At 36.9% G+C, this 72,089-nt stretch overlaps 1 protein-coding gene across 1 annotated transcript; it reads right to left on the reverse strand.

Moving 5' to 3' along the window:
- Positions 1-30,157: 30,157 nt before the first annotated feature.
- LOC149227320 (putative ALA-interacting subunit 4) lies at positions 30,158-55,496 on the reverse strand. The gene is made up of 11 exons (XM_089380461.1): positions 55,407-55,496; positions 55,187-55,262; positions 54,998-55,121; positions 54,710-54,768; positions 50,746-50,804; positions 43,570-43,644; positions 43,288-43,399; positions 43,009-43,093; positions 41,586-41,886; positions 30,426-30,715; positions 30,158-30,203 (listed from the first exon to the last, which is right to left on the reverse strand). Exons 1-11 carry the CDS (start codon positions 55,494-55,496, stop codon positions 30,158-30,160), a joined length of 1,317 nt encoding a protein of 438 aa, XP_089236587.1.
- Between the last annotated feature and the right edge of the window lie 16,593 nt (positions 55,497-72,089).

Consider the following 72,089-nt stretch of genomic DNA (forward strand, 5'->3'; position numbering starts at 1 on the left):
CTGGGCGAATGTGGTGGCTAGTGGGCATGGATAAAACATGTCAAGTATTTATCCATGCTAAGGTAATGAAATTATTACCATGTCATAAAATGTTAAGACACGGGGATGAGAACTTTCCTGTCTCCTCAGAGTCTGTCTCTCAAAAGGTATAACGGTGGGTAGCGAGGGAGACATTAGGGTGACTTAGCCCTAGGGTAGTATGGCATGAGGGCCCAATTGAGTAGGATAATGTGAGAGAACGAATTCCAAGGGAAATGGGCCCCCATCGCTGCTAACATCATCCTAAAAGTAGATCCTCGAAAGGGAATTTGAGTATGTTTCGAGGAGTAGGCTAGGGTGATGAGGCTTTAGGCTCATGTGGAAGGTAAAGTAAAAATTCCCAATAGAAGCCAAAGAGAGTGATTCATGCGATTATCGAGTTTTTTGAGGTGCTTAAAGGAGTAGTGAGGATGGGGTGGCATGTCTTAGAAGACTATAAGCATGAGCCTTGGTCACATGTGAGTGGAGTTAAGGAATTACACTGCATAGTAAGTTGAATTAATGCTGGAATTTGAATTCCAAGGTTATAGGTTATATACCATAATTGCCAAGTTCCACGAAAGGAAACTTAGTTAAGGGAAGGGGTGAATACAAATCTCTTAGGCCTATGCATGGTTTAAAAATAATGGAGAGATTCTTTCCCTGTGCTCTTATATACGCACCTTCCCTGCTTCACAACCATGATTGATGCAGGTATGAAGGGAATTAAATACCACATTTCGGTGAAGGAATCACATGTGTATATATACATACATACATACATACATACATACACATGGGGGAGGGAAAATGAATTTAAAATGGTTAAATACCTTTATTTAGAAATAATTAACAAATAAAATCATTTATTAATTATTTCACGAGAAACAAGAAAGGTGTGAAATCAAAATAATTGTTGAATTTAAGCTTCTGTGATCCATATCAAGTTATTTGAGAAGATTTTTCAGCGGAAATCACATTATAATACTTTTGTCGACATGTTTCAAACCAACGAGTGTGGTTCATCATTAGGACAAGTTGAATAATCAGATTATGACTGCATGTTAAATAGGGAGAACAGATCTTCCAATGGATATATTTGACTAGGAAATGACTATATTGAACTGGGCAATTTGACTGAGAAACGACTAAATTTGACTGGCCTACCTGATTGGACCGAGGGAAAGGAAAATTTATTTTTGTTGTAATTATTACCAAAATTATCGTTACATTTATTACCAACATTTGAATAAAGGTAAAGTTTGTATTTAAAAATTAAGAGAATGAATAAATTAGTTATTACTAGGCCTTTTCTCCAATTATAATCACATAAATAAATGTTTAGTTAATTATTATGAAAGTTAGTTTTTGTTATATTTATAACCAAAAATTGTAATCACTAAATCAAACATTAATCATTAATAACCTTAAAATTACTAATATGGAATACTAATTAATATATATGTATATTATGAATTAGCTATATATCAAAAACCTTAAATATGGAATAATATGTAAATATATATTATCCGAATTAAATATAAATATATAAATAAATAGTTAATTAGTCATCATGCAAGTTAGTTTCTTGTAATATTATTATCATAAACATTAATCGTAAGAAATAACTCACAAGACCCTAACCTATTAATAGACCTATCTAAAATAAAAAAACATAAATCAATGATATATATATATATCCTAGAGGTTTATTAAACCTAATAAGTTAAGTAAAGGACTAATGATTAAGATTAAGGAATCTAAAAGAATTGAGAAGAGGCAAAATCCTAAAAAATACTTAACAAAGAATATGGTTGGTTAATTCATAATTAAAAAGGAGGGGGGGGGGGGGGGGGGGGTGGGGGAGGGAGGGAATTTAGTAGTTAAAATCAATGTTTAGGAACAAAAGGAATATTCATAATTCATCTGTTCATACAATAAGGTTAATGAAAAGGATTATTCATCTGGAGGGAGTGAAAGAAACTAAAAATAGAGAGACGAGAAGGGAAAAAAGGAAAACGATCGATCAAGGTGAGGAGGGGGAAAACAAGGAAGACCCGTGCTGGGGATGGTGTCGGGGGAGGGGGAGGGTGTGGGAAGGGTAGGGAAGCGACTAGGAGGAGAGGGCAAGGATCCAACAACTACTAATTTTCTAGCCGTCATCTCTATTGAGGTTGCTCGACCTTCTTTTGATTTCTATGGCTTCCCTAAATTTTCGGTGATGAAAATGCGCCACCTTGGCAATAACATGGGACTCCTCAATGCATACATGGTGATTATCAAAATAATTATTAAATAGTGATTTAATAATTATTGTAATAACAAAAATAAGGAAACTCAAATAAATAATGATTTATTTAAATATTCCTAAGGGATTTAGTTAAATGTGACAAGAAATATTATAAAATAATGATTTAATAATAACTCCTAGAGAAAATGAAATAAATAATGATTTATCTAATTATTCTCATGGGGTTTTTTGATTTAAATCAAAAAATAATTTAATAAAAGTGGTTTATTAAATTATTTTCCACAATGAAAGTGATTTTACTATGGTAAAATTAAATTTACATAGTGTATTTTGATCCACCTATTTAGAAATGGCTAGGTGATCATTTGTTAGTGATAACATTATTATTAATGATGTGATAAAAAATACAATATAATACTCACAAGCACAAACATAAGATTATACTTATCCTATAAAGTTCTGGAAACAAAGAGTGGGACTCTAACTCTCCACCCAACCATAGATAAGCTGCAACCAAGTCTTTCTTACAACTGTCACCCCCAAGACACATTCTAGTGATTGAGGTGGAGTGTTTTTTAGGATTTTAGCCAATAGCATAGTTGAAACAAGATGCCGCAAGGCCACATTGCCTTCATCCACTAGTTACCCACGTGATCATTCAAATATTTTAGGCATAATCACATTTGTGCTAGAACATCGTAGCACAAATAAACTTATCTCAGTTGCCAAGATAAGAGAGCCCACAATAAGGAAGGTTCATTAGTGGTTACGTTTCTTATGGGTAAATAAATCACTCTCTAAGTGGTTCATTAGTGAGTCAAGCACCAGAGCTTTAACCCCAAGGAAACTCTTGGTGGTTCTTCAACCCTCACAAGCACCAAAGTGTATCTTCCTAGTCTAGCAGGTTCATCAGGCCACAAGCTTCCAGTGGTTTCTTCAGCCTTATAGGCAAGCCACTTCTCTCTCTTTGTGATATTTGTTACCTAGCAAACCTCATGTTAAAAGCTTTCTTGTAATGGTGCTCTGATGTGGAGTTCAAACTTAGAAATCATGTAATGCCTCGTAGTAATAATAATAAAATAATATTTGTATATAAGTAAATAATAATAAATAATAAAGAAAAGATAATAATAGTAAATAAATAATAAATAATAAAGAAAAGATTATAATAGTAAATAAATAATAAATAATGAAGAAAACATAATAATAATAAATAAATAAATTAGTAAAAATAAAATGGAGTTTTAAATAAATATATATAAAAATAAACTATAAAAATGGTAAGAATAAGTAAAATTAACAAAAAGTGAAAATGAATAAAATAATAAAGAGTTAAATTAAGAGAAATATTGAATTAAGTATAACTTAAAACAAAGAAATAAAAGTTGACTTGTTAACACATGGATTGTGTGCATGCGGATCCCTTTCCAATCTCTTCCACTTTTGGAACAATTTGTTCTATTTAATGGATGAAGAGAGGGATGATATTATTCATTTTTGTGAACGGAGATTGTGGTAAGACAAATGATTCCCTGTAAGTAGTAGTTGATTGAAGGCTCAAGGTGGCCAAATCTAAAAACATTATGTGTAGCTGAGCCTATGGGGGGTTGGAGAGTCTTCCTCAAAACTTTGTTGTGGTTATTGAGATTCAAATATCGTTCAACTTTGAAATCACAAGTAAGGAATATCACCAATATAGTAAGTTGTCTCTGCTCGTGTTCCGAAAATTCTATGCTAATTAATTGAATGGTTTGTGTGTTGATTCTAAATTATATAATTGATATAATTAGTTGTATATTTTAATTGTGGGTTGTTACATATGGTACTGGAGCATGGTTTTAACCCTTAGACCTATAAGCCCTAACATGCATGTCTAATTTTGATATAACTTATTATACAAATTAAATTATTGGCTTTGTCAAAAATATATATTAACTTAAGTTTAATTTTATTTTATTTTTATTTTTATTTTTATTTTTAAACTTATCATTCTCCACCAACTAAGATATTAGGGAGCTTGAAACCTTTGGAATTGATAGAAATCTCTAGGGTTTACAAATTTGGTGATTTTTTGGAAACAAACTCAAAGATTAAGGAGTTTGAAACCCTTAGAATTGAAAGAAAATGCTATAACGATTTTTTTGAAACAATTTATAGGCAAAGGTCAAAACTAAATTGTGTCGTTTCTATATTATAAACATCAATCACACAACTGATGTGTCCATCCAACTTAAAAAGAAAATAAAATAAAATAAAATAAACTTCTATCTAATTCTTATCTAGCTAGAGATAGTTACCAGAAAAGATATCCATATTTTTCCGAACCATTCATACTTTTAGTGAAAATAGTTTGCATCAGCTTACACAACATTCTGTTCAAGTTTCTCTTGACAATGTAATAATTATTTAAATTTTTTTGTTAGTTGAAAAGGATGTCTATCTCGCTTACTCAGTTACATCACAATTGAGATAGGCTATACCACTATTCCAAGACCCATTGATCCACCACAGGCTCTTTCCATTTTTCCTTGATTTAAAGTATATGGTTGATGGGAGTTTGGCTATATAAATCATTGGAACAAAATTTAAATCATGATTCTTTTATTCCTTCAAATGTAAAGAAAACTAATTGCAAGTTAATTTAAGGCTTGTTTGTTTCTTAACTAACTTTTACCAGCACACAGTGAATTACGAATATTTCGAAGAGTGCGCTCTTTAAGGTTGTGTTTTAGAAAAATACCATCTTAGCATTGAAGGGGTTGTTATTGCCTAGATAGAATGCTTCACATCAAAGATTGATTAGACTACCATTGTGTTGTTCACACCCCATTCCTATGTTCCCAAAGATTAGACTACCATTGTGTTGTTCACACCCCATTCCTATGTTCTCTTTAGGGTGGGATCGACTTGACTTATGCTGGATCTCGAGTGGTCATAAAGATGCTTATAAAATCCCTTAACAGGTTTTGGATTTGCAGAATTATTTTGATTATCTTTGAAATATATTATCAGCTAGATTGATTTGGAAGTAGGTTGGATGCAACCTACTTTGGCATTTTGGCCTTGATTCTGAGCAATATTAAGAATCCCTGTTTCAAAAGACATTCAAAGATGCCTCAAATATCCTTACACAAACATATATTCAAAACTACCCATTAACAAGCCCATCCAAGCTTTACCTCGGTTATGATCTCTAATGAATATACTCCGCTCCTACTAGTTTCCCTCCTTTTCTCGAAAAAGTTAACAAATCAATTTTTACATATATTCAAAACTACCCATTAACAAGCCCATCCAAGCTTTACCTCGGTTATGAGCTCTAATGAATATACTCCGCTCCTACTAGTTTCCCTCCTTTTCTCGAAAAAGTTAACAAATCAATTTTTATCTTCTTTAGACATCTTTTCATTGTGAAACTCACTTAAATTTCTAAATTTATGATTTCATCCAACCTCACTGCTAATAGCTATTAAAAATTTCCTATTTGAATTCTTCAAATTTAACAAATTCACTCTCAAACTCAAATTCCAACTGCGTATCCTTGAAGATTTTTCCTTTCCAGCACGATATTTTTGAAATATTTAATTCTTAGCCAAATTTCCGTACATCAAATTTCCATAAATCAAGTCAAAATTTGGATTTCATGGCTTAATATCGAAGAGGGAGCATACATTCTCATCGAAATAAACTTCTTGAATTTATATAGCATTATGCCTTTGGAAAGGTAATGCTTCAAAAAGATTTACTTTACTTCCGAATATATTCCAACGTGGTATAAAGATTTTATGAAAGTAATATATTAAATTAATGCATTTTTTTTAAATAATTATAAATCAAAGTTTTAACGATGATTTTTTTTGGAAAAGAGAAAAGTTTTAGTTTCTGTATTACTATATAAAATGGATAAAAAATAAAAATATTCTATTTATACAAGTGTGTTTAAAATATGAGTGATAATAAATGTGTAACATTGTAAAAGATTTATGTAGAGTAAATTTTAAGGTGATAAAGTAAAATGGATAAATTAAATGGTAAGTAATATGAGTTAAATATTTAGGAAATTATTCAAATTATATTATAAAATGATTTTAGGGGACAATTATTTATTAAAACATAATAAAGATAAAGAGAAAAGAGTAAAATAGAAGTTTATTAGCTATAAAATATAAGTATTGTTCGTTTATATATGTGTAGTTTGAGATACTATTATATGCATATTTAAATTGTTTTTAAATGATTTCTTAAATTTATAATAGTGATTTTAATTTAAAAGATGATATTCATAAACAATTATTTTATAAAGTTATAAATAAAATGGTAAGTTAATGAATATTTTGATTAAGTTTTACTTTTAATTTATATATGAATTAATATGTCAAACATGTATATTTTATATAAAGTTGATGACAATATACATGTAATGATGTAATTTGAAAATGAAAAAATCAATGCTGATAGGAATTGATAAAGGTATATGATAAAATAAAGGTGAAGATCAAAGTATGAATAGCTTATTGGTGAGCCTTGATCTAAGGATGTCATTTATTAGAGAGAGGATAAATAGTTATTTTCTAGTGATTATTAATTGGTATCTTGAAGAAAACATGACACTAATAGTATTGGTTAGATAGCCTAGATCCTAGAGGGATATTGAATATTCTTATTTCATAGTTAGTATTCATTGTTTATATAAGCAAAGGAATTTGATTTTCTTTCTGATGAATCATGATAGGAATGTTTATAATGCATTATTTCTCTATCTTTGATATGTACTAAGGTGATTATCATATTTATGGTGTTATGATATGAGGTTATATTGATTTGTGGTTCAATTTATTATGGGATGTCATAATATATATTTGATGCAGATATGTTGATATGCTATAATTAATGTTGGTATTTCATGATGTGAAACATGTGGTTGTTACATGCAAATTTTATGAAATGCATGAGCATGCAATTTTTACTATTCATAATGTTTTGACGATGTTATGTATTCATGATGGTATTCATGATGTGGGATATAGATTATTTTCTATGATGTTATGATTATAACTAATTCATTGGCCACATGTTGAGATGCAATAATTGATAGGAAATCCACAAATGGGTCGAGAGGGTCGGGTTATTTGATGATCTCGTGGGAGCCCATACTTGCGAGGGAGAATACGTAACACAATATGGGTTTAGGACAAACTCAATCAACACTACATATGCCAATGGTTCCTTTGTCTTGTATAGATATTGATGGATAGCTCTTGAAGGGCTATGGGACCATCTTGAGGAGGTTGAGTGCCTGATATTGGATTGGGAGGCCGAAGTCTTGAGCGGGCGTGAGGACTTCGATGCTTGGGGTTGTGCACCTTAGTGAGTGTGGAGGGAGTAGGCTAACCTTGCGAGATGCCCAAAGTCATTGAGTACTAGGACTAGATGCCTACCTCAGGGCAGATGAGTTCTAAGCCTTGGCATGAGCCTTGGGGCCAACATTATGCTATGGTATAGACCAATGAGACTTTATGCCTTGTTCAGAAAGTTAAGAAAAATGACAGAGATTCCTTGGGATTTCTCCGATGATGTGTAAACTTTCGATGCCCACTGGTATACTAGTTCAAGAGAGGTTGTAGGGAAAATGTGGCATAATAAATAACTAAATAAAAATAAAATAAATGGTTAGATAATTCAACTTAACTTCGAGATGAAGTTCCTTAAAGAGAGGGAGTATATAATGCCCTGTAATAATAGTAATAATAAATAATGAATAAAATATTATTAATATATGAGTAAATAATAAACTGGAGTTATATATATAGTACAAATAAGTAAAGTTAACAAAAAGTAAAAATGAATAAAATAAGAAATAATTAAATTAAGATAAATATTGAACTAATTAAAACTTAAAACAAAGAAATAAAAGTTGGCATGTTGACACATGGATTGTGTGTATGCGGATCCATTTCTAATCTCTTTCTATTTTTAGAACCATCAAATCTATTTAACATACGAAGAGGGGAATGATATTATTCATTCTTGTGGAAGAAAAGTTCTATGAGAAAAAGGATTCCATGGAAGTAATATTTTATTGAGGGCTCGAGGGTGTGTTGAGAGTGGCCAACTATAGAAAGATTATGTGCAATGAAGCCTATAGTTGGGTGGAGATTCCTCCCCAAAAATATGTTTCAGTTAGTGGGATTCAAATAACGTTCAACTCTAAAATCACAATTAAAGAATATCACCACTACACATAAGTCATATTTTTTGTGTTTGAAAAATTCTATGCTAATTTGTTAAATAGTTTGTGTGTTGATTATGAATCGCATAATTGATATGAATAACCATATACTTTAATTGCTGGTTGTTAGAGATCAAGTTTACCTCTTCTTCCCTTCAACTATGTGCACTCTCCTTGCTTCTACGGGTCCCCCAAGAGAGTGTGAGAGTTTCCATAAAAATTCCCCTATGTTGACTTTTCCTTGATTGTTCAACGACTAATTGCCTACCTCTTCTTGTGGTTCCACACAACCCCCTCCTTGGATAGTGCAACCTATTACATTCCATTAAATTTTTGTCCTATCTTTCTTGTTGTTAGAGGCTAAGGACACCTAGGCCTGTCCTTTTCTAGTTGGTTAAAATTATTGCACATTCAACCCATTTAAGACCAGTTTAGCCAACACATGTCTGCCATTTAAAACATTCATTCCTTGAAGCAATATCCTACCTCAAGAAATGGAATGTGTGTCCCTTTCTCAGTCAATTAACATAATTACAATTATTTACAATGAGATAAATATTTACTTAGGGGACATCACACTTTTAGGAAATAAAGACACACATTGTAGAATAAAACTCACTCTGTCACATGATCACTCTAATTCAAAGAAGAAACAGTCCTGGAAACCATCAACACTAAAGTAATTGATGAAACACCCATCCAATTCAGTAAAACAACCAAAAAAAAATGTAACATAAATTAAATAAACATCACACTGATAAAGGGAACGGTCCAGGACCTATGTTATTATACAATAACATAGATTAGAATTTTACAACTACTTAATGCATGGACAAGATTTTAATAGTAACAATAAATCACACATGAATCATATCTGAAAGGAAATAAACACAATGATACATCACCTCTAACTAGTGATCCATGTTAAGAAGGAGGGCCCTTCCTTCCTAGTAAGGGTTGGTGAATTACACAACACACAAGCTACTCAAAAGAAAGGTATGAAGCCAATCATGGTAGAGATTTGCATTAATGAAAAGTTAAAGTACATGATTATAGTGCTGGTATTCCCCTCTCTGTTCTCTTCTATGTGTGTGCCCTGTGGGTAGAGAGTACATTATTTTATAATTCCAAAATACATTCCTATTTTCGAAAGACAAGATCATCATGAGAATCTCTCGATTCTCATGTGATCTAAATCAAGAATATACAATAACTATCTTTTAACAAATAACCTAGTTGAAACCAAGCTGTAACAACTTGTCAAATATTACAATGATTTGTTAATTAAGAATCCTAGCCATTTGAACTAGGCTAGCCGCATTGTCCAAAAATGTCCCCTTCGATGGTTGAATTGCCTTTGATTGGATAACTTTCCAAATCAATCTTCATTACTAAACATAGGATAACAACATGTAAAAAATGAGTTCAACATGTATAAACAACATCAACAAGGTCTTCACTCCATTCTTTGCAAGGAAAAACTAGGAGATATAGTCTTGTAACAACACCTCAACAAGCCACACACCTTGTAATAACCCTTTGTCAATTTATTGATAAAATTGTCTAAAGTAGTTAGCTCTTATTTCAGATTATAAGAAAAACTAGATAATAAGGATGACACATAAAAATGAAACATACTTTACTTAATGATTATTGTTAGAGTGGTGAGTTAACAATGTAAACTTTGAAACGAGAACTGATACGATTACCTGTTTCGTTGAGGTAGCAAAAAAGTCAATCGATTTTGAAAAGTGGTGATGTAGAATACATATATATTTTTTTCGAAGCATATTTTTGACACTTTAAATTTTCTTATTTATCAAATATAAATATTTGTTTTTAAATGTTAGTAATTTTCATATTGATTTTGAAACGTGTTGATGGAGAATCAACCCCTTTTTTTAGAGGGCTTATTTTTGATACTTTATATTTTCTAATGTATTAACTATGAATATTTTTTTTAATGTTATATTTTTTGACACTTTAAATTTTTTTTATGTCCAATTGTTTTTTAAATGTTGATTACTTAACAAATTTTCTAGTTGTCTTATTTCTTTTTTTAAATGTTGATTACTTAAAAAAACCAAATATTAAAATATATAGAAAAAAAGACAAAACAAACATTAAAAATGTAATTTGTTTTTTAATAAATGATTTAAAAAATGTTTTGTTTTGTTTTTTTTTAATTATAAAATAAATAAATAAAAATACAATAATTTTAAAAAATTATTAAAAAAACTAAAAATATATATAAAAATAAAAAAACAAATCTGATTAAAAAAAAAAACTAGAAAAAAAATTAAATAATTTAAAAACAAAAATAAAAACAAACTAACAAAAGCTAAAAAACTATTAAAATTAATTTTAAAAATTAAAATAAATAATTAAATAAATTTGAAAAAAGACATAATTAATTAAACATTTTAGAACATTAATGTTAAAATTAAAAAAAAAATAAAAATTGGAGGGTGGGGTTGAAATCTGATTTTGAGAATCGGATTTCAGCCCTGTCCACTTAAAAAATAAAAATAAAAAAAAATTATTAACATTTCTTTTAATAAATTTTTTTTTAAGTGGGCGACGCTGAAATCCAATTCTGAGAATCAGATTTCAGCCCCGCCCAGGGGCTCGAGGGGGTGTGACCCTGGGCGGGTAGAGTTGCACATAGCTCCGCTCGTCTAGGGCTGTGCTCCCGAGGCCCTTGGGTGGGGCTGAACTCTGATATCAGACTTTAGCCCTGCTGAAGGGCCTGGGCGGGGGTGAAATCTGATTTTCAAAATCGGATTTCAGCACCCCCCACCCCCTTTAAAAAAAATTTATTATTAACAAAAAAAAATTGTTAATAACTTCTTCTTTTATTTATTTTTTTATTTTTAAGTGGGCGGGGTTGAAATCTGATTCTCAGAATCGGATTTCTGCCATCCATCTTTTTTTTAAATCATTTTTCTTTTTCTAAGATTTTAATATTAATGTTCTAAATTTTTTAATTAATTATGTTTTTTTTTTATTTGATTTTTTTCTATATATATATATGTATTTTTAAATTTAATTTATTAGTTTTTTTAAGTTTTTCTTAGTTTGCTTTTATTTCTGTTTTTAAATTATTTAAAATTGTTTTAATTTTTTTGGTTTTTCTAGTTTTTTTTTAGTCTTTTTTTTAATAAATTAGGTTTGTTTTTTTTTTTTTGAATAGTTTTTTAAAATTGTTGTATTTTTATTTATTTATTTTTATAGTTTTTATAAAAAAAATTTCAATGAGATAATTTTTATGATTGATTTTTCTTTTGTTTGTTAATTTTGTTTTTGTTTTTTATGTTCGATTTTTTTTTTTTTATCTTTTTTTAATTTTTGTTTTTTTTTTTAATATATATTTTTATTTACTTTTTGTTATTATTTATTTATTTTTTGTTTTCATTTTTAAATTTATGTTTTCATTATTCTTTTGAAATTTTATTGTTTTTAGGAGTCATGATAAAATATTTTACACCATTTTTTCAAAATGTTGAAAATTTATCCTGCAAAAAAAAAAAAAAAGAAGAAGAAGAAGAAGAAGAAAAAGAAATAAAGGAAAAAAAAGAAGAAGATGTTATTTCAACATCAACACATCAACAATTTTTCATTTTCAGGGGTTTTTTTTGCACAAATTTTGCACCAACACTTTTCATTTTTGAGTTGATTTTTCATGTCTTCGGAGGATTTTTTGGCTAGAGTTCCAGTTTTGAGTTTATAGTTCCCGTTTAAAAGTTTACGTTGTTAGTTATGGATGTGAGGATCAAAATGATAAGAAAATGTAAGGAAAATAGGTATAAAAATGTGTCAATTCTATGTCACAACACGAGATATAACTATTTCATAAGTGCCACAGACAAGCAAGTTACACCATGTCTTCAGAGACTTAAACCCAAGCAGTTAGGGAAACACATTATTCACTGAAGCACTCAAGCTAATATCCTTTGCCCACTTAGATCATATTTTAAAATTCCTTCTTTTGTTTTTTTTCTTCGAGTAAGAATCCAAGAAAAATATAAGCTTGTACAATTACACGTTCTGTCCATATGTAAGACTCAACCTCTTGTGGCTCATATTTCCAAATAAAAGCACAAAACATAGCAAAAATAGATACTAAAATCTATTCAAATAAGTTTACCTCGAAGCCTTAGCTGAAATCAAGATTATCTGCACCTTCATCTTTAAAGTCCGGCGAGTCTTTCTGCAAGACAAAAAATAAATGAGAATATCTATGCCATATTCACTGAGTCTATGGGAAGGACAAAGTTTGTAATATCTAGAGATATGTTAGGTATCATAGAAAATTCATTTCTCCATTTGGGGGTGTTAGTAATAAATGATGAAGCATAATTTCTCATATATTATTACAATGTCAGTAATATATTTTAATTTGGAAGATAATTGATAGAGTCTAGTAGAAAGAATACTCAATTACATAACTGTGTCCAAATTGAAATTTAGCTATTAAGGGATCTCTCTCTCTCTCTCTCTCTCTCTCTCTCTCTCTCTCTCTTTGTGTGTGTGTGTCCTATTTCAATATATGAAATAGGGAACAAACTCTTTCTACACATGAATTCATTTATTGTGTGTGTTTAGTTTTTGTTTCATATTACTAAATCTATTATGAGAATTTGTAGAAATACAGTATTTTGTTCAAAATTAATCTTCTTTCTTTTATATAAAATTGGAATCACTAGAAATTTAGTTGTCACCATAAATGAATACGATACTAAAGTTCTTTTTGATATTTCTTTCCTAATATTATTCATGGTAAGTATTAATGATTGGTTACAACTGCATTTGGTGAATATTCACCTACATTAATATGGGTTGCATCTACTAAGTATTATGATCAAATATTTGGAAAACATCCAATATTTCACGATTTTTTACTTGAACATGATAATGTGCCATCAAATCCAAGGAACTATCACTATATTTGTAAAAAGAAAAAAATGGAAGATGGAATACCTACTACAATAAAGGATTTTTGTAGAGAACCCAATGACTTCCCTAATACAAAATTGACTAAAAGGTTAATTTATTTTATCACACACCTTCAAGCCATAAAGGCATACTAGAATATATGTCAATGTGAACTTAAAGACATGATAACCCAACTAAAATTTTCAACTATGTTTTTCACACTGAGTGCAATCGATACTAGATGGACAGAATTTCATAAGATTATGATTGATAGTGCACCTCTTACTCTAATAAATAAATGTGAGTGGAGCACCAATAATGTTATCAAATATATGCATATTATTGTGATGTACATACAACCCCTTTCAATTTTTTTCATGATGAAGTCATTGTAAAATACCTCCATGATAAGTATTACTACTATGGGTATGCATTTTCTAACTCTAACTTATCATATATCACTTCAATATAATAATTTCATATTTATTCTACCTTTATATATTTAGTATAAACTTGATGGTACAAGTGGTAACTGAACTGACCATCATCTATCCATGGCTTCTTATGTTTTAAAGGTCACCAAACATGGAAAAATTGGATTGGAAAGATAAAGACATACTTAATGCTACAAAAATATTTTGATAACCATGTGTGAGCATGTAAACCTAATGATATCAACCCTTAACAAAATTACCAACTTAATGAGAACTCTCCAAAGTTTTAATTTTTTAAGAGGTCACATTTAGTGGCTACTTTTATCCCTCCGAAACCGGCACTACTAGTAGCATCTTTGTTCCCATGAGCCCCTTCAATCATATTATCAACTTTGGGAACCTTCCACTTTTAGGTTTCTATAATATAATGATTCAATTGTTCCATATTTATTTCCATATATTCCTTATTTTCATCCATAGTTATTTCTAATTGTTGTTTATTTTTATTCATCTTACCTTCCATCTTATGTTCTATTTCATTTTGAGAATGAACCAAATCCACCATTTCATTGACCTATCAATTATTCACTGATTTTAATTTTCAAGTTGGATAACTAAATTTGTATCTCTTAATGTTCTTCTTGAGTCACGGAGGAACTTTCTAAAGGTTTAATGGGCGAATTCAATTTTGGATATTTCTTTCAAGTCCCAGGAAATACTTTATGGGTAATAAGGATAAATGAGCATTAGGTGTTATAGCTCTCTAATATGTGTGGGATCCAACGACAATGATCAACCTAATATATGAAGGGAATAACTAAGGAGGCTCAATCATGCCCTTATCCATACTACCCAACTACCTAGGTACTAGAAAGTGGTCTCTCCATGTGCCATTCTCAATGTGCTATAGAAATAAGATAGTTGAATCACTTATCTAAGTTAGTTTTAGGTATATATAGGAGGCTTCCTATATACCAAAAGGAACACAAAAGTGTGTAGGTATTACCTTGTACAATTAATTTTTTACAAATATATTCTTAATAAAATAGGAAAGATGCAAATAGTGCATACACTAACCCAAATTGGATTTTTTTTTTTTTTTTTTAAGTAGATTTTCTTTTTACAATATAACAATATAATATGTATATCACACGACATCCATAAACCATCAATCTATTTACTTTGTATTAGAATATAACCATAGTTCCTTAAATAGAATTATGAAACCATTGGTTGGACCACCATGTGCTACAAAATTGTTAAAAGCGGAAAATTTGTGCCAAAAATCAGGAAAATTGGATGCAAAAAAATCACCAAATTTTTTTTTTCTTCATGGGTGTTGTTTACAAACCCCTCCACATGGGGGCTTCACCCCATGCTATGTTGAACACAACATACAATGCATGTAGGTAGTCGTGCAAAGAATATAGCTCATATCCAACAAAGTGAAATTCCATATACAAGTATTATTTGATGCAATACTACTCAAAGGGTTAACAAAAGGGGTTATAAGGGTTTCCAAAAGGTGAAACCATGTGTAGTTCTTGTGTGTATTCTTCCCAACCATACTAAACCCATTGAATTATATATCCTATGTTATTTAAAGATGTTGAAACACATCTCTAGAAACAAAAATGAAAAAATGATCTTTCTAACCCCAAAAAATATCTCAAAATCACCTAAAATTCCAAAATAGATATCATAATTATGAGGATTCATAATCAAAATAATTTTCCACACGCCATTCTCTATGTCTCCTCATTATTCTAAAAGTTTAAAATCCCAAAACTTCACAAAATAATTCTATAGCCAAAACTCCAAGATGTCTCTTTTAGAATTGATTTTAGAATTAGTCGCAAACCCTATCTTCCATTGACTATATATACTAAATAGAGATTCATAAATTGAAAGCTTTAAAATTTGTATTTCAAATATATTACAAAAATACCTCAAAATTTCATTATCTCAAATGTCTCAAAAGAAATGTTATAGCAAAAATATAAGGATAGCTCATTTGAGACTAATTTCAAGATTAGTCACAATCCCTAAATTCGAAAAGATATATCTATGAAAATATAGTAAACTAAAATTTAAATTTTGATAATATGTATTTTTCTAGTTCTCCTCAATATCCTCAAAATTTTGTCATCTAAAACTTCCAAGAAAAAAACTATAGCAAAAATTCCATGAAGTCTTGATTGAAGGCGAAAAACCCTAGGATCATAGCTATGATTCTAAATGTTATAAAATATGCACCTTTAAAATTATAAGAAGTCAATGAATACAACCCATTCGAGGAGGAAACCTCCTCTTACATTGAATTCAATATACAAGACAATATGAGATGATCCTAAGACTAGGTCTCCTTTGTGTATATATAGGAGACAAGGGGTACAATTATAATGAAAGGGTATTTTCTATCCTATGTAATTATATAAAAAATAAATAATAATTAGGGCCTTTACATAGGTTTCCAAGGGCCTTAACACATTCCCATGCAATGCTTGCACCTTATCAAGACACATTATTACACACCATGCCCCTAATTTTAGTGGAGGGTGATTCACCAATAGCATCCAAGGATTATACTATCACATCCATAATGATTAAAAATCATTCTTATAGCCTCAACATAGACCTAAAATTAGGTTACTTTATAACATATCCACATTATTCCAATGACAAGTCTTGGAGGCATACTCTTAAGTATGCTATATTCTTCCATGAGGTAATCATTAATAAAAGAAAAGAAAACTTAGTGTATGATAGGTCACACATAATACTCCTACTCACTTTCTAGGTGAGATTTGCATCCCATCTCTTTCTAAGGAGTGGATTACTACCCTATTAGAGCAATATTGCTCCATATGTTTCTAAAAAAACATCCGAAACAAAAATGTCTATATAACAATATTGTTACTTAAGTCGTAGAAAAAACTATTTCCTCACTCCATACAAAAATTCATACACGTACTTATAGTAAAATCCATGCATCTATAATAAAGATATGTGTAATACATATAAGCCTTGCCTTTGAGCATTAATTTTATACTCATATATATGTGTACATGCACATCTGCATTACCTACACAACTTCCTTCTCATTCACACATTTTTACTCAAACTTGAAATCAGTCTACTTTACAAAATTTTATATCCATTTATAATGAATTCATGCTTGCAAAATTCTCATTTAATAAAACACTTTTTTGATACTTTCTCTTTAAACATCTTTGGAAACATGACTTCCATGCTAAAAAAAACCAAGTAGTGTTAGCATTACCTAGAATATAACAAGAAAATTTAAAGAACTTCAACTCATACTTGATATCAATCTGTTTTATGAAAGCTTACCATCATTCACAAGTATATTGTTCATTTAATATGGTAGTATCAACAAAAAGAGAAAATACGTCAAATATCATGTCATATATAACACTCTTGCACAATTGCTACAAGAGCATTTCATGCTAGTTCATTCTAAAGAGTAGCATATGACCCACTCAAAACTAGCATTAAAAATATAACCTTTAAGATGAAGTCAACTACGTAATAATGACATTACTCAAATCATAGCAAGTACTACTTCTTGTTACTCAATCAAATCTTTCATGCATTCATATCAATAGCCATGTATGCATGTTAATAGACATATACATTTCTCTTTATGAATAACAAATTCACGCAACCAAGCTATATGCATAAGAAAATTACTCTTTCATGGGTATACATGATACTTAAGGATGTTGCTACTAAATCTCATCAACAATATGATGTAGCACCCAAGATTAATATTTTAAAGATGATTAAACTGTCTCCTAATAGTCATAAGACAATTTCATTTCAACAATCATTTGCATCACCATAAGTGAAGAACATATTAGCTTTTAAGGATAGCCATTCTAAAGACAAAATTAATACCTTCAACTCATGCATTAAAACCACGCACAATGAATAAGTATCATCAATCACTAGGGTTCTTATCCTTTTAGGGGTTCATTTCATATAATATAAAAACACCAAACTCAATAATCAATAATCCACACAATTAAACATGCTAGAGTTTCTAAAGGGCGAACATCATTAAGTCTTGATGGTAGTACCAATGCATCATCCTTTAGACATCTCCATAAGGATTATAGAACATTATTCAATCAAAAATATCATATAGCATTGATTATGGCTACAACAATTAGTATTCACATATTCAAGAATAACATGTTTGTTAGCTTAACATGGCACCAAAGTCACTATCATTCATTTCTTTTGAGCCATACATCCCCTAGTGCTATAATCAATAGCCCTAGTTCATAGACCTTGTAGGTCTAGTGTTTGAACTCCTCTTTGATACCACTTTGTAACATACCCCAGTTCCCTCTCTCCCTAAAATTGAGGTTAAAGGTACTAAATTTTTTCCTTCACCAATACATCAATTAGTTTTGATACCAATATGTAACATATCTCCATATCAACAACCAAATTTAAAGTTTACTAATCTAAAATTTTAATTGTTGGCTACAATATATAAATCAAATTTTATCAATATAAACCATTTTAAAAATATAACAATGCAATTTGTTATTACAACTTACCAATGCACACTAATCAATTTGAATATTTCAAATGAGATTTAAACTAGTGCATTCAAAAATTGTTCTACATGCAAAAATTATATGTTGATAACATTTATAAATTAGATTCAACTCAAATATTCACATGAAATCTACTAATTAGAAGACTTATTCACTCTCTCAAATATGATCTAAAGCCACTATAAAGTTTAAAACAACATATACAATGTATTTGTAGCAAATGTAGACTTGTATAAATCAGTACAAGGGATTCATAACAAACACTATTGGTGAGCTACAACAAACATAACAGGTGATTCATAGAAAATGATACATATTTAATTAAATATATATTCTCTCATAAGCTACAATCTGGGCATGAAGGAAGTGTTTCATTTTCATCTCTTGGGAGAGAAAATCACTAAGGGTTTATGTCATTTGGAAACCCTAATACAACTTGTGATATTTAACCACTACGATACTCTTGCTTTATAATTCTATCAAAAGGAGGGAGTTGACCTTGTTGAGATTAATGCTTCAATTAATGGAGGTTTTGATGTGCATGTGAGAGATGCCCATGATCATGGTTGTTTGAAATTTTTGGCTTGTGAAGCTCACTTAAGGGATGATAGAGTTAGGTTCATGGCTTACAATCCAGAGTTAGATTTATTCAAATTCATAGGTGGTTACTCTTTCTTGAAGATTTAAGATGTTGTGATGACATTTTTAATTTTTGGATAAAATCATACTTCTACATTATATAGGATCAATGCTCCATCACATCAGGTTTAGTTGAGGTGTGAATTTTGATGAGGATGTGAGATATTCTAGTTCATAGGGTTATCCTTTAAATATTGAAGGGAGAGAGGAGGTTGTTGTTCCGTATGTCCATGTAAAGGTTAGAGTTGATTCAAATTTAGGGTAGATAATGCAATAGAGAAATTTTGAGGTAAAAAATGGGCCTGAAAACAAAAATGTACAACAAAAATAAACTCTATAAGAATCAATAGGATTCAATATGATGATGTCAACCATAGGGGACGATTCACCATTTTGGAGTAAAATGATAAAGGAAAGAGAAATGAAGTGATATATTAGTATTGTAATTTAATATTTTATATTAACTCATAAGGTTGAAATTTCACATAGAATAGATCCAAGAAACCTAAAAGGTGCCTTAATTGTTTAATTATCAAACTCTCTATAATATAAAAAATTATTAAAGTTTCAGGTTTAATTATAATAGTAATTTAACAATGTAATTTTAAGATCACTACCAAGCGAGACACAAAATTGTTTTATAATACCCCCTTGTTTGTGGAACAAGAGACCCATCTAAAACACTAATTTGAGTACTAAAGTCTACAGTGTACATACTCTACCCCCTATGGATTTGAACCTATAACCTATTAAATAGAAACACATGCTTTTAACCTTAACAATAAATAAAACTAGCACAACCTTATAAATTAAATGGCTAGTAAATTGACAATCCATAATAAGCATCAAAACACTTATCTGCACTTTAATGTGGGAATTATTAATCTATAAATAAGCTATACCACAGGCCCAAAAACACATAACTTAATTCATATGACACTTTTCATAGTAGTTTTTTTTCTTCAATTAATCAATTTAATTAAGAGGAAAAAAAATATAACAACTTTTGAGATAAATGTCAACATTTGATTTGTGAATACTACTATGAATATTCTAGAAAATTCCATAGAGGTTAAATCTCCACCACCCACCTAATAATTATTAATAATTAAATTAAAATTAAAATTTGAGAAGACTTATTCCAAAACAAATAAACCTATGCTTAAATAAAAGATAATGAACCTTCATTAATTTTATTGATTAAAACACTTTAAATTTTATATAAATTTTCTAATTTAAATTTATTTTTATTATTATTTTTTTCTAAGTAAAGCTAAACTATTATATTACAGCAAGAGCAGAGTTACATTGTGAAAATTACAACGGGGCCGCGGCCCTGTAAAATTTGTCCAAGGACAGACAGTAGACACCTGAGAATTCATGCCAGAATTACATAGGACACATGGACAAAGACTTAGAGCCACACTCATGTAGCTGACACATGGACAAAAACACTTGAAGAACATCGAAACAGAACAGAGATAACATAAAACCGACACAATTACATAGAGACAGAGTGACAGACTCATATATAACCGCATTGGAAGCTGACTGAGAAAAATTCTTGCTGTAAAACCTGGAGCGCGAGCTGGGCATGTCAATCTTCATCAGTGGTCTGCGGTTCATCTTCTGCCTTGCAGCATGGAGGCTGTAGGATAGCTTTACCAAGGTTGTGCGTTCCACGGTCGCTTGGGCCAGCGCCTGAGTCACCAACAGGTTCTCTCAGGCTCGCTCCCGGGTCATGTAAGGGCCGCATCATCTCAACAGCAGGGAATTCCATATCCACCGTAGGAACAATCCCAGGAACACGCGGAGGGTTGGCCCGTGGGTTGCCATCATCATCTTCCCAGGGATTGCTGCAATGCTCCACAGAGACAGTCACAAAGAAAGTAGAATTGGCTAAGGTGCAGGGGAGGCGGTATCTCACCATTGGGTGTTCCGTATGCCCACAATCCATGCGCGCAGGAGGTTCCCCCAGTCTGCCTCTGCCCGGGGGCCTTCCCCTCAGCCTTCTGCACTCAGAGGTTTCCTCAATTGAGGAAGAAGTCGAGGGGGCTCTGCCACTATAACCTCCCCTACCACAGTTGCCCCTTCCACGATTGCGATGCATGCTGGTCTTCTGAACAGAGCGCACAATTCCACAATGTAACAACGTTGTTGGCACAGAAATACTGCCAGACCAGGTCTTTGTTTCCCAATTGCCAAAAGCTGTGGCCGCAGAGCCTTGACCCTCTTTCTCAAAGCTTGAATGAGAGCTGAGACTCTGTGCCTCCACACCTTCTAACGAAGCCAGAACAGGAGCTAACGATAGACGCGGATAAGAGCTGAGACTCTGTGCCTCCACACCTTCTAACGAAGCCAGAACAGGAGCTAACGATAGACGGGGATAGATAGGCGCTGCCAAATTCTCAGAGGCACAATTGGCTTGCTTGTGAGCTTGCCAATTGCCCCACTCTTCAGCAGCAACACACCCACATTCACATTCTGGGCAAGAATGACAGTCGAAGTTCAAAACCTCCGTCACCTCCGGCAAGAACATAACAGTTGTAGAAAGGAATGGCGGAAGAATGTCCGAGAGAATGCGGTTATGAAGCGCCATGTTGCGCTTCTCAAGACTCGCCTTGAATGTCGACAGGACGCCTCTATCAACTCCCTTTACTCCCTTCCTTAAATGTTGCAGGTTGGTGAATTGATGGTGTGTCCTCCCGTCATGCGTGGCTCGTCCGGGCGGACACCTGCCCTTTGGACGAGCCTTATACGCCAAGTGTCTAGCGACCACCCGCATCCGGGGGAGAGAGATCTTGTTGCACCAGGGTGATGCATTCTTTTTTGAGTTGTTCATCTTCAACTGTGTCCAGGGGTCCTGAGAAGTAAGTTGAAGTCTGGGAAACTCCTTGGTTAGCCAGTCTATCGGCTACCTTATTTGCTGTTCTTCGCACATGCTGAAAGGTGAGGCTATGTGGATTTGTAAGCTTTGTTTCCAAGGCTTCCAACCTACTCAAGAGTCTCCAGCTGGTCGCTACCTTGTCTGCTGCTCTTCCTGCTTGGATTTTCTTGGCTGCATTGATTAGGATGAGGGAATCGCCTTCAACCTCCAGAGGGAGGAAGTGAAGTTGCTCTGCGAAGCAAATCCCATGCCAAAGTCCTTCCATTTCTGCAACATTATTGGTATCTTTGCCTAGAGAGCCATAGTATATGTGCACGGGTTTGCCTGTGTGACTTCTGATGATTCCTCCATAGCCTGCCGGACCAGGATTACCCTTTGCCGCCCCATCAAAGTTGAGCTTGAAAGAGTTGAGAGCCGGAGGGGACCAAGAGGATGGAGAGGTGGGGCCACGGGGGGGACGCGTGGTGACCTTTGCAAAGGCTGAAAGGTCAAGATTCCATGCTTTAAAGATTTCCTTTTCTTGTTGCGTTTCTGGCATATCAGTGTCATACCAGGTTCGAATAGCTAGGGTTTCCTGGACATTTCTTTTATAGATGAGCCACAGGGCATCTATTGATCTGGAGGAGCTGTTGAAGATGCGTGAGTTACGCTCTTTCCAGAGCAGCCAGTACATGAAACCCGGAGTGAGATCCCATAAGGAGTTGAGTATTTGGCATCGAAACGGATTCTTGGCCCAGTTCCTTATATTGTCCGTCACATCTTCGCTCCGTGGAGCTGCTCTTTTGTTGCAGTGCTCCACCCGCTCCCAAAGTTGCTTTGCTAGTGGGCAAGACTCCATTAAATGGCCGATTGTTTCAGTGTGGAGGTTACAGTTCGGGCATCTAGAGGGCCCGACGAATCCTCTCTTTAGCAGGTTATCCCAAGTAAGTATACGCCTCTTACTAAGCAGCCAAAGGAATGTTGAGATTTTGGGCCAGAGCCCAGGAAGCCAGACTCGTGCCCAGATTTGGTCTTGAATCTCTTGGCTATTAGAGTAGCGCAGCTAATGCGCCTCTTGCGTGGTAAAAGTGCCCTTGTGCCTGTGACCCCATCTGAGCTTGTCCTGCTGGTCAGAGTGGTGTATTTTCCGTTGCACAAGTTCCTGGTCCAAGTCTGAGAATGTTTCCCCTGCCCAGTCTCTTTGCCAGCTATTAGCAGATCTCCAAGTTCGGTATTCTTGATGGGGCATTTGCTGCCAGAATTGATGCACGTGAATGAGGTTTTCGTGATGCATATACGATTGCCAGAGTGGCATCTGGAATAGATTAGTCAGCTTGGGGAGTTGCTGCCACGAATCCTCCCAGAACCTGGCTGACGTTCCTGAGTGTATTTCCCAAAAGCTATGGTCCTGTATGAAGCTGCTGTGTATCTTCGCCGCATTCCAGATTGGAGAGCCTTTGGCACTGGGATTGATTCTGATTAGTTCTTGCCATTGACTTCCCATTGCGTATTTTGCTTGCCATAAGCGAGCCCAAGGTGTGTGAGGCTTGGAGAGCCAATTCCACCACATGCGGGCTCCCATAGTATTGTTGCTTTGTAGAGGATCTCGAAGCCCAAGGCCTCCCTCTGTTTTGGGTTTACATACATCTTTCCAGTTCACGAGGGCCCATTTGCGGTTTCTGCCCGAGGAGCCCCAGAGGAAATTTCGTTGAAGGTTGCGAATAGCTTTTAGGACCCATTTTGGAGCTGCCAGAGTGGAGAAGAGATACAGCGGCATAGCTTGAAGGACAGACTTGATAAGGACCAATCTGCCAGCCATATTGAGAGCACGAAAGGTCCACGAAGAGAGTTTTGATTCCAGCTTATCAAGGAGGGATTGCCATGAGGTATTTTTAATAGCAGAGGCCGAGAGAGGCGCGCCAAGATATTTGGATGGCAGATGAGAGATGGTGAATCCCAGGATTCTTGCTATGTTCCTTTGAGTGGAGGGGGGGGTATTGAAAAAGAAGAGCTGCGATTTGGAGGCGTTAATGGAGGTGCCGGATGCTTCAGAGTAGAGGGAGAGGAGCGATTTAAACATGGAAGCTTCTTTTGAGGACGGGTGGCCAAATAACATGGTGTCATCCACGAATTGTTGATGGGTCTGCGGATTGAGGCCATGAATGGAGATGCCCTTAAGCTTGCGAGAGGCTGTGGCTGCTTTGAGTAGTCTACTAAGCCCCTCAGCCATTAAAACAAAAAGAAAAGGGGAGAGAGGATCCCCTTGTCTTATGCCACGAGAGGGCCGAAAAGGAGGAGAGGGGGATCCATTCAGTAGGACTGAGAAGCTAGGGGAGGTGATAAGGTTCATGATCCACCTGGTCCATGTGGCATTAAATCCAAAGGCTAGAAGCATTTTTTGGATAAAATTCCAACTAAGCTTATCAAATGCTTTGGAGAGGTCGAGTTTTAAAATCATACCTGGTTTCTTGAGGATCTTTAGAGAATGTATGACCTCGTTGGAAAGAATGATTCCATCCATAATTTGCCGTCCTTCCACATAGCCCGTCTGCTCCTGAGATATAAGTAGGGGGAGGAGAGGCTTAAGCCGATTTGCAATGACCTTTGAGATGAGCTTGTATATCACATTGCAGAGAGCGATGGGTCTGAAGTTCTCCGGCCTGTTGGGTTCTTCGCCTTTAGGAACCAGAGCTAGAAAAGTTGTATTGAGGGACGGAAGAATCCAATGCATGCTTCTGGATTCTTCAACCAGATTCCAGACTTCCTGCTTGATGAGGTCCCAGAATTCATGGAAAAAGTTAGCCGTGAAACCGTCAGGACCTGGCGCTTTTCCATCCTTGAGTTGAGCCATGGCTTCTTCGACTTCTTGCATGGTGGTGGGCTGAAGTAATCTGTTGTTATGATCCTCAGTAATTATGCTTGGAATGTGCTGTGTGATGGCGCGGATGGCTGCTTCTCTGTTTTCAATGGGCTCTGTTAATATTTCCTTAAAATACCATGTGAATTCCTTTTCCATATCCTCATGCTTTTCAATTCTTTCACCTTGTTGGTTGTTGATGAATGCTATGTTATTATGCATTCTCCGTTGAATGGTGGTCTTATGGAAGAATTTTGTGTTCTTCTCCCCTTCTTTGAGCCAGTTGATTCTTGATTTTTGCCGCCAGAGTATTTCTTCTTGCTTCCTGCGCTCCTCGATTTGGTTCCATAATTCCTGTTCTTGTTGTGCTTGTTCTTCTGTTCTGCCTTGGAGGATGAGGGTTTGTTGGAGTTTACTCATTTGCTGTTCTAGTTGTAAGCGCTTCTCTTGAATGTTGCCAAAACTTGTGCGATTCCATATTTTGAGGACATGTTTCAGATTCTTTAACTTTTGCTGAAATTGATACATTTTGGCACCCTGCGGCGGAATGTAGGCTGCCCATGCATCGTGGACAACCTTTTTGAAAGTGGCGTTTGTGAACCAGAATGCCTCGAATCTGAAGGGTCTGTTGCATTGATTGCCTGGTCTGGTCCATTGTAGCAGAATTGGCCAGTGATCCGACCCTCCTTGAGGAAGAATGGAAGCATGAAAATCCCCTCCAAGATGGATTGCATTGTCAGAGAGGAAGAATCTGTCAAGGCGGGAGGCTATGTGTTGTATGCCTCGTCGCTTGTTTGTCCAAGTGAAAATTCCATTAGAGGTGGGGATGTCCATGAGATGGTTGGTTCGAATGAATTCTTTGAGGCTTTCGCTGTCGCTGTCGAGCCCGATTCGGCCTCCCTGTTTCTCCGTCAGTGAAGTTATTATGTTGAAGTCGCCACCCCCAATCCATAGTGGGAATTGTCTGCTTTCATTGAGATGAGCAATCGTTTCCAGGAGTTCTATCTTTTGCTGAACTAATTGAGGGAAATAGACATTTGTGAGGTGGCCATGTATGCCAGTGCCAATGAGATGGAATGAGGCTTGAATGAAATGAAGTGTAGCGTGAAAGTCGTATAATGTGACTATCTGAGGGTTCCAAAAGATGGCTAAGCCTCCTGAGGCTCCAGAAGCATCAACAGAGATGGCTCTGCTTCCTGCCCAGACTTTGCCTCGGATTCGTTCAATAGCATCCGTGGTGCTTTTGGTTTCTTGCATAAAAACTATGGTTGGTTTTTCTTGCTGAATCAGGTGTTTGATCATTCTGTGTTTTGAGGGACTGTTGAATCCTCTCACATTCCATGATATTAGCTTCATGTAAACTATTGTTTGGGTTTGTAGAATTTAGTCAACTTAGGGAATCGCCCCGATTCCATAAGTATTTCACCCAATGCTATTGTGCGCTGGAGTTCTGTCTTTCGTCCTCTTTTCTTGAGGTCTTTGAGAAGCTTTTTTCCATCCCATGGGCTACCTCCCTGGATACCCAGGCTTTTGTTATGCTGCGCCTTGGCTAGAACTCCTTCCAGCTTGTCGATCTGCCAGGGTTGAATGGAGTTATATTCTTTTTGTTTGCATGCCGTTTCAAGTGTGAAGATGTCTAATCCATCTATAGTGACCTCCGCTTGATCTTCTACCATATCAATGTTGTCATCTAGAGCTTCCTCATCCTCTTCGTGCTGAAGCCTGAGAGCAAGAGAGACATCGGTTTCCATATCGGTGTCCTGTTGCTGGCTAGCCTCTGGGGAGTGTTCTTTAGAGAATGAGGAGGGACTGAAATTTGATATGGATTTGCCTTTCTCCATAGTGGGACTGGGTGTGGGTTTCAGTGGATCAGGGACAGATACTTGCATGGGATCTGGGCGAGAGTGAGGTGGAGAGGGCGGGGAGGGAATGTGAGGGGGATCAGAACTGGGTTGGCCAATATTTTCTTGCGTTGCAAGAACGGAGAATTTATTCTGGTGGTCCACTTTGGGAGTGTTTTCAATGGCTGGCTGGCTCTTTTTGGCATGCCTGCGGCGGTTAGGTATTTTGATGAAACCTTCTGAGTCCATTTCAGAGCCAGCAGCAGCTGCTTTGGACTGTACATTTAAGGGGCAGTCACGGAAAAGGTGACAGTGCTCATGACACTTACGACAACGAAAGGGAATGTGTTCATAATCTAAAGATTGAGTCCATTCATAATCATCATGATAGAGCTTTACCGTATCCGCGAGAGCGTTGGTGAGGTGCATCAGGACGCAGATCCTGGCATAAGAGGTGTACTTGCGAGTCTTTGTCTCAGCTGCCACTCTGATGAAGGTGCCCAGTTTGTTGCCTATGTCTGCAAGTGTTTCTTCTTTCCAGTATTCTGCAGGGAGGGAGTACATCCTGATCCAGACTGGCGCCCAGCTGAAGTCCTCCTTGTCAGGATTGAATCTGGGCTTCCATTCAGTGAGATAGAGGCCTGAAGAATTGAAGAAGTACGGCCCTCCTTCGAATATTCTCACTCTGTCCTCCACACAGTGGAATATAGCAGTGAAGAAGCCCTTTGGTCCTAGTTGCAGAGTTATTTGACCTTTGGGTTTCCACTTGGAGGCTATCCAGCCTTGTAAGGCCCTTTCCGTTGGCCAGAAGCCTAAAAATTTTCCGATGAGTGCATGGTCTTGCATGTACTGGATTTCACCATTGATGCGCTGGCTGGGCAGGTCCACTTTGATGGGTTCAGCTGCTTTTGGGATGCAGGTGGCTGATGTAACCTTATGCTGATTCGTTTTGGCTTTAGCAGGCGTCTCTTTGTCATCTTCTGCTTCTTCTGTAGGGGCCGTATGGGTCCTTGCTTCCTCTTTCTGATTTGCACCTTGTCCTGTTTCTGGATCGGCGTCAGAAGGGGGCGTATTCTGAGTGTGCCTGGTAGCGTCAGAGCGCGCAGAATGTTTTGGAGGGGGAGCAGAGCTCTCCCCTCCTCCCGCCATATCCATTGCTAACGACCAGCAAGGAGTCGGCGGCTGTAGCAGGGCGAAAAAACAGGGCGGCGGCTGGTTAGGGTTTGGATGCAGTAGCAGAGCTCTTCATCGGCTTCTCCATTATTTTTATTATTAAAATAACTAAAAATATATTTTTGCTTTCTCTATAAGAATTTTATTTCTTTTTATTAAATTATATTTTTAACTGATGATGATGATGATGGTGGTGGTGGTTAACGTCCACTGAAATGAAATTGGTCTATCCGACCTATAATTTTCTTAGTTTCTAATTGTTTGGGTCCTCGTCTTTCTTAGCGAGATTGGTGTTGCAGCTTTCTTTTTTTCTCTACGGTCTTCCAACTTTCTTTATCTCGCATCTCCTTCATCTCTTCTGGTTCTTGGGACATTGGTGTCTTAGCTTTGCGATCTATTGTGTTCGTCCTTTTGAAGATAGTCGGAGAAGAAGTTTGGTTAAATTTATAACCCTGAATAATCAAATTTAAAAAATTAAATCACTGGAACTTGTTATTTCCTAAAAATTCTGTAAAAAAAAAAAACCATAATAAATTAAACTAATAAAAACACCCAAATCAATGAAATGAAATATTTTGAATCAAATTCATTGAATGATCTATCTTTTGTCGGAGCATCAGTTATATTAGATTACAAAAGATTTTTTGGCGAAGATCACATGAGACATCATTTGTCGACGCGTTTCGAACCAACCAGTGTGGTTCATCGTCAGGACAAGTTGAAGAAACAGATCCAGGTTAAATAGACAGAGCAAAGCCTCCAACGGCTAAAAAGACTAACAATTTTGTCTTTAACTAACTATTAACATGAATTATTTTTAGATAATAACTGAACATAACTGTTTAATTATTTTTAATATTTTAATTATTTCTAATATTTTTTATCATAATATTATTTTTATTTAAAGGACCGGTCCCCCTAGGGTAACATTTTTATAAAATAAGGTTTTTGATCCCGGTACCCAGTCAAAAGTAGCTGTTAGTCTTTTTAGCCGTTGGAGGCTTTGCTCTGTCTATTTAACCTGCTAAGCTGGATCTGTTTCTTCAACTTGTCCTGACGATGAACCATACTGGTTGGTTCAAAACGCGTCGACAAATGATGTCTCATGTGATCTTCGCCGAAAAATCTTTTGTAAACTTGATATGGATCACAGAAGCCTAAACTCTACTATATTAGATTAATTAAACACCCAAAGCAATGGAATGGAATCTTTTGAATTTTTGCCAGAGCATTATGTTTGTGGAATTCATGAAAGTGGGATGAAGATGTGAATTTAAAGTATATTACGTACATGGAAACTTGCAAAGGACCATATTCACAAGCTATGAAAAGCCAAACACTCAGTTTAAGACAGCAGAGTCATCAGCAGTGTTTACACAAGTCTGTCATCGTCCTCCATAGCGTTCGAAAGACCTATGTACTTACCAATATTAACCTCACCTGCACCACCACACACTGCAGTATTCCTGCATTCATTCATATCTATATTTTTTTTTGTATTGTATTGCATTTTTCTATATTGAGATAGCTTGCGTTCAATGGGGCAGATGGGTCTTAAATCTTGTCCACTTTTTGTCATATAATTTTTTTACACATAAATAAATTAAAATTTTAAATACTATTTCTGAAATTATATATATATGTATATTAAAATTATGAAAATCTAATTCTCACAATATTTTTGCTTAAAAAACGATGTGCACTCATACACATACCAAAAACCATAAATAAGCTTAGTCGAAGCAAAGGGTTGGCCATTGTTTTAATACATCAGATGCTAACATATCTATGAATTCTACGCCTGGAAAACATTAAGGATTTGCTGTAACTAACCTTTTCAATATGTATGAATTGAATACAAAATTTCAAATCCATAAACTTTACAGCTTCATACTTGAAACATCAATGGCCGTACAAACAACAGATTTACCCGACAAGGTGCCCAAAGAATATATGCATGTCATGTATGTTTCAAATATGAAGGCAGCATGAAGCATCTAATACAAGTCAGAAAATCTGGTACAATTATAATGACTTCAGTCTCATGGATGTGGTTAGATATGAAGGCAGCATAAAGCATCTGATACAAGTCAGAAAACCTGGTATAATTATAATGACTTCAGTGGTCTAACAGTTAGATAGAAATCTGGTACAATTATAATTACTTAATCTCATGGATGTGGTCTAACAGTTAGATAGGAGATTTAGTCTCCATATATTTAGTAGTTTAACAGTTAGATAGGAAATTTAGTCTCCATATATTTAGTAGTTTAATCTTGAACACGACTATATATGCCTAAAAGCTATTTAAGCAAGATTTCTTCAACAATTTCTGTTCCATGATAAATATGCAGTATCAGCCAAAGGCCTGACAACAAAAATAATCAACATTAACCTCTTTGTAATGTCACTTGGAACCCAAATTTTAAAGAAACAACTCTAAGATAGTAATTCTATCTATTAAATTTCAAAATATTTAAAAAATTATCAAAAATTAAATTAATCCATTTTGACCTACATGTACCCAACACATTAAGTCCAACACATTAAGTGAATGGCATAAACTGTACCGCAAAGTAAAATCACGTACCTTGGTTTTATGATATGCATCAAGAAGACGACCATCGCCAAAAAAATGCAGAGACCTCCAACAATGAGGTAAGCTATCCCGAGAAAGTTGTTCTTTCCTCCAAGAAAATTCGTGGTAGAAAGTACCACCTTCTCCGTGCCACCAAAAGTATAAGTATTATAATTATTAAACAAATTCACTGTAATGCTATCATTTTCTTTGAGGTCCTCCTCAATCCGTCCATACAGCTTCCTGAAGGTTGGAAGTGCTGCTGGTCGCATCCACACCATAAGATCCTCTTGCTCACTTAACTGCCATGCTCATCCAAACGAACCAGTAAGCAATGGTAATCGTAATCACTGATTCTCTGTTTTTTTTTTATTATTATCAAGAACAGAAAAAACATACTAAGATTAAATAGCAATATAATTTCTGCATTCAGATGAAGATCGGAGTTCCAATATTGGACTTGGGAGCTGGCTGCCGAGCGGAGGTGTGCTGCTGATAACACCCAACCAGAGACCGCGGCGGAGAATGGATACTTATCGGGGCAGCTTTTAGAACCAATGCATGTCATCCAGACCACTTTCATGCCACGTTTTTGCATACCGACTTTATCCTGAAACGATCCCATGCATCCATGAGCTTCATATCGTGCTTTTTCCTCCTATCACCTGTTTGAGGAAGGAGCCTGCATGCTAGTTGCTCCCTATGACACGTTCACTCCTCCTTTCTATCAGCTGATTCATTGTCTGATCTATTAAGCCTACCCTGACTAAAAGGAAAAGATTTTTATGGAGAACTCTTTTCTTCCTCCCTGCACGACTCTTTACGCAGTGGCGGTTTTTCCTCATCGTTTCTGGAAGGAGCTTTCTACCTGAGTTTCTCTGTTCTCCTGAACCCTTTCCCTGGTTTTTTTGCTCCGGTCTTGGTGGTCTGGTCGTGGTATGTTTGGCAATTCTTTTCAGCACCCTGCTCTCGGCATGCTTGCGGCTCCAGGTCAGTACTCCTACATTCTCCTGTTTTTCATAAAGAATTGTGTCTAGAAAGAATTTTAGAACATATAAAATGGTTTAAATTTCTGGTTTGTGATACCAGCCTGAAGTCGAATTTCTAATTTCTGTTATAAAAGAATGATTTTGTCCTAGAAGGGTCTGTATGTTTTAATTCCCTGGCATAACTTAAATTCACATGTCGGGGCCAGCAAAACCGGACTGGTCATGGGTATCTGTTTCCAAGCTAAAAAATTATATTGTCATAACCAAACCGTGCTCAGATATAAGGTTTAAATTAGGCTCCTGGTGGTGTGTTTGTGAGTTTTTTTGTTGCTGCATTGTATGCCCTGAGGTTACATCTTGAATAATCTCTGTACCGCTGATACATGAGATTTTCTATCTTCGGGTTTTTTGTATTGGAGGACTGGTCTGGCATCTTTTCGACACCATTGGCCCTCTGGTTTTTCCAGGCCGGATCTCTTTTTCTGGGTGCCGGAAATCAAGTTTGGGGTAACGGATTTTCCTCCTGATCACATCCCTTTTTCCCAGGACTGTCTCGGGCAGAGATTATTGATTCAAATCTTACGAGATCCAGGATCAATTAATATTTCAAAGGACGAGATTAGATATCCGGGAACAAGAAAAGCCGCCGTTTTTCAAAAACTCCTCACTATCTGACATATCCTATCTCATGTTTTTTTTAAATCTAGGATAATCGGTAACTGGTGAGAGTTATCCTGAACAGGCCCAGGATCAAATCCAACTGGCTGCCACTATAAACCTAGGCTAGGTGCAACAGCCTGCAAGCCGCACACAATAGCAATTAACTTATGCCTCAACAAGAGCCGAGACGTCCACTCTGGGGTCGCCTACTCTTCTAGCCAAGACACAACAGGCCATGTACTCAACGAAATTTGAACCTCCATCTCGTGGGTTTCACCGAGCGAAACTTACCGTTAAACCCCATATCACATATCCTATCTCATGTTATCGTCATCCTCATTCAAATTCGGAAGACAGCTGGCCCTCTGATTATTCCCCAGCAGGGGTTAAATTTGACGGGTGACCCTACCCGTCAAGGAATTTTTTTATGACGTTTTTATTTTCAAACTGCCCTTCATATGACTTTTAAAATTTATTTGTACAAGTTTCATCTAATTTCAAATTGTACAATAAAAGAACAATAGTTGTGAAATAATTTTCAAACCAAAAACATAATGTGCATGATTTCTCGGTTGGATACAACGACCCTTTTGGTGGCTCCCAGCCTTTCCCAACAACCGACTTTGCAGACAAAAAGTTGTGTTCAACCTCATTTCGGACAAAACCCAACAGTCTAATGCTATTTACTGCACAAACCGCTGTTGAAAGTGCAATCCAATTTTTTACAACAAATACAAAACAAAGCTCAATTTTTTACATAACCCACTACTCAGAATTCAGCTGGTTTAATATCCCAAAACATATCTTGAAGATCTAATGTCAACACAGAAAGAAACCGGGACTCCAGGTAATCCGTCTCGAATTCGTTTACCGTTTAGTTTTATTAGATACGTTAGTACATCTAACATCTCTTGTCGTTGTAGACTGTAGTATAGTGATGACTCGATGAGTATTCCCGCCTATCACGCGGCCCGCGGGTGACCCGGGTTCGATCCCCGGCAACGGCGAGTTTTGATTTCCAATTTCTTCGCGGAAATCAATTGCAAACGGCGTGTTTTGTTTTCCAATTTGCCCGCGGTAATCAATTGCAAAATAACTAATATTTAGTATTTGGTTTTCCAATTTCAAAATTAATTATTCAGTTTTTACCACATTTTCTTGCTTCAACTTACATCACCCAATATTAATATGGTGTTGTAAGACTTAACAGAAGGCATTCGAAATCAAACGAGTCCAAAACCGCAACAGACATGATCTTGATCGAATATGGAAGCAACATGTCGAGTCAATAATCTTCACGGGAATCAGCCCAGAAAATAAGCCCATCACGGATTTTGCCATCATTGTGATTTTAACTAATTCAGAAATGGAGGAAGGCAGCATTGCTAAAACCATTGCAATTCAAAAATGAAAGAAATATACTAGCAAAACGAAAGTAATCTTATAGGGATATTTGTAATAATAGTTAAAAAATATTCTATACATTAAAGTTAAATTCAACTATGTAAAACAGTGCTGCTCATATTTTCACAAAAAATCTGAACATCAAATAGATATTTTGGGAACATCAAATGATAATGGGTAGGAACTAGGAAGCAGTGAAAGAGGGACTTTGCGAAACAGTGAGCCAAAGTAATAAACCATCCTTAGAATTACTGCGTACCTTTTGGCTGTTGAAGAGCGTCTTCAAAAGAAGAGTTTTTCCGGATCCACCCTTGCCAACAACGCCAATGCTCTTCGCCTTGGGTTCATCGATTACCAGCTTTTCGAGAATTGAAAATGCTTTTTGCTGTCCCACTATAAGGGGTTCGTCGATCAATTTCATCATTGCAGACCTCGTTGGAGCCAGAACACCATGGTATGTACTTGCAAAAGTGCTTGAAGAAGTCAAGGCTACGATCTGCCCTAGTTCCTCTTGGAGCTTTTGAGTTTGACCCTCTAGTAGCTCTGGAATTTGGGCCAACGCAACCAGAGGGGACAATTCGATATGTTCATTGATCTCTGAAATCAAACCCCTGATCCTCCGGCTGGTTTGATAACGAGATATAATGTTACACATAGGTATTGTGGAAGTTTGCACCATTTTAGATGCCTGCTGGAGAAGGGCGTCCAACTCTTTAAGCCATCCGTTTACAGCTGAAGCCTTATCTTTTTCCTTCCTGTTTATTGCTGGCCGGTATTTTTGGATCTCCTTAACGATAGGCTTGATTTTCACTACCAGATCTTTCAGAGATGCCATTTCCTTCTGGCAGCGAACCGCAATGTTTATGTGATCAAGAATGTGCTGGATAGTTTTGTCAATACCAACCCCAATAAATCCAGAGCATTGAATACCCACCAGAGCATTGAATACAACTACTTTTGATGCAGAGATTTCAGGGTATAAAAACCAAACGCTATGCGAATGCGATACATATCAAAAGCCGAATGTGAATTGAATGCTAATTTGATAACTGGTAAGCGGTAAACCCGAAGGGCCGAATGTGAATTAAATGTTAATTGAATGCAAAATCTGCATCCTGATCCGATCACTGTCACACGCGGTACACCATATTAAAAATGCCATAGGTTAAATATATATAAAGAAAAATTATAAAAAAAAAATTAAAACTTTTAATTTTTATACATGCCCGTCAATATGACGGTTTTGAAAATGAATGGCAAGTTCCGCATGACGTGGAGGTTCAAAAATAAAACGTATTTTACGGGTAAAAATGCAAAATACGTCCATACGGGCGTCAAATTTAACCCCTGTTCCCGAGGCTTCTTCTGATCAGTCCTTTTGTCAGAAAACCTCGTTTTGCTACTTTGATCCTATTTTGTCAGAAAACCTCGTTTTGCTACTTTGATCCTATCTTTTATGGGTATTATATTCAGAGAGTGACTTGTCCACTCATGTTACAATCTTAATTGCCTGATCTGACATATCCCCTTTTGGATTTATCAGTACTTCCGAGTTAAGACGGTAGGTGGACCTTTTATGAATGGACCTTACGTCTGACTCATCAGCCATGGGGGCCATGGTCCATGCGGCCATTCAGGCAGAATCCTACCAGGGTGCCGCCAAGCTGTCCAATAAATGGCAATCCACGCTGGATGATATGTTTATCCGACCCTCGTACCCCTATGATGACATGGATGGAAAAGATCGCGCAAAGGCAAGACCTTGCCGCGAAGACAGTCAAACCGATGTTTTTCAAAAGGAAAAGGCTTATGGCAAGCCTTCGACCTATTCAAAAAAGAATCTGAAGCCTATCAAAACTATTCCCCGCCTGCGGCAATCAAGCTTGAAAGTGTTTACTTGTCTGATCGCATAGAAAGCCTCCAAGATTATGCTCTGGTTGGCCGATGGCACTTTCCAGAGATGGATGACTCCAACATGAGAATCTGGCTCGAACGACAATGGAAACCTCTGATAGGCTATGTTCCTATCGTGGCCAGATTATTGAAGGAATGGTATTGCTTTCATTTCCTGAGTACCAGTGATCTGGAAACCATTCAGAATAGGCCATGGGTGTATGGAAGGAGTTTTCTGGCGTTACATAAGTGGTATATGGGCTATAACCCGTTGAAGAATACTCCTACCAACAACTTGATATGGGTCAAGCTACCTGGGCTGCCCCTGGAGTTATGGTCAAAGGAAACCTTAACAGAAATAGGAAATGCCATAGGAAGATGTGTATATGTTGATCCTAGATGCCTGGGAGAAAAAGATAAGCGTGTGGCTTGGATTCTCATAGAAAAAGCTTACAGAGGAGGGTTCCCAGACCATATTGATATTTTCTAGAGGGAGCTGAAAATAAATCAGAGGCTGGACTTTTGGGGAGTGCCCTTCAGGTGCTCTGCATGCCACCGGACGAGACACTTAATCAAGAATTGCCCTCGTCGTCCTGTCTTAAAAAATCGAAAGCATCATGGTCTTCCCCGTTTTGCTGCAAAGACTTATAGGACAAAGTCCCCATCCCCGGGACTAGAGAAGTTAACAAATTCAAAAAGTCTGTCTCCATCGGAGTCAGATGATCAGCGAAGGGTTAGTAACCTTGAAATCCAACAACAATCTCCACCTCATCTCAAGATCCCAAATCCGCTGGATATTATCTCTCCTTCAATGCCTCCTCTGGAACCAGCCTCTGATCATGAAATCCCTCTTCCTCCCCCGGTCCCTCAGCCCTGTAAAGACTTCAACAGAGAGGTCCACTTTACCCTCATTCCATCCTCTTCCCCGTCTCCAAAAAAGAAAAAGACTCCATCTGGAAAAGGAAAAGAATCTATGATTACGGCTACCCCTTTAAACACCCCTATTTCCTCGCCCACAAACTCTATTGGCAGCGACTTGGATTACCTTCTAAACAAGAAATCGCTGGAACTTTGTCCCCTCACTATTCACAAGCCGGGGAAACAATCTTCTCCTCAAATAAGCCCAAATTCTGCAAAAAACATTACAGTGAGGAGAAAAAATAATAGGGGCAGTAGACACTTCAGGGGGAGGGTCGATGGAGCAGGCAGAGGAGTTCGTAATCTCTCTCTTATAGATGTCCCTATCATTGATATGACTGAAGAATGGCCTCTTAGAGCAAGCATGGCCGAAAAGAATCCCCAATGACATTCATCATATCCATGAATGTAAGAGGTCTAGGGGCAGACCTAAAATTCTTGGCCCTAAAGAATCTTTTCCTTTCAGCAAGTCCTAAAATCATATTAATTCAAGAGACCATGCATAACACTTCTGTGTCAATTTCCTATTTCAGGAAAATGTTTCCCTCCTGGCATATTACCGCTTTGGAAGCTAATGGCCTTTCTGGAGGCCTAGCGGTTTTATGGGATCCTGATTGGATCAAAGCAAAGGCATATAGATGTTTGGCGGGCATTCTAATCTCAGCTCAAATCAGGGGAAATGACTATCCCATCAACATTCTGAACATATACGCTCCTTATAAAAACAGATTGCCATTCTGGGAGAAATTATTTGCTTCAGAAATCTTTGACATTGAATATTTGATGATTGCAGGAGACCTAAATGTCACTTTAAACTTGGATGAAACATGGGGTATCAGCAGAAAGAAGGATCCACTTGCAGACCGCATCAAATATGAGCTTTTAAGCAGGAATCTTATTGATATAAACCCCCTCAAAATGCTCCCGACTTGGGAAAATGGAAGGATCAAAGAGGCTTATATAGCCAAAAGACTCGACAGATTTATCCTACATGCTAGTATAATTGATAAGATGGGCATGCCGTTCTCAACAATTGAGAATGTGTTCATATCAGATCATAGACCGATACTTTTAGACTGGAGAGAAAAGGGCTTTAGAAAGGGCTACTCATTCAAATTTAATAGGACATGGCTGGAAGAACAGGAGTTTAATGATCTTATTATAAGAACCTGGAGAGATCTGTCATCAACGCAGAATATTCCTCCTTTTTTGACCTTCAGGGACAAGCTGGACGCCATTAGAAAGGTGGTCAAGGAATGGCAAATCAAGAAAAGGCAAATGAATAGAACAGCTCTTCAGGAGATCCAAAAGGAATTGGACAGCACTTCGGAAACCCTGGCTTCTCATCTCCTCACTTTCAAAATGAGATGCCGAATAAAGGAGCTACAAAAGAAAAAATTAAAAATCTTAGAACAGGAGGAAGCTTTTTGGAGATTAAAGAGTAGGGCGATCTGGCTTAAGGAGGGGGACAAGAACACAAAATTTTTTCACAAGTTTGCGAGTTCCAGGTGTGAAAAAAATTCTATATGGAAAATAAGTGATGGAAGAGGAGGATTCCTATACTCTCAACAGGACATTTCAAACGAGGCCGTAAGATACTTTGAAAATCAGTATAAGAGAGCTGAGGATTGCAGGTTTTAGGACATTTTATGGGGCATTGATTTACTTCCACAGATGTTCGATGATGACCTAAATGATCAAATTTTCCAGCCGGTATCCGAGGAGAAGCTGTTAGAAACAATGAAATCTTTTAAAAGGGATAAGTGTCCAGGTCCAGATGGCTGGACGATAGAATTCTTCATACACTTTTTTGATCTTATAAAAACTGATCTGCTAAGAATGGTAGAAGGATCCAGGATATCAGGCAGTATCAACCAGATAATTTCCTCCACTCATATAGCACTCATTCCAAAAAAGGAGAAGCAGAATCCTTCCAAGACTTTAGACCGATTTCCCTTTGTAACATTTCTTTCAAAATTATTTCGAAAATTATTGCGGAAAGAATCAAAGAAACTCTTTCAAGATTCTTAACAAAGGATCAACACGGCTTTTTAAAGGGAAGAAATATTCTGGACGCAGTTGCAAATACACAAGAAAGTCTGTTTGCCATGCATTCAAAAAAAATTGATGCTGTCATTTTCAAGATCGACCTCCGCAAGGCATACGACTGCCTTGATTGGGTTTTCATCAGGTGTTTACTTGCAAAGATTGGATTAAGGGCCAACATGATTGACTGGATCATGGCATGTGTTGAGAAGGTGAACTATGCTATCATTGTAAACGGGATTCCATCCTCTTATTTCTTAGCTGCTAGAGGGCTTCGCCAAGGCTGCCCCCTGTCACCCCTCTTATTCATCTTGGCAATGAATTGCCTAAGTCTCCACATCAATAAGGCAGTCAAGGAAAACAGGTGTAGCCCATTGAAAATATGCAGGAACAATTCCATCTCGCATAACTTATTTGTAGATGATATTCTTATGTTTGGTATGTTGTGCAGACTCACCTGGTTATGTTTTTATGACATCCTTGAAAACTTTCAAAAAGCTACAGGACTGCAAATTAACAAATCAAAGTCAGTAATCTATCATAATGATGTCAATAAGGAAGCAGTAGAATGGTTATCTTCACTTTTTGGAATAGAGGTGAAATCCATTAAGCATGGAATAACATACTTGGGTTTCCAGTTAAAGGCAAACAGATATTCAAAGAAGGACTGGCAATGGATTTTAGATAGATACTACAAAAAGATATCAGTTTGGGAATACAGATGCTTATCATTGGCAGGAAGAGTGACCTTGGCTCAATCGGTCTTAAATCAACTCGCAGTATACTGGGCCCATCTATTCTTTCTACCTACAAGTATCATTCAAAAAATGAATAAGCTAACTGCGAATTTTATATGGGGTGGCCAATCGAAAAAAAGGAAATTTCATCTCTCCAAATTATCTGATATCTCTTTGCCAAAGAGCATGGGGGGATGGGGTCTGCTGGACTTGCGGACTTTCGGAAAGGCACTTCTATGTAAGTCTTTGTGGAGAGGGATTTATGGAGAAGGCCCATGGAGCAACTCAATTCAAAAGAAATACATGGGCAGTAAGGATATCTCACACTGGTACAGGGTTGGAAGGATAGGTTCCTCTTATGGGTCATCAATATGGTTGAGCTTCTGCAAGATAGAAAGTTATTTTTTGAAGAATCTAACATGGAGTTTCCAATCTGGTAGCAAGATCCTTATTGGAAGAGACCATTTTCTGAGCGGTGTCGAGGAGATCTTTGTGCCTGAAACTTTAATAAAAATTTTTCATAGAAAAGGTTTCTTCTATTGGGATAAATTGATTTCAGATTGGCAGGGATCGATTCCTTTATGGAAAGAGGCAGAGAATATGGGGATGCCAGCTTCTATAGCTCGACAATGGGAGATCATCAGGACATGCCTGAGAAACTGCAACATTTTCCGCTCTTCGGAATCTGATTGTCTTATATGGAAGAATTCAAAAGGTATCAACCTGGTTCGTGTTAAGGATATTTATCAGAATATGATTGGTCTAAGGGGTGCATCTCCCAATCTTATATTCCCAACTGTCTTTTGGAAATCGGGATGTCTCTCCAAAATGATTTATTTTTCATGGCTGACATTCCACAACAAAAATTTATCTTGGGAAAACTTTAAAAAGCGGGGATGGCAAGGGCCAAGTATCTGTCTAATATGCAAATCAGCTGAGGAAAACAACTGTCACATGTTTTTAAATTGCCAAAGAACTCAACTATTGTGGCAATCTCTGGAAAATTTGTATGGAATCCCACATATTACACATGCTTCCACAAAAGAAGCGTTTCTGTGGTGGAGTGGACAGAAGGATTCATGGAGGCCGATAATTATTATCACTCTCTAGAGCATCTGGAAATGGAGAAACAATGTTATTTTCAATGACAGAAAAGTGCCTTTCTTGGAAATTTTATCTAATATTGTCTCAATCTACGACTCTTTACCGGAAAAGCCTCACAAGCAAAAAAAGGAGGATCATAAGGAACATGTACAGCCTCACTCAGTGTTGCCAAGAGCGTATTTTGACGGAGCCGAGCAGAAAGGTTCCTGCGGTTGCGGAGTGCACATTATAATGAATGAAGATGTTCAATATCTCATCCATTGGAATGGGGGAATGGGTTCCAACAGCAAAGCTGAGGCGATGGCCCTTGCTGGCCTTCTAAATTTTTGCTTTTTTCTAAATATTCAGGCAGTCTCAATTTATGGAGACTCCAAAGTAATGGTGGATTATGTATCAGGGAAAAACAACATCTACAAGCCTCACCTGGTAGGATGGATGGACAAGATCAGGTTTTTCTGGAGAAGGATGGAAGGATATTCTATTCACCATATCAACAGGACACAGAACCAGCAAGCAGACTTTTTGTCAAAGGAGGGTTTACAATCGGAACCAGGCCTTTGGTCTATGAAGGTAACGTCTGAAGGGGATATTTTCTCTATCCAGGATTTTTCCCTTCCAGATTTCTAAATTTCATAGTAGCTGAAGCACAGGTATGCACTGTTTTTTGCTCCTCTTTTTGTCCTATGGTACCTCCGAATTTTGTTTATGAATGGCTGAAGCATAATGTGAATTTCCCATCGAGTACTTCTGAAAAGCTACTCCTATGTTGTCTCTATGAGAAATGTTAATTTTTGTTTCTGAATGACAGCCCTGTGGTCTGTCGTTTTTTTCTGGAGAATTTTGCTCTTCTGCTGGGATTATGCTTCCCTTTTCTTCTAGGCCTTCAAATATTTCAAGCCATAAATTGGCCATATACAGAATTACATGCAAATGTACTGATCTGTCTTTTATATATCTTATATAATACAATCTCGCTTTTTTTGCCCTGAAAAAAAAAATAGTTTCTGTATTCAAGTTTCTGTGATCCATAATGAATTAAGTAATGTTTTTCGGTAGAAATCAGATAAGAGAATTATTTGGCTAACGCTTTTCTAACCAATAAATGTGGTTCATCATCAATACCAGATGAAGAGGCAAACCATGGCAAAGGATTAAATAATTATTTATTTTGGTTAATAATTTTTAAACAAGCAATTTTATTATTATTATTAAGTTGTTTTTTGTCCCTAAACTAAATTACAAACAATGGATTTGAAACTTGGATTTTTCAGTTATCTCATCTTTAACTGAATTACAAACAAAAGATTTAAACCTTGGATCTCTCCCTTATCTTGAGACTCACATTACTATTTTCTGATATTTACAACCCCTTAAACTCAATCAGCTAACCAGCCAAAGAGCTAAACAAGGATACTACCTACAGGGATTGATGGATTGAGAGTAGCACCGCCAATCAGAGTTCCATTCTGAAAATTATTGGGAAAAACATTTTTTCCATATTTATGTTCACGATCACTTTTCCACGAAATATCTTTCCTGTTCATTGTAAGCGATGTGTTCCCTCTGGAGAAATTGTAGGTATCATTGAACAAACTCCAAGCTATGAGTCCACATGGAATAATTGGGAGATTGTTTCTGGTTTTTGCTTCAGGGTCACAACCTGTTGTTTCATCCTGACTATTGGCATTCATTAACTGCTGGTCGTTTCTGCTGTTAACGTACCTGCAAATGTTTTTTTTCAATCATGATGAATCATTATTTTGTTAGAGTAATTTGAGGAGTTTAGATATTATTTTGTTAGAGTAATTTGAGGAGTCTTAGATTCAATGATGGTAGGGGAGCTTGTTCCTTATAACGATAAAGAATAAAAATTAGATAACATCTCATTGTATCACCCATTTAATAATTTTACTTAAAAAAATATAAAAAACTGCATGCATTTAAGAACAAATATATTAAAAATATATCACAGGAAAAATGGTATTGTGATCATTTGAATTACATTTATTTTAATAACTAGACCATGAATCTATATTTATGTAAATAATAATTTATTTTTATGAAATATTAATTTATTATATTATTAATAATATTAGATAAATAATATTGTGATTGATTTTTTTGTGAAATTTGAAATTATGGATTCAAAATGGCATGATAATAATATTGTTGTTGTTTTAACCTCCTGACATTACATTTTTAATAATGTTATTGCTTTTTATGTACGTGGAGTACCATTCACAGTTTACAAAAGTTGGCTGAGCTGTCGCACTAACAATGTGCTACCACGCAAATTACCACCCTGTTGAACGAATAAACCAACATTCAAACGAGTGGTATAACACAATGTAAGGATTATTTAAACGGTTCAACTTTATATATTTAGAAATATAATTTTATAATATAAATTTACAAAGGGTTATTTAAATGGTTCAACTTTATATTTTTAGAAATATAATTTTATAATATAAAATTACAATTTCATTTAGTTATCAAATAAAGTTAAGAATATAAAATATTTATAGTTATATTATAACAAAATTAAGAATATAAAACATTTAAAGTTATATTATAATTTTTATATAAAATTTAAAAAATATTGTTTTTGTCAGTTTACTGTATAGTACGAGTCTTATTCAATTAACTATTTTACTTTGTTTAATCACTTAAAACTCATTCAATTAATTTATCACATTTTATTTACTAACACAATCACACCATTAAATATAATTAATATAAAACTAAAACATCACTTTTTATTTATTATCAATTTATTTTATTAAAAAAAAATTATATTCGTATCACTTTTATTGTCTGAATAATCATATATATATGCACACTCACCGATGATGGCTCTGATAGAAGTTATCAAGCTGGTAATACACATAAATTGGATGTATCATATTCTTTGGCACCTGTAGAGTGAGAGAAATATTCTGTTACATTCTCTGTAAATATTTGTAGTTATGATAATACCTTCATGTTCAGCAAGTATTTGTCACAGAGCTAACTTCATCCATTGCTATCTATTACTTCATAAATTAATGATGAGAAACCATAAATTTATAAAATTGAATACTAGCGATCAAGAATCAAGATGAACCCTCAGTTTTATTATTCAACTGCAATTTTTGGGAATCGTACTATTTTTTATGTAGGCCAGTTTGACATCGTTATTAACTCTATATCGCTGAGGTATGCAGTCTGTTTCATATTGGTACACAATTTCCACAAACTGAAAATGAGAACAAATCACTGTTACTTCTGACATTAAATATGAAAATTAAAATATTCGTTGTTGGTCTTCTAGCATTAAATATGAAATTGAAAATATTCGTTGTGGGTCTTTTAGTAGTTAAAATAAAACTTTAAATAGACATTAATGCTGAGATGAAGAGTACATACTCTATGTGATGAAATTAGAGAAACAACTCCAATGGGGATGAAGATAGAAACCACTAATATGAAGATTGTTATGACCTAAAACCAGATAATCACTTTAGAAGGGGTATATTGTAATATATTCTAAAAGCCTTAATATCCTGAGAAGGCAATAAATAATATATATGAATTTGAAACCTAGTCCGCCTTGCGAGGATAGAGATTAAACAAAGTTCAGTAAAAATAAGCTCTGGACTTCGGGCAATAAGTGAGTGACACTGTTTGGATTTTATTGAGGGAGAGCATGGGAGCGAAGCCAGCGCCTGCATCGTGTCACTCTCATGATTTTTCTGCTTCCATGCGTCATTTTCAACCAATGCCGAACTGCGACGAGTAACCTATCTTCAGCGCCATCTTCTGCTCATCCTTGCGAGCGCCAGACACGTAATGCTTCATGCGATAAGCAGGTAACAGGCTACACAAGCTTTTTACCTCTCTCTCTGCCTATGTTACGTTTTTGGCCTGCCATTTTTGGTTTCCCAGCATTACTCGCCACCTTTTCATTTTGTCTGTCAGCCTGTCATTATCTTGCTCCACTTGCAGTCTTCACTGATTCCTGGACATGCGCTGCGCATCTTCCCATCCGTTTATCTAGCTCTCCCCACCTCTTTCAGCTCCCCGACATGCACTCTGTTTTTTCTCCCCATCGTTTCCCTACAGAACTCTTTATCCATACAACCAGAAAGTTTTTTCCCCTTACTTTTTTTCACTGGTTGGACGATAGAAGTCTGGTTTTCATGGATTGAACGTGCTGGGCGCTCTAGCTTCGTCTCCAGGTTAGTATAATCACAATCTCATCTCTAACTCTGCTGTTTTTTATGCGAACTTTATATCATCTCCGTTGTTACTTATTCAGTTTCCTGGAATTCATGCATGTTCATTCATATTAGTTTTGAAGTTTTAATCTGTTATTAATTCCAATGGACGCTGAATAGTGCTGAAAGCTCCACAGTCTTAGCTCTTCCTGCGTTTTTGGCCCGAGTGTAGTGTCCTCAGGATGATTAAATCCTTCTTCCACAAACTCAGGAATTTAATTGTCATCTACAAACCTTGCAATGATGTAAGGTTCAAGATAGGATACTGGTGGTGCATTGTCAAAGTTTACTGCTGCTGTTTACTGTGTGATGAACCTTCTGCGCAACCATAGAATTCCCCTCAGAGGTCCTGTTTTCAAATTCCGGTAAGCTCGGGGTTTTCCGGTGTCCAAAAGCTGGCCTGAGTCTACGTCATCAGTTTATTCAAATTCCACCAGACATTAAGGAGGATGTGAAATTGGCCTAATTCTCGGTACTTTGCCATACTTCCAAATCCTGAAACATATCTGTTTTGGGATTTTGGTAGGTATGGGCGATGCCTCTTAACTCATTTGCAGAAGCTTCTGCCATAATTTGTACTTCCTTTGATGTCCTTCGTCCTTTATTCTATCTTCATATGCTTTGACCATTTATATCCCCGCAGATATCCCTGACAATGATTGTTCTCGTTTTCTACTTCATATGTCCTTTTTCCTCTTCACCAAATGCTTCCCATTTATATCCCATAGGATGATCAGTAAATGTGGTAGATTAAGTCTGGCCCTTTGATCCGTATCTCTGTCTCGGATCTTTCTGGATTTTTTCCTCATCCCGAGTTTTCCTCCTTTGGCGGTGCATGGAAGGAGTCTATGACTCCATCGCATCGGAGGATCTTGTCAACGCTGCCGTGGAGGCTGAACACGCTTGGTCAGCTGCCACCCTGGCCACGATGGAGGAATTGGTTATCAAACCATCCACGTCAAAGGATATCCCCTCCAATATGGAAAAGGACCGTAAATACAACAAACAGCATAAACCGGCCAAAATTTCCCATCCTCCGCAGGCTTTAAGAATTGACATAGCACAGCTTGACGAAAGAATTGATAATCTTCAGCACAAGGCCCTCATCGGGAAATGGCACTTCCCAGAAATGTCTGATAGCGACATGAGGAAATGGCTTGCTGACTTCTGGAAACCAGTTATTGGTTATGTACCGATAATTTCCAGTCTCATGAAAGACTGGTACTGCTTCAACTTCTTAGATGCCGCTGATGCAGAAGCCATCCAGTGTCGTCCTTGGGTATACAAGAGGAGTTTTCTTGCCCTGTACAGGTGGTACATAGGCTTCAACCCGCTCAATAACACTCCTGTGAACAATTTAATTTGGGTAAAATGCCCGAATTTGCCCCTGGAACTTTGGTCTAATGAATCTCTGGAGATGATTGGTAATGCTATTGGCTGCTTTGTCTACGTCGACCCCTGGTGTCTGGGAGAAAGAGACAAACGAATAGCCTGGATTCTCATTCAAAGGTATTTCAAGGGAGGCTACCCTGACCATATCGAAATCAGCTGGAAGAATCAGACCATTTACCAAAGGCTGGATTTTTGGGGTATACCTTTCAGGTGTGCTGCTTGCAGGAGTACTGGTCATCTGGTTAAAAACTGTCCTAGTGCAAAGCTTTTTGCAAACAGACGACTAATCAAAAAATCTTTCATAAATGGTAGCCAATCCTCTCCATTCTCATCGCCTATTCCGCCCAACAGTCCTTGTAATCCGGGGCCTCTACAAGATCATCGCACCCATATGGATGCCCCTCCTGAACGCATGCAATCTGTCACCAAATGCCCTCTATCTGCCAACAGCCCTGTCTCATGCATGAAGTTTGCTCCCCACAGGTCCCCCTTTACAAAACCCAGGGACGATAGCCCTGTTCCTCCCCCCCCTCCATGCAACATGAAGACTTTAATCCCATCTCTTTTCTGGGGCCGTCGAAGGGGGCATCCTTTTCTGTGGGTTTTGTTCCCATATCCATTTCCTCCTCATCTCCGGAACTTCCTGGTCGGCCTGATAATAAGGGGAAATCCAAATGCGGAGCTCCGACTCCTTTAAACTCTCCGACATCGTCTCCTGTAAACCTTTTTGACAGTGACTTGGACCATATGCTTAATAAGGATTCTCTTGATCTAGAGCCGCTTACAATCCATAAACCTGATCCTTGTTTCATGCCCATCATTAGCCCCAACTCGGCTAAAAACATTACAGTCCGGAAGAAATGTAAAGGCGGGAGTAGGCATTTTAGAGGAAGACCTTTAGCTTCAAATGAAGGTTTCAGAAACTTGTCTCTCGTCGAAGTTCCTATCCTAGAAGTGTCTGAATCTCAGCCCCTTAGAGCGAGTCTGGCTGCAGAATCGTCCAAATGATCCCTATCATTTCTTTCAATATTCGGGGGCTTGGCGTTGACCCCAAATACATAACGCTAAAAGACTTCTTTTTTCATTCCAGGGCTGCTATCATCCTCATTCAGGAAACAATGCACAAGAAGGAGGACACATTATCATACTTCAGAAAAATGCTTCCCTCCTGGTTCATGGTTGCCACAGAGGCAAATGGACTGTCTGGCGGTATGGCCACCCTATGGGATCCTTCTCGGGTAAAAGCAAAAGCATATAAATGCTATGCTGGGATAATAATCTCGGCTTCTATCAGAGGGTGCGATTTTCCAGTAAATGTTCTTAATCTATATGCTCCATACAAATCTCGTTTATCTTTCTGGAACAGATTTTTTGATTCAGAGTTGCTTGATATCAGCAATCTCCTTATCGCTGGTGATATGAACGTGGTCCTGAACTCAAATGAGATATGGGGACAGGGAAAGATAAACAATAGTCTCGCGGATTTCATAAATTCTGAGATGCTCAATAGGAATATGATCGACATAATTCCTGCTGTTATGAGACCGACATGGTCAAATGGCAGAGTGGGTGATGCTTACATAGCTAAAAGACTGGATCGGGTTTTTGTCCATTTTGGCCTCATCGACAAGATTGGTATGCCTCGGCTAAGTGTGGAAAATGTCCTCATCTCGGATCACAATCCTATTCTCCTATCCTGGCATGCTAAGCTCTTCAGAAGAGGATATTCCTTCAAGTTTGACCGGGGCCTTCTTCAGGACCCCGCTTTCAATGAATATATCCAGAATGCGTGGAATAGGATAAAGATCTTATTTTCTCCTCCTTCAGAGAAAAATTGGTTGAGATAAGAGGCTTGGTGAAAAAGTGGCAATTTCAAAAACATCAGAAGGACAAAAAAGACCTTCAAAGGATCCAACAGGAATTGGATCGGGTGCTGGCATCCACAGACTATTCCTCATGCTCTTTTGAATTGAAATGCCGCATTAGGAATCTGGTAAAGGAAAAAATCTCTCTGCTGAAACGGGAAGAAGCCAAATGGAGACTTAAAAGCAGAGCTCTATGGATGAAGAATGGGGATAAAAACACGAAATTTTTTCATAAATTTGCAAATGCTAGGAGAGAAAGGAACTTCATATGGAGCATAAAGGACGACCATGGCAATTTAGCTGTCTCTCAGGAGGATATATCAAGAATGGCTTTGGATTTCTTCAAAAAACAATATGGCAGGAACAGTGAGATTGCCTTCAATGACATAAGATGGGGAATAGATTCAATGCCAGAGTTGTTTGATCAAGTGAAAAATGAAGCCCTGTTCTCCCCTGTTTCTGAAAAGGAACTCCTAGAGGTTATGAAATCATTCAAAAAGGATAAATCTCCTGGCCCTGATGGATGGTCAATTGACTTCCTCATTCATTTCTTTGACCTTTTCAAATAGGACCTGCTCAGCATGGTGGATGCCTCCAGACTTTCGGGCATTATTCATCCGCACACCTCATCCACTTACATCGCTCTTATCCCTAAAAAAGAAGAGCCTGAATCGTTTCTGGACTTTAGGCCCATTTCTCTTTGCAACATTACTTTCAAGATTATTTCAAAGATCATTGCAGAGAGAATAAAAGGGATTCTGGCTTCTTCACTCTCTCCTAACCAGCATGCATTCTTAAAGGGCTGTAACATTCTTGATGCGGTTGCCAGTACACAAGAATGCATTCACTCTATGTCTGTGCACAAAACAAATGCAGCTATCTTGAAAATTGACCTTCAGAGGGCATACGATGTTTTGGATTGGGGATATCTGCAATCTCTTCTTGCAAAAATCGGCTTGGATCAGGGACCGATTCGTTGGATCATGGCCTATTTTGTAAATGTAAATTATGCTGTTTTGGTTAACGGAGTCCCCTCTCCCTTCTTTCAGGCGGAAAGAGGCCTGCGACAGGGATGCCCACTGTCGCCTCTTCTCTTCATTCTGGCTCTTAATCCCCTGAGTTTGCATATCAATCGTGCAGTGGAGACAAAGGATTTTGTTCCGATCAGAATTTGCAAAAGTATACATATATCTAATAACTTCTTCGTCGACGATGTTCTGCTTTTCGCTATGCTCTCTAAAGTCTCCTGGATCTGTATCAAATCTATTCTTGATCGATTCCAAAAAGCATCCGGGCTTGCTATCAATAAGTCAAAATCGATCCTTTTTCACAATGAAACAGATGAGGCCTTTATCTCTTGGACCTGCCAGCTCTTTGGGATTAACGCAAAGCCATTATCCGAAGGAATCAAGTATTTGGGCTTTCGCCTTAAACCAAAGGCATATTCAACGGATGATTGGAGGTGGCTTATTGACCGTTTTCTCAGCAAAATATCGCTATGGGAATTCAGATCGTTATCTCTGGGTGGAAGGGTCGTTCTTGCCCAATCAGTTTTGATGCAACTATCAGTCTACTGGGCCCACCTCTTTCTTCTCCCGGCCTACATTATTCATGCCATGAACAGAATCACTGCCAATTTCATCTGGGGGGCAAAAGCGGAAAGAAGCAAATTTCATCTTTCAAAACTTGACTTCTTATCTTTGCCAAAAAATCTGGGTGGTTGGGGTCTGATGGATATAAGGATCTTTGGAAAGGCCCTTCTCTGCAAAGCCTTATGGAGAGGCATCTTTTACTCAAATCCATGGAACGCTATTATTCGCCAAAAATATCTAAAAGGTAGAAGCTTGGAGTTTTGGTTCAGGTCTGGCTCTCTTGGTATCAAACAGGGATCGACGATCTGGCTGAGTTTCAGAAGAATAGAACAGTACTTTCTTGACAGCCTTAAATGGAGAATTTTTTCTGGTAGAAAGATCTTCATCGGTCTCGACTCTTTTGCTAGATTCAAAGGAAATCTACAGGTTCCGGATCCTCTTCTTTTTCACCTCCACATGTCTAGTTTCTTCACTTGTGACAGAATTATTGAAAGATGGAATGGCCCCTATCCTATGCTCAAGGATGCTGCGGATCTTGGTGTCCCTCAAGCTTTGTTCTCCCTATGGGATAATCTCAAATTATCCATTGATCAAGTAGGTCTGAAGCAGGCCGGGATTGATGACCACCTGGTTTGGTCGTTATCTCTCTCAAACTCTCAAGCTTCTGTCAGGGTCATCTACTTGGATCTCATATCAAAGAAAATCATGCCGGCTAGAAAGATTTTCCCAGTGTTATGGTGGAAGCTTGCCTGTCCCCTCAAACTGATCCTTTTCTCCTGGCTCGTCTTTCACAACAAGAATTTATCTTGGGAAAACTTGAGGAAGCGATCCTGGCAGGGCCCCAGCAGATGCGTGTTTTGCAAGATGGAGGAGGAAACGAATTTCCACATGTTCTTCAATTGCAGGATCTCTCTACAAATCTGGTATGATATTGCATCGTTTTTTTCCTTTCAGCTCCCTAACTTCTCTTCTGTTGATGCAGCCTTCGCCTAGTGGGGAGGACAGGATGCAATCAAACGCCCAATCCTCCCCACAACAATCTGGGGCCTCTGGAAATGGAGAAATCTAAAATTTTTTGACGACTCTAACATCTCCTCCAATTTTGTCTTATCTTATGTCTCGGCACTCTATCGCCCTTCCCCATGATAGCTTCTCGTTTGAAGGGTATACAGTTTACAATTTTGTTCTTGAAGGCTCTGATCAGATGTGCTATATGTCTCATTAAGGATGATGGTTTTTTTGCCTCAATATGTTTCTATGTATCTCTTCAGCTATGCGGCTATGCTGTAAACAATGGTTCTCCCTATCGCGGTCTTGTTTGCTTAAGACCCATCAGTTTTATGATGTTAAATATATTTCGTTAATATAAATATTTATGCTTTTCTTTTTGAAAAAAAGCTCTGGACTTCATTGCCTCACAGTATGCTTTTATGCTTAATCTAAGGAATATCATACTGCCATCGACTGTGAACTTACCCATCTTGGTGTCAAAAGTGGCTTACATGAAGGGAGCTCCTGTTGAGTGAACTTGGAAACTGGCCACATGAGAAACATGAAACCTCTTCAATATAAAGTTGCCAAACAAAACAAACTATATGATTATAAAAGGCACTGTTCTATCATCCATAGAACAATCACGTACCACAAATTACACAATACTATGGGTTGCTTCTAAACTAAGAGAATGTTTTGCAGAGATGATGCGAAGAAAATATTTTGTATGATTTCAAAAGAATGGGATACAATGAGATTCACATTATTAGAATTTATAGTGAGGTTTGCTTCCCCTTCACAAGATAAAAGGGAAAAGATCCTCGCATAAATAATTGGATATCAATGTATCTGTAAGGATCACCCTCCTTCCTCTTAAAAATCCTCCAATGCAGGCATGAAGATATTGATGGTATGCAAATATACACAACCAATATGAAAGGAACATAGTAAGCCTAAATGACAAACACCCTCGATTAAAAAAGGAACAACATGTATTACGATCTGTTCTTCAATGAAAGAGTAAAAGTTCATGTTCCCAGAGGAACAACCTGCTAGAAGGTATGGAAGTTGTCTCAATCTTATGGAAACATGCAATGAGGAAAGTCATTTACTATGAACTCAAAGTTGTTCATAAAGTTGCCATTTAGTGACTTTGTCGGAGGGAGAAAAAGATACCTTTCAGAAAATGAAATGCACTGGAAAACATTACAACTATCTTTATGTTTCTCCAAAATTTGATGAATTAATTCAATTTGCTTAATTTAAATCTATTAAATTTTTTAAGGTATTTCAGAATCTCCAATCTAATTAAAATCTCATGAACATTACAAGTATGTTGAAGAAGTCAATTAAAAATTGTAACAGGAAGCCCAAATGTCTGTTAGTCGATATAAGTCTTGTTGTTTTAGCTGTTAGGGTGGTTAGGAAACTTAACTCCATCAAGTTGCTCAAAACTCAGTCAAATTACTCATAATTAGGTACCAAGTATATAAAACCCATTATTTTTCCCATAATATTTATGTAAAATATAAGTATTTAAATACAAACTCAAATATATAAAAACCTACTATTTTACATATAATATTCATGCCGAATATAAATATTTAAATAGCAAATATACAAAAACCCACTATTTTACCCATTAAATACAAAAATATTCCAAATATATTTATCCCAATAGCCATTGGAAACACAATTATGTGACTTCAATAACATTAATAGAAGTCGTGTTGCTTTACCTATTGTGTGCTTTCAATAACATTCAATTAAAGTCGGGTTGTTTTTTGTTTAGTTGTTGTGTGATTTCAATAACATCTAATTAGTATGTACCACTTGTTAGAGAAACCCGAGTCTCTAAAAAAGAGACAAACAGTGAAGAAAAACCCTAGTTGGCCTCCATAGCACATAGGGTAAAACAGAGACAAACCGTGAAAGATGTAAACATTATAAGTTATCCAAGATAACAATTGTATCTCTTCCTCACCCATGGAATCCTAACACATCGCCCCTCCTCCCCTTTTCTTGAGACCTAAATGTAAGTCCATTCCTATTGGGAAAATAGGCTACAATTTACCATGTTTGCATTGATGTTTACTATCTTTTCACGAACATCGTTCGTCTATTTGTTTAGAATTTCACTCAGAACACTCCTTGGACTTTCACTCATAACAGTACCATGAACGGAAAACCAACAAAATGGTTTGAAAGGAGAATAAAATGTTAAAAATCCATTGTTTTGCATTTACATGCCCTGAGCAGAGGGCAGGCCCTACATTCTATATCTTCTCTGTGAATCGGCATATTGTGGGTTATCAACTTTGAACTTATCTACATCTAACTACACTGCAACACTCAAGTTTGGTTTATTAATTTATCAATTTTGAAATCTTATGTCGTATCTCCATATAGCCATTAACATCAACATTCGTCTAGAACCCACAAAATTTTGAGTAAACCAAATTTTCATAAATACTTGGGTGCTGTAAACTTCCTTCATGTTTAGACTGAATATTCAGAAGACATGTATTAATCTTTCTTAGTGTACAAGTGCAAAAAGATGAGCAATTCGCATTGAAATAAAAATAATAATAAACTCTAATTTAGAAATAAATATTTGATAATATTATATTAAAGGATAGGTGTCTTACATAATTTTAATTTTTTTTTTTTTTTCTAAATTATGATCTCTTTAAATTGAGGTAAATAATCATTTTACATAAATTTTGGAAAGGTAAATATGGAAAATAAAAACATCACAAAATTGATGAATTGATAAAAATAATTATTTAAAACTAATTTTAAATAAATATAAAATTGGGAAAAAAATATAAATTAACATTTATTTATAAAAAATAAAAGAAAAAAATACTAGATAAAAAATTTATAAACCAAAAGATATATTGTAACATCCCCAAGTCACTTAAAAGGACTAAAATTACTAAGTTAATTTTGTTAAATATTAGATTAGATTTTATTACATGTTAATGATTTAATATTAAGTGACTGAGGCTAGAGTGCCATATATGTTGTGTTTTCCAAAACTTTTGGTAATGATGTTTTAATAAATAGCAACTGTTTATTGTAGTTAAAAGAAACGGTTGCCAAGAAAAGACAGTTACTCTCTACTTGAAAAATGGAAGAGAGGGAAAAAGAATCCCAGAGCTAGGAGGGAGGAGGAAAAACCACTGGGATTTTGCAGAACAAGACAGTCAATAGAAAGTACAAGACTTGAGGCTGGGTGGAAACCCTGATGCCCAAGGTACTAACTGTAGTTGGTTAATCCAGTGTGGAACAAAGATAGTGCTCAGGGGAGAGTCTGGACGTAATTGCCAGACTCGTGGTTGGGAGGAAGAGACTATCAGACAGATAGGTAAAACAACGATCTGCTGAAGAATAATTGTCCGCCAAACAGATAAGTAACTATTAAATTCTCATGAGTAATTGTGTTATGATAAATTCAGATGTTCTAGACAGAAAGTATAGTAATGAATTAGTTAACTATTAACTGATGTAGGCTTGAATTTATTATTGATAGATTTAGGATTGTAAAAACAAGATAAATGACTGCGCATACACATATATACATTCATAAACGAATTATCACAGGAAGCTGTAGATCTTTGTTTAGTAAAAACCAGTCAAATAATTTAATCAGATAGAAGAGAATTCTGTGCAGATTCAGAATCGGTACTATAGTAATAGTCATTGGCTATTAGAAATAAGGAATCATTTAGAAAATTAAAACAAGTTGATCCAAGAATGAGCATAGATAAGGAAAGACTATAATTCATAACCAGCATAATCGAGTACCTTTTATGTTCATACATATAACAGAAAATTACAATATCAGGCAGAAGGTGTTAGCCTTTGCAAACATGCTATTTCTATTGTAATCATACAGGATACTAGAAAGAGAAGGTATTTCCTATTAGGCAATAAATTATGAGAATTCCCCTACAATCAATATACTATGAATACTAATATTCAGATGTTTGATTTTCATAAAATGTATATCTTAATTAGAAATAGAGAAGTAATGTGAAAGAAACCTCATGAACAGTTTGATTTTCATAAAATGTATATCTTAATCAGAAACAAAGAAGTAATGCGAAAGAAACCTCATGAACAGTAACAAAATTTATGCAACATTTGTTTGCAAGGAAGTAATCTAAGTTTAACCCAACATTCGGCCGCGTAGAGCAATTAAAAAACATCCATCATTAACAGTACTTCAAACCTACTCTGTTCAAGCTAACAACTTTAACCGAATATTAAAGAGTTGATTTATGAATAGATGTAAATCCTGAAAAACCCTTAATCCTAATTTTAAACCAGACCTATGAGCCATAATATTGCAACGGCAAATGAATTACATCCCCAGCCTCAGAACAACTTAGGAGTAGTATCATGAATAGAGGAGACCCAACCTGTACATATGACGAAGAACCTGGTGAGGATTCAACCTCCGGGTGTTGTTCTCCAAATAAACCAAGGGCAACAACATACCTGTATCAAGCCAATACGTTCTGAGTTAAAAGTATGAAACCCAAAATATTAACTGAACAAAAGAGAGATAAATGAACAACTAATAAGGCATACCTGTGGATGAGACATAAGCTCGAAACCTCATTGACATCCTGATAGTTCAAACTAGTTTATCCTGGCTCAGATCTTTAATCGACACCATGAACATATTTAAAGGGAGTAGTCTTTTATAAGTCCGCGAAGGCTTTACCTAGCCTTTAACGATGTGTATCTGTTCCGCCTTCGGAGAGCTGAACATTCCAACTTCTCTGGATACGAAAGTTCAGTGCCAGCGCTGCAAACCATCATGCATAGTGAATCACCATGCCTTAACCCTTCAAAGGAAATGTACATAATATGAATGCAGTGAGTAGATAAACTGTAAGAAAATCCCCTTTACCTGCTTCATCGTCAGAAAAGGCCAACAACCATGTGGCGAGGGTTCGAACCTTCTTGGCTGCCGCAGAGGCTAACTGCTGTGGAGCAAGAAACCAAACTCAACCGGTGAAGAATGATAGAGTATTGGCCAGAGAGGGGTACGTTGGTTAGGTATAATCCTAATGATCCAGCATCGTCTGATCCTTTTAGATCGATGGTTAGCGTAGAGCCACTTGTTTTACTGGTTCATTAATACCCTCTGTCTCTTCGTTTAGCGCGTGGCCATCTATGGCACACTTGGGATTAGACCCAGGTTGGGAAGGGTGCCTCATCTTTTTATTTAGATCAAAATATTTGTTTACACAAGGTTATGACTTTAATCGTATTGGTAAGTAATTTAAGCCATGTGCAATCCGTATCCATGGGTTAGCACTTTAATTATGATGGGATTGACCATATGTGGAATCCAGGTTATGACGAATATATCAGTTAATACATTCGGAGTAAGGATTTTTTTATTTTTTATTATTGCATATATTTGTTACAAATGGTATCAGAGCTTAGGTTCGCACACTAAGACTCTTTGGGAATAAAATCAGTACTGAAAATCAATGTGTTTATTGTTGTTTTTTTCTCCTTTTCTTCACTAATAAATCTATGTATGAACACAGAGATAAATAAAGAGAGAATTAAGGAAGATGCAAGAGAGCCCAGGACCAACCGACCCACCTGGAACCACATATATAAACGCCAATCTTGATATTTGGATACAACTAGGCGAAGAGTCACGACAAGCTAATGCAGTGTTACTCGAGACTGTGCAGCAACTGCGTGCTGAAATGATAAATTTAAGAACAAATAATGAAAGACTACGAGAAGAGCAGGAGAAAATTCTCAGGAGTCTGTTCAATCGACAGAATCAATGGCATCCAGACCCTAGTGTGGAGGATCGGGAGAAAACCCCGATGGCTCAACATGGTGAAGAGAACACTGAGTCAGAGAGGCGTGGGGAAGACGAGGAGGGACGCTTCGACAACGTTTCTGACCAGCACAAAATGAAAAGATAGAAAACTGAGTTACAAGGTGAGTTTAAAAAGATCAAACCATCACTCTTTGATGGGGAAATGATAGAAGCAACAGAAGCATGGTTAATTGACATGGGAAAATACTTCCAGATTTATGAGTACACAGAAAAATTGAAGGCACAGTTGGCGGTTTATCAACTAAGAGGTAAGGCCACCCTATGGTGGGAAGAAATCAAAACAGTAAGGAAAATCAATGAGGAGCAGGTCACCTGGCAAGAGTTCCAAAAACATTTTAAGGATAAATATCTAACTGAACGGTATTACGATGAAAAGGCAAAGGAATTTCATGAGTTAAGGTTGGGCACCTTGACCATGGATGAATACGTGACACGATTCACTTCCCTGTTGCGTTATGTGCCTTACATGCAAGAAGAGAAGGCCAAAATTCAGCGTTTCATCAATAGTTTACCCAATTTTATGAAGGAGAAATTAGAATTTGACTACCCCAGAACCATGGATGACGCTATTCGGAAAGCTCACATCTGCTACCAGCAGATGAAACAAAAGAATGAAGGGTCAAAAGGGAGTCCAAACAGAAAAGGTAGAAGTTTGACCCCAAATAAACACTCTAGATTTGCTAATGGCAGAAACATGCAGCAAAAGTCCCTCAACCGGTTTCCAGTTAGAAATCAATCAAGGACGGCTTATTCAGAAAACAAGCAACCAGAAGGAGTTACTAAATCAGTGAATGATCAGCAACCAAAACCGCTGCTACAATGTTGGGGATGCGGAGAACCGCATTACTACAAGAATTGCCCGCATAAGGCAAGAACATAACAGTTATCAAACATGCAAGAGGCATCCACGGTTGGGGATGTGGCAAGAAGTATGCCCAGAATTAATGCTGCTTTGGACGATCACCAGGCAGAATTCTAGCCCACTATGATCGAATGTGAAGGTACGATTGCTAAGCAACCCGTCTCTGTTTTATTTGACCCCGGCGCTAGCTTAAGCTATGTTAGTCCTAAAGTGGTAGATGAATGTCATTTATAGAGCAGTAAATTCTCAAAACCATGGTTAGTACAACTAGCTACGGGAACAAAAAGAAGAGTAACTACGAAAACAGAATGTTGCCCCATAACTATTTCAGGACAGTCCATTCATGTAGACCTTAATATACTTCCTTTGGGTTCATATGACGTGTTAATTGGAATGGATTGGCTGGAAAGGTGTTGGTCCCTAGTAGATTGTAAACAGAAAACTGTTAGTTTCATTGATGAGTCAGGCCAAAGAAGGGAGCTCCAAGGAATTAAGACCAATACCAAGTTACGCCCCATTACTGCTAGTCAGCTAAGCAAATGTATTAAAAAGGGTTGTCAAGTATATGTTGTTCAAGTAGGATTTTCGAATACTAAACATAAAATGACCTCCCTGGAAGGCATTCCTGTTGTTCAAGAATTTATTGATGTATTTCCAGAATCTATACCAGGGTTACCACCAAAGCGTGATATTGATTTCACCATTGAATTAATTTTGGGTGCAACCCCTATATCCAGAGCCCCGTACCGCATGAGCATACCTGAGTTAACTGAACTCAAAATGCAGTTACAGGAGCTTTTGGACAAAAAGTACATTCGTCCTAGTGTGTCCCCATGGGGAGCCCCTATCCTATTTGTACGAAAAAAGGATGGAACCTTACGATTATGCATTGATTATCGACAATTGAACAAACTCACCATTAAGAATAAGTACCCCTTGCCACGTATAGACGATCTATTTGATCAAGTGCAAGGAGCTAAGGTATTCTCGAAAATTGATTTAAGATCTGGCTACCATCAAATAAGAATAAAGGAAGAAGACATCTGCAAAACAACTTTCTGTACTCGTTATGGACATTACGAGTTCGTAGTGTTGTTGTTTGGCCTCACAAATGCCCCAGCCACCTTTATGAGCCTAATGCATAGTATTTTCTAGCCATACCTGGACAAATTTGTATTGATATTCATTGATGATATTTTAATATACTCTAAAAATCAGGAGGAGCATAAGGAACATCTAAAAATAGTATTGCAGACACTAAGGGAGAATCAATTATATGCCAAATTCAGTAAGTGCGACTTCTTTAAAGATCATATTCAATACTTGGGTCACGTTATATCAAAAGATGGTATCGCAGTAGACCCGGAAAAGATCAAAACAATCATGGAATGGACAACCCCAAAGAATGTCGCTGATATCAGGTCATTCTTGGGATTAGCTAGATACTACCGTAGGTTCATTGAGGGATTTTCAAAAATCACCTTTCCAATGACCTCTTTACAAAAAAAGTGGCGCATCTTTCAATGGACTGCCGAATGTCAGCAAAGTTTTGAAAGACTAAAACATCTACTCACTACTGCACCGGTGTTGAAAGTAGCAGATCCGGAAAAGTCCTTCGTGGTTTGCACTGATGCAAGCAAAGAAGGTGTCGGTGGGGTACTAACTCAAGAAGGAAAGGTGATTGCTTATGAGTCTCAAAAGTTAAAATATTATGAACAACAATACTCCGCTTATGATCTTGAATTAACAACAGTGGTACATGCACTAAAAATGTGGTGGCACTACCTATTGGGGAAAAAGTTTTTGCTGCTGATGGATCATAGCAGCCTTACAATTTTTTTTAACCAGCCTAGTTTAAATGCTCGCCAGGCTAGATGGACAACATTTCTGAGTGAATTTGATTTCGAAATGAAACATTTAAAAGGGAAAGAAAACCGTGTTGCCGACGCCCTAAGCAGAAAGGTACATTGTGTCTATGAGGTCCAAATGAGTCAAGTGAATTCAAATATTCCTGACATTGTTAAAGAGGCAGCTAATAGAGATCTAGAATACACCTTCCTTTGGCAACAGGCAAAAGAAAACTTGCTAAATAAGGAAAAATCAGAGTTTGAAATAAACTCTGACAACCTTCTGACATTTCGAAATAGAGTTTACATTCCTAACCAAAACTCGGTTAAACAACTGATATTGGACGAGTTTCATAGAAAACCTTATGCCGGCCACCCAGGTTACCAGAAAATGTTTTCAGCCATAAAAAAAGGATACTATTGGCCGGGATTGAGGAAGGATGTCACAGAATATTTGTCCAAATGCTTGGAGTGTCAGTTAGTAAAGGTTGAGCACCAACATCCCGCCGGATTGTTACAACCATTGCCCATTCCTGAATGGAAATGGGAGACTATATCACTGGATTTCATCACTGGGTTACCCCACACAAGGAAACAACATGACTCTATAATGGTGGTAGTTGATAAATTGAGTAAAACAACTCATTTCATACTTGTGAAATCAACGTATAAAACTGTGGAAATCGCAGATATTTTTATGAAGGAGATTTTTCGTTTACATGGAATACCCAAGGTGGTGATCTCTGACAGAGATGTGAAATTCACATCCACATTTTGGAAGACTCCCTTTTCAGGATTGGGTACCCAGATCCAATTCAGTACTGCTTACCACCCCCAAATGGATGGGCAGACCGAACGGGTGAATCAAGTATTGGAGGACATGCTATGCATGTTTGTAATGCAGCAACCTCACAAGTGGGAGGACTACCTCCATTTAGTAGAATTTGCTTATAACAATGGGCATCATGAATCTCTAGGTATGAGCCCCTTTGAGGTGTTATATCGGGAGGAAATGCAGGGTACCCATAGACTGGAATAACCCAGTTAATAAGCTAGCATTGGGTCCTGACATGCTAGCGGAGATGGAGGAAACCATGAAGAAGGTTAGACAAAATCTTCGGGTGGCTCAAGATAGACAGAAAGTGTATGCGGATAAAAAAATAACTTTCAGGGAATTTCAACCTGGGGATCACGTTTATCTAAGGGTTAAGCCCTGGAAAAGTTCCTTACAGTGGCGAGGTTGTGCTAAATTAGCACCTTGATACTGTGGACCCTTCCAAGTCTTAGAACGAGTTGGACCAGTGGCTTATAAGCTGGTGCTGCCAAGCCACATTCGGGTTCACAATGTGTTTCATGTGTCCCTACTAAAAAAATATGTGTATAATCCTCAACACATTATTGACTGGGAAAACATTCAGGTAAAACAATTAGATAACTACATGACTGGATATATTATTTTGTTGACAACTGAAAGTTGAATTTTTTTTTTGTGTGTTTCAGGTCGAACCGGAAGGAGAATTCCTGGCAGAACCTCTTCGTATTCTCAACCAGAGAGAAACCAACTTGCGGAAGTGAGCCATCACCCAGGTTAAAGTGCAATGGAAGCACTTTGGTCTGGATGAGGCCACTTGGGAAGAGGAGGAGTTTATGCGGGAGACTTATCCAGCCTTGTTTTCAGAAAATAGAGAGAACACCAGGGATGATGTTCCTCATATGGGGGGGGGGGGGGGGATGTAACATCCCCAAGTCACTTAAAAGGACTAAAGTTACTAAGTTAATTTTGTTAAATGTTAAATTATACTTTATTACATGTTAATGATTTAATATTAACTGACTGAGGCTAGAGTGCCATATATGTTGTGTTTACCAAAACTTTTGGTAATGATGTTTTAATAAATAGCAACTGTTTATTGTAGTTAAAAGAAATGGTTGCCAAGAAAAGATAGTTACTCTCTACCTGAAAAAGGGAAGAGAGGGAAAAAGAATCCCAGAGCTGGGAGGGAGGAGGAAAAACCAGTGGGATTTTGCAGAACAAGACAGTCAATAGAAAGTATAGGACTTTAGGCTGGGCGGAAACCCTGATGCCCAAGGTACTAACTATAGCTGGTTAATCTAGTGTGGAACATAGATAGTGCTCGGGGGAGAGTCTGGACGTAATTGCTAGACTCGTGGTTGGGAGGAAGAGACTATCAGATAGATAGGTAAAACAACAATCTGCTGAAGAATAATTGTCCACCAAACAGATAAGTAACTATTAAACTCTCATGAGTAATTGTTTAGCTCTCTGATAAATTCAGATGTTCTAGACAGAAAGTATAGTAGTGAATTAGTTAACTATTAACTGACGCAGGCCTGAATTTATTATTGATAGATTTAGGATTGTAAAAATAAGATAAATGACTGCGCATACACATATATACATTCATAAACGAATTATCACAAGAAGCTGTAGATCTTTGTTTAGTAAAAACCAATCAAATAACTTAATCAGATAGAAGAGAATTCTGTGCAGATTCAGAATCGGTACTATAGTAATAGTCATTGGCTATTAGAAATAAGGAATCATTTAGAAAATTAAAACAAGTTGATCCAAGAATGAGCATAGATAAGCCAAGACTATGATTCATAACCAGCATAACCGAGTACCTTTTATGTTCATACATATAACAGAAAATTACAATATCAGGTAGAAGGTGTTAGCCTTTGCAAACCATGTTATTTCTATTGTATTCCTACAGGATACTGGAAATAGAAGATATTTCCTATCAGGCAGTAAATTCTGAGAATATCCCCTACAATCAATAAATACTACGAATACCAAGCTTCAGATGTTTGATTTTCATAAAATGTATATCTTAATAAAAAATAGAGAAGTAATGCGAAAAAAACCTCATGAACAGTAATAAAATTTATGCAACATTTGTTTGCAAGGAAGTAATCTAAGTTTAACCCAACATTCGGCCGCATAGGGCAATTAAAAACCATCCATCATTAACAGTACTTCAGACCTACTCTGTTCAAGCTAACAGCTTTAACCGAATATTAAAGAGTTGATTTATGAATAGATGTAAACCCTGAAAAACCCTTAATCCTAATTTTAAACCAGACCCATGAGCCATAATCTTACAATGACGAATGAATTCCGTCCCCAACCACAGAACAACTTAGGAGTAGTATCATGACCAGAGGAGACCCAACCTATACATACAACAAAGAACTTGGTGAGGATTTGACTTCCGGGTGTTGTTCTCCAAATAAACCAAGGGCAGCAGCATACTTGTATCAATCCAATATGTTCTGAGTTAAAAGCTTGAAACCCGAAATCTTAACAGAACAAAAGAGAGATAAATGAACAACTGATAAGGCATACCTGTGGATGAGATGTAAGCTCTAAACCTCATTGACATCCTGACAGTGCAAACTAGTTTATCCCAGCTCAGATCTTTAATCGACACCATGAACATATTCAAAGGGAGTAGTCTTTCATAAGTCTGCAAAGGGTTTACCTGGCCTTTAACGATGTATATCTGTTTCGCTTCCAGAGAGCTGAACATTCCAACCTCTCTGGATATGAAAGTCCAGTGCCAGCGCTGCAATCCACCGTGCACAGTCAATCACCATGCCTCAACCCTTCAAAGGAAATGTACATAATATGAATGCAGTGAGTAGATAAACTATAAGAGAATCCCCTTTACCTGCTTTGTCATGAGAAAAGGCCAACAACCATGTGGTGAGGGTTTGAACCTTCTCGAATGCCACAGAGGCTAATTGTTGCGGAGGAAGAAACCAAAATCAACCGGCGAAGAATGACAAAGTATCGACCAGAGAGGGGTAAGTTGGTTAGGTATAACCCTAACGATTTGGCATCGTCCGATCCTTTTAGATCAATGGTCAGCGTAGAGCCACTTGCTGTACCAAGTCATTAATACCCTCTATCTCTTCATTTAGCATGTGGCCATCCATGACACACTTGGGATCCGACCCAGGTTGGGAAGGGCACCACATCCTTTTATTTATTTCAAAAGATTTGTTTACATGGGGTTATGACTTTAATCGTAATGGTAAGTAATTTAAGCCATGTGCAATCCATATCCATGGGTTAGCACTTTAATTATGATGGGTTTGACCATAGGTGGAATCCAGGTTATGACAAATATGTAAGTTAATACATTCAGAGTAAGGACTAATTTTTTTTTTTTTAATTATTGCATATATATATATATATATCTAATTTAAGTAGATTAAATTATGTTAACATATTTTCCTTCTCTCAAATGTAGAAATTTATAAATTCAAATTCGGAAAAATAAAATATGTACATCTTATGAATTTTAATAACTAAATTATTGAACACAAGAATTTTTTAATCTCATTATAAATACTAAGATACATGCATTTTAATTAAATTTAATAATTAAAATATATTTTTTTCCATTAAAAAATAAAAACTTAGAAAAATAAAATATTAACATCTCAATAAACTTTAAAAATTTAATTACAAAATAAAAATTCTTAATTTCTTAATTTCTAAAAACAAATAATTTCTTCTTAATAGTAAATATAACAATATAAATAATTCCTTCTCATAATAATTATAACAATTTCTTCCTTTATATATATATATATATATATATATATATATATATATATATATATATATATATATATAGCTTTTATAATTAATTAATTATTTTTACAAATAATAAATTAATATATTATTTAAAATATAAATATTGTTTTTTATAATTTATATTAATTATTGTTATTAATAAGTAAGTCTCATTAGCATGACTAGTTGAGGATGGGCCTTGTCAGCAAGGCGACCCATGATCAAACCTCAAAGAGGTTGTTGCACCTATGCTAGGGGGAGGAGACATGCTAAAATCTAGTCAGCTTAGGGCTGGTGTGGCCCAGGACGAGCACGATCCCCAAGTGATTTTGATGGCTTAGATGCCCTTGGGTCGCGATTTCTCAAGCCATAGGTCAAGCCTAGAGGAACACAGACAACTTGACAAAGAAACAAAAAATTATTGTTCTTATTAATAATAATATTAACAATACTATTTTCCACGATGGGGTGACGAAATTCGAGATGTGATTGACGCATTTGCAACAAAATGTTAACATATGACACATGGGAATGAGGATAGATTGCGAGTCTTCCGATTCTGTAAAGTGTAAGATGAGGGGATCAGTGCAATGTGCGAGCCTTCATTCATCCTCCACGGGAATGTGTGTTGGTAAGGTAAGTTGGTTAATGACAAATGCTGAGGTTATGGAATGTTATATTGTATTGGTAGTGTGGAGGTTGGCATATTATGGTTTGAGCAGTGTTAGTGTGTCTGGGTTTTTTGACCCTCGGGTAGTCTGGGAGTGGTGGAGAAAACGATGCCACCACTTCCTCCACCGTGAAAGGTCAACCAAAGCTTCAAGTTCTTTTGCCTATCCCTGGTTCCTCGCTTTTGTTAGGGGATTGAGGGAATTTTTCATGTAATTGGTCTTGAAGGTTGCAGGGAGGTCTGGTGGAGTTCGTATCAACTCTTAATTGGCTTGGGTTTGTCTTTCAAGTGTCTGTGCTCTGGTGTCAAGTCCTTATGCATGAGCCTTTATTCCTAGGTGATTCCCTTGTGAATGGAGTGGAAGAGCCATCAGTTTGTCTAACATGACTCTTATTTGTGGGTGTGCTTGCCTCCCTCCTAGCTGGTGTGTGGTGGTTTGCAGTTCTAGGGGGAAGGCTTCTGCTGGATAATTTGGGGCTAGCGTCTGACTTGCTTTTGTTCACATCTTCTTGAGAGGTTATGCAGAACGTTGTCAATCTTATCTTTGGGGTGTCTTCTTTGGCACTCACTGTGCGACCTGTGATGCATAATTCTCACTCCCAATCCATGCAGAAGGGAGCTTCACCTAGTCAGGGTGGTTCCAACATTGAGTTGAAGGTGGCACTGGCGGGTAGGGGTGTTGAAAGACCCAAGTGGGGTGGACGTGCTGCTAGGGTGTGACTAGAGCATTGTTGGGAGTTCGTGGTTGTAGATGTGGTTCGATTTCCTTGCAGGGTGGACGTGTAATTGGAGGCTGTAAGGGAGATAGTGTGGATTGTTTGGATGGAGCAAGTGTGCGAGGTTAGAGCTTCAGGCAAGGGCGCACAGGAGTTGCTGGCTGACAGATTCACTCTAATGCTTTTGATGACCTGCTCTAGTCTATTCTAGATCACTTAGAAGCATGCAACAGGACTAGAAAGGAAGAGAATGAGGCTTTCATCGCCACACTAAATCAGTTGCATTACTTTCAATGCCATGTTAGAGAAAGGATTGTGGTGGTTTGGCGGGGTCAAAATCTGCTAGCAGAAAAGGTCAAGAACTTGGAATCATGGCTGACTCACTTCAAGCAACATGTCCAATGTTCATATTGTCCTCCTCCCCCTCCAGGGACTGAGCCGAACAATCCAAGGTCAATTACGTCTGATGATTAAGCATGGTCACATGTGTTATTCTGGTTCTATTTGTCTTTTGGTGCTTTTGGCCTATGAGGCTTTGGACTTCTAATCTATCTTTGCTTCTGTTTTTTTGTAATATGGTGATAGGATTGGTTAACAAACTCGGTCAGGTGAGACTACTTGCATTTTGATAACTATGTACTCTCCTTTTAATTAATGAATAAATCCTTGACTTGCAAAAAAAAAAATTAACAATAATATTTTATGTTTAATAATAATAATTAATAACTAAAATTATTAATTAAGTATAATTAATCAATAATTATTAGCCACATTATTAACCATGGTTGACCAAAATAGACCATCATTGATTTTCATATTGAGAAAATTCTATGATAAACCCTAAAATAAATATTATAAACCAACTTAATAAACACTATGATAAATATATAAAATGATATTAACTTTAATTATTAGTAATATTATTTATTAATATTAATTAATCTTAATATTTGTATTTGTTAATATTAATAAATTAATATTTATTTATTAATATAATTTATTATTATTAATTTATTATTATCATTATTACAATAAAAATAATATTATTATTATTATTAAAATTACATTTATATTATTAATGTCTATTGTTGTTTTCTATTGCATTTGCTAATGCTATTTTTCATGTGATTGATATAGACCTATTGGCATATATCAATCACATTTATTAATGTGATAGTGCTAATTATAACAATATTTATTTTAAGCCCATGGGGCTTTGGATTGACGGTGAATGGGTGCATTGTTAAGGCACTCCTTGCGATAGGTCACTGGTTCAAATCCCCCATGGGTGCTTACCTACCAAAAAAAAAAAAACAATATTCTATTTTAAATTATATTTATTATTCAGAGAATTTACAATACCTGCCAAAAGTTCCTCATCATACAAGTCCATCTGGAAATGCAAATTCAGCATTCCATCTAAATATAGCCATATACAAAACATATAAAGGAGATATAATAGCCCATAGACAATGTTCTTTTCCAGAAATAGAAATATGCATGACATAGTTGTATGCAAAAGTATGTACGTTGCATGACAGTTGCATCATCTTGTCAGTAGTAATATGATAAAAAAGAAGCATTTCCCTTCGTCCATAATGTTTGAAAACTAACAAGTATAAGACTAGTAGTCATACAAAATATACAAAAAAAGAGGGGATATAAAAGATTACCCAGGGAATGGAAAATCTTCTACATCAATGACATTATGATTCATGATAATTTCCAAGTGCATTTTACTAGAGATACCAAGTAAGCCCCTCTTCAAAAGTTGATCAGCATCCTTATTTTGTTCTCTGCCAATATACATGATAGTAGAGTTGCTGTGTTGTTTCCATAGTAGTTCAATTCTTCTCAGCCAGCCAAATAATAAAGGATTTGAGATGTTTGCATTTCCCTTAACTTGATCAATAATAATTTTTGAATCTCCATAGATATGAATGTGTGGGATATCAAGGAAGTTGGTGAACCATAGGAGGCCCCATAAGGCCATTGCTTCCGCCCAGGTGTTGGTGCTTCTACTTCCATGCCAGTGAGTTATGTATGGCCATGTCTCTGAGATGGCAATCCAAAAACAACAACCACATGTGTTCCGTTGTGCAGCACCATCAAAAAATCCCATATGGTATTCTATCTGAAGTTCAGTCCTCTTGTGACGAGGTGCTTGGGAGAAAAATTCATTAGATGTATGCAGTGTAAGATTAATTAAAGTACTATCGATTACCTTATAGAAATCTCCTGAGTAATTATGAAATATGCATATATTTCTCCACTTCCATATTTCCCAAAATAGAATAAGTGGAATGGGTCTCCAAACAGACTTCTGATAGCTCCACCACCGCAAGAAATCTACAATGCAATCATGTTGAATATACGGAAAACCAATATGTGAAGACAACCTTTTCCATACTTGAATGGTATGTTGACAGTTGAGGAAAATGTGATTGTTATTTTTCGCTTCCTCTTTATAGATAGAACAGATGCTAGGTCCCTGCCATTGTCTCTTTCGGAAGTTCTCCCAAGTAAGATTTTTATTATGGAAAACCAACCATGTAAAAAGTATGATTTTGTTTGGTATTTTGGTTTTCCAGAAAGAAAAAAAAACATGCTTCTCCCTTAGTTGTGCATCCACAGAACAAAGAGTGTGGTATGTATCAACAACAAGTATGTTATCTTTCTTCATCTTTCCTAACCATATTAATTTATCATGCATGCCAGCACGACATATCCCAAGTTGTTGCATACCGGTAACAATCTGGTTCCATTCCAAGTCCCAATGTCCAAGAAGACCCAATTCATGTGCATTCTTCTAGACTGGGCATGGTCCCCTCCATACTGAAATGGATTGACTCCAGAAATATATGCCTCTTCCTTTTAAGGAATGTATTAGCCGCTCTGGGATCATAACATCAATGCAGCACCTGGAATGTGATCTATACCAATGAGAATTTTGTGGCCCGATCCAATGTTCCATGCCAATTGTTGGAGAAAGATCTTAGCAACTTTTTGAAAGATGAGCCAGATATCTGATCGATTAATAGCTCCAATAGAACCCTTTTAGAACTAGTATATGAAATCATGGTCCTTCAAATATTTATGTCTGATGATGAGACTCCATGTTCCAAACCCAAAGATACCCCTCCATAGAGACTTCATTAATAATGCCCTCCCAAAGCAACATAGGTCTAGAATCCCCCATCCACCCGTGTCCTTTGGCAAAGTGATCGTGGAAATCTTAGATAAATGATATTTCTTATGCTCATGACTCCCCCCAAAAATAAAGTTATCCATAATGCGTTTGAGATAGAGAATGATGGCTGCAGGGATATGATAAAGATGAGCCTAGTATACCCCTAGTTGATTTAGGACAGCTTGTGTAAGGATGACACGACCCCCCAGGGATAGACATCTATATTCCCACCGAGAAAGATTCTTAAAGAATCTATCTACAAGCCATGGCCAGTCAGCATTCCTATATTTACAGGGTTTGATATGGTATCCCAAGTACTTCATACCATGACCCATCAATTCGGCTTCGATTCCAAACAAATTTTTTATATTGCAATGATGTCCAAGTCACAATTTCCATGATAGATAATAGATTTGTGTACATTCATATACAAACCAGTAGCATTGGAAAATTTCCTGAAAATATGAAAAAGGTACAACCATGGAAATCTATTCGACATACCCATGATGAGTACGTCATCTACAAAGAAGCCATGCGATATATTGATGTTGTTGCCCATCTTCAGAGCCTGGAATTGGTCTCGTTCCACTGCTTTAGAAATGTGCAGGCTCAAACCGTCCATAGCCAAGATAAATAATAACAGAGATAAAGAGCAACCCTGTCTAAGTCCTTGCCCAGCCCGAAAGAATTTTGTAGGGTATCCTTTTATAATCACAAAATAATCAACATTAACCACACACGCCATAATCCATTCAACTCATCGGGTTGTATGCCAATTTTGAATAGGACCAGCCTGAGGTATCCCTAATCCAGGCAATCGAAAGCCTTCTGCAGATCCACTTGCAAGATGGTTGCATTGAGACGTTTTTTATGGATCGAATTCAAACATTCTTGTGCATTTGCAACAACGTCATGATTTTTCTATCTTGTAGAAAGCCGTGTTTCTCGGGAGATATATGCCAGGATAGAGTACCCCGCATATGCCCAACAATGGTTTTTGAGAAAACTTTGTAGATAAGGTTACACAACGAGATTGGCCTGTAGTTCGCAAAACAGGTAGGAGGATTGCGCTTCAGGATAAGAGCAATATATGTGGATTTAATACGATGGTGAACCTCCCTAGTGAGTCTTGACTCCTCTACCATGTGCAACAGATCATTTTTGAAAAGATCAAAAAAATGTGTGAACAGTTCCACAGTCCACCCATCCAGCCCTGGGCTTTTATCACCATTGAAATATTTAAGGACTCCGAGTAATTCATTCTCAGTGACGCTTCCGAACAACGCATCATTTGATTCTTGGTCATACATAGTCAGGAAATGTTCAATCCCCCATATGAGATCTTCAACAACAATGTTTTCGTTGCGTCCATATGCCTCTTTGAAATGTGAGGTCGTGGCTTTGGAGATCTCCTCCTGTGACTGGAAATATTTTCCATCAACATCATGTATCCCCCATATAGCATTTGAATTGTGCCTATGGTTTTCAAAATGATGGAAAATATTTGTATTTATGTCCCCTTCTTTAATCCAGATAGCCCGGCTCTTTAAACGCCAATTGGATTCTTCAATATCTAAGAGTCTTTTCCTTTTTAATTCCAGCTCCAGAATGTGTGAACGGGTAGCTTCAAGAAGATTATTTGTGGCCATAAAGGGGAGGAGGAGGTCTAGTTCACTTTGTATATCATTGATTTCTTTTTTCACAGACTTAGTTTTCCTCTTATGCCACTTTTTAACCTCCCTGTGGAGGGTCTCCAGTTTGTCTAGTATATGAATCATAGGGGGAGATCCAATGTCACAATCGTGGCACCAAGTATCCCACACTAGAGTGTTAAACTCTGGATCATCTAACCAAGTTCTGTTAAATTTAAATGGCATGCCCAGTCGCATCTTCGACCTTATCCATACAAGTGTGATAGATCTATGATCTAATAGAAAATTACTGATAGTCTTCGAGTGCACATATCCCAGATGAGAAACCAACTACTCATGCATTAAAAACTGATCCAATCTCTTGACAACATATACCTCTCTAGCTCGACCATTGTCCCAAGTGGGAGCCATTTCATCTGGGAAAATGTCCACAAAGTTGTGTGCTAGAAGAGCATCACAAAACATCCCCACCAATGCGTCAATCCTCTGGGACCTCCCCCATACTTCTTCCAAAGAAATTGTACAGTTTAAATCCCCTGCAATAATGAGGGAGGCGAACTCCATAATACCTGAAGAAAATAACTGGTCCGAGAAAATGGCCCTATCTCTGTATGGAGCATAAGTATTCAAAATGTGGATGCGGCCACCTATTCCGCAAATATATCCTTAAAGCAGAATGCCCGCAAAACATCTATAAGCTTTAACGCTAACCCACCAAGGGTCCCAAATAGCCACTAAACCACCCGAGAGACCCTCAGCTACAATAGCAGAAATATGCCATTCCAGGAGCATTTTCCGGAAATATTGAACAATTTGTGGAACAAAGTGCATGGATTCTTGCAGTAGAATGATATGTGGATGGAGAGAGAAGAAAATACTCTTGAGGGTTCGATATTTCAGGGCAACCCCCAAACCCTGTATATTGAGGGACATAATGAACATCATGGAGAGGTTAGCTCGGGCAGCCGTGCTCTAAGGGCTCGTGAGGGGGGGATGTCAACAATGGGTACATCAACCAAAAATCAGTCAATTGGGGAGGAAAGTGGATTAGGCCTGGGACGTCCTCTAAAATGCTGGCTTCCATGGTTTTGTTTCCGTTGGAAAGTGATGTTACCTACAAAGGTAGGGCTAATGTGGGGGGTAGAAGAGCCAGATGGCTTGTGGATGGTGAGCGTCTGCAAATCCAACGATTTCATATTAAGCAGAAAGTCCAGGTCACTGCCAACTGAGTTAGTGGGAGAGTCCAGTGGCGAGTTGAGAGGAGTTAGGCTTTTTCTAGGTCCCTTAGTCTGGTTTCGAAAAGAGAAGGTGACGAAGATGGAATGTACATGATATGAGAGGTGGAGGGAATGTCGTGAGTTGAGTATGGAGCTGAGAAAGGTGGTGTGTTTTCCAGACATGGATGGATTGATCACGGAGAGGGTTTATGGGGACGAATAACATGACTAGAGGGGGTCGGGAAATCTGACTTCAAAGAAGATATAGGAGAAGATGGAACCAAAATGGGGGATGAACCATTTAATGAGGAGTCAAAAGCATGAGAGCGGAGAGGATAAGAGCCAAGGGGAATACCTGTATCTTTCCAAGAAGAATATCCATGTCGCATGCTTTGTGCAAGTCGGCCACCCTCAAATTGAGACTTCGAATATGCACTGGAAAAAGGCCTACCATGTAATCGTCCACCCGGCCAATGTGGGCATTGTGCTAATAAATGTCCAGTGTGGTGACAGTGTGAGCACTAGAAAGGAACACCCTAGTAGTCCAATCTTTGTGATAGTTGAGTCTCCCCCCAGTGCAAATCAATATGGTCCAGAGAGCCACCACAGTATTCCTTTTCGATCAAGATCCAAGCCACCTATTTGTCTCAAGCCCCCAAGCATCGAGGATCCACATAAACAAATTTTCCGATGGCATTACCAATATCCATAAGGACCTTCTTTGTCGATAGCTCAATTGGCAATACCAGCAATTTTACCCAAATGAGCTTGTTTTGTGGCGTGTTGTGAAGCGAATTGTATCCTATGTACCAATGATGAAGTGCAAAGAAACTCCTACCATTAATCCATGACACTTTTTTTATTTTTTCCAAGTCCTCATGACTTAGAAAATGAAAACTATACCACCCCTTCAAAAGCCTCACAGTAGTCGGCATGTATCCCAGCATCGACTTCCACTTCTTCTCAACCTAGTTTCTCATGTCTGTGTCACTAACTTCCGAGAAGTACCACCTTCTGACGAGAGTGCGTTTCTGCAGACTAGTAATCCTATCAACCAGTATAGCATTGTCCAAAGGCAATGCAGGTGGTGGGGTGGTGGTTTTAATAGAACGATGCCTATGTTTGGAATGTCATCCACATGCATCATGTCCGCCACCCTGCGATAGGAGGGACGCATGGT

The sequence above is a fragment of the Pinus tabuliformis genome, chromosome J, assembly GCF_031772625.1.
Source record: "Pinus tabuliformis cultivar Carrire ecotype Pingquan chromosome J, CPIR1, whole genome shotgun sequence".
NCBI lineage: Eukaryota > Viridiplantae > Streptophyta > Pinopsida > Pinales > Pinaceae > Pinus > Pinus tabuliformis.

What these genes read in the sequence shown, in the direction of transcription:
- LOC149227320 (XM_089380461.1), bottom strand. Translation starts at nt 55,496, where the DNA reads ATGAGGCACCCTTCCCAACCTGGGTCTAATCCCAAGTGTGCCATAGAT. An exon ending in CAGAGGGTATTAATGAACCA is followed by an intron (nt 55,263 to 55,406) that starts GTAAAACAAGTG and finishes CTTGCTCCACAG; the next exon opens with CAGTTAGCCTCTGCGGCAGC. An exon ending in CACTTTTGACACCAAGATGG is followed by an intron (nt 43,645 to 50,745) that starts GTAAGTTCACAG and finishes ATCTGGTTTTAG; the next exon opens with GTCATAACAATCTTCATATT.